This window comes from Macrobrachium rosenbergii, chromosome 16 (genome assembly GCF_040412425.1).
Source record: "Macrobrachium rosenbergii isolate ZJJX-2024 chromosome 16, ASM4041242v1, whole genome shotgun sequence".
NCBI classification, from domain to species: Eukaryota; Metazoa; Arthropoda; class Malacostraca; order Decapoda; family Palaemonidae; genus Macrobrachium; species Macrobrachium rosenbergii.
The window spans coordinates 44,334,687-44,406,775 of record NC_089756.1 but is presented as its reverse complement, the minus strand read 5'-3'; the positions used below and the strand labels follow the sequence as shown (position 1 = coordinate 44,406,775).

Sequence of the window (72,089 nt, the reverse complement as noted above, 5' to 3'; positions counted from 1 at the left end):
GGCTTTATCTAAACCAAACGGAGGGCAAAGAAAATTACTTGAAGCGTTTCTTGAATAAACGGTAAAGAATGAATTAAAAAAAAAAAAAGCAAATTTGAAATTACAACAAAATAACAATATCCAATTCGAAATAACAATAATCATTCATGTTGTACATATTTACGTTGCTGATACCTTACTACTGGTGGAAAATAGCATCACATAATTGGATTACTAAGCTACGAGGGTGCAAAACAGCAACGATCCTTCTGGTTTTTTTTCTGAGGAAAATATTGCAATATTCTGAATATAATATTAATAATGTATAATATATCTCCCGCAAATATTCAACTCAAACGTGTGAAGGATTAAAAAACACTACAGATAGCGACTTTTAATACTTGAATATGAAAAAGTTTTTCTCCTTTACAGATAAAAGAGTACCGTATAAATCCGCATTTAAATGTATTGTAATTTAGAAGTAACTTCCTAAGAGAAATAAATTTCTTTGGTAAGTGACACTTCCAGTAGAGCAGTTTTATATAAATATCTTTTAAACTTTAAAACTTCAGCCTATAACAAAAAAAAAAAATCATCAATTTTATCTTTCTTCCCCTCTCACCTCTCCGTGGAAGATCGTTCTCAATCTCGCTTAATCCTTAGATCACGAATAAACAAATCTTAGTTCGTCTCAGTGCTTCCAAGACGGGCGTTCTTTCTTGTATGTGTCCATTACTCATTATTCCCTCGAATAAAATCTGAGAAGGTCGACCTACGAGACATCTGGGTTTGGAAATAAGTAATGGCAAGTCTAACAAATAAAAAATGCGCTGAAGTTTCTCCGGCGCAATCGAGTTTTCTGTACAGCGTATATTGCTGTATGAAACTTTCAGCCACAGCCCGGTAGTGGCCTGTGTTGTTGGCACCTATAGCGGTGCCAGACACACGATCATGGCTAACTTTAACCTTAAATAAAATAAAAAAACTACTGAGGCTAGAGGGTTGCAATTTGGTAGGTTTGATGATTGGAAGGGGGATGATCAACATGCCAATTTCAGGAGAGCTGTTAACCAGCTCAGTGGTCTGGTTAAACTACGATATACTTAACTTTAGCAGCCCTCTAGCCTCAGTAGTTTTCAAGATCTGAAGGCAGATGGACAGAAAAAGCCATCTCTATAGTTTTCTTTTACAGAAAACTAAAAAGGATTGCATTATTGACGTGGCTTCATTTCTTCCTCTTAGGAACTGGGTGTTTTCAGATGGCGCATGGTACTTCTCAAAATAACTTAAGTGGGACTTACTGTTCCTGTATGAAGTAATGCTTTTTCAACTTAAATTCACTTCAGTCCCATCGTAAGGTCGCAGCTTTTTGCTTACCTTTACAGAAATGACTTGGATACTACTCTGAAGCTTTCTTAGTTGCTGGCTGCCATCAGCCATTTCCTCCTCAGTTCCTGGTTTCTTGTTCCTCTCTACACATCCTTTGATAGTGGGCAAACTACTAGTGTGGGTGCAAAACGCTGCAATGTGAAGAAAGTTTAGCGTCATCAGTTACCTCCTACACAGACAACACTGCCTGTTTATCTCTTGTCGGCAATGCCAGTTTCATATATTGTGCGGCTTCTTTGGTTGATTTTTTCCCAGCAACCCCGGCAATACTTCTCAACTTTTTCAACTCCATACAACTAATTATGTTCGTGGTGTACAGCGGCAACAGCGCGAGGAGGAGGAGGAGGAATCTGCTTTTGCAATGGGTCCAACAAATCTGGCTTCTCATTTCTACTGTTATGCATTGCGGGAGTTACAAATGCGAGTCAACAGTTCTATAAGGGGCTCTAGACTCAGTTCTATAAGGGGCTCTAGAGTTTCCTGTAATTCCTAACTCTTTCAACCTGACTTTCCGAGAGGTGAGGACTTATTATCATTTAGGAGATTACTCACAAGACAGTTTTCCTAAAGTGACTGGGCCTGATTTGTTTAGCCAAACTCGTTTCGGTCTGTTCCTTATAAATAAATGATTGAACAAATACGTAAAATAATAAATAAGTAATATGAACTTCAAAGCTAGCCTATGGGCTACAAATTTGCTTGGAACTTATATTCAACTTCATTGCAAAGGGAAAAAGGTCTTTTTCTTCATGCATGACTCAGACGAAATGCTTTATCTTGCAAATTACTCTTTGGTTTCACGATGCCATAAACAAGCCATTTACTCTCTTCAAGCCTTTTTTCTCTACGTCCTTCCTATTCGGACCCCCAAAAGCACACAACTTCTTTTCCTGCAAGCGCCCGTCTCTTCGACGGTTGCCTCCGACCCCATTTCCTACGTTCAGCTTTGCCCTTCCTTCTCTTGCGAATTATTTCCGTGGGGCTTGTTCCAAAGAATCATAAATGCGCCGTCAAGAGCTGGCTGCTTCCTCGATGGTGTATTCAGTGCGACGACATAAAAATCAACATAAAACAAAAACATACGGCAAAAAATAAAATAAACCTTTGTCCCTCCCGAGACGAAGCTGGAACTTTTCCTTGCAATCTGGATGGGCGAGTATGAGTCACACAGACCAGTTTCCTTTACTTATACAAATCACCGGAGAGTTTGTGAAGTTGTTGTCCCCGGGGACACTTTGCACAACTTTCTGCAACTTGGATTTTTGTTGTTCCTCTTTTCGGGAAATCAGTCACTGCCTCTCTTTTTTTTTCTGTCAGATGTCTGTAGGCCAAACATCCCCTTATTTTTTAAAGTTCTTGTAGCCATTACATTTCCTGCTCATGCAATCCACTTTCTCTCTTTCTTTATACTGTAGAGGCTTCGAGACTAACATTTTCTCTGATTTGTTGTGACAGATCCTAAAAGGGTGCACAGCTTTGAACTGGTATATTGCTTTCCTAAATCAGAGCAACATTCATTTAGATTCCATAGGAACTTAGTTCCCTTGTTTCCTTATTGTTCGTGTGCTTTCTCCTACGGCTATTTATATGCACAATTACTATGGTGAATAATTAACGTATCTATAAGTATTCATGAATCTTTGAAAGCTCTATATATATATATATATATATATATATATATATATATATATATATATATATATATATATATATATATATATATATATATATATATATATATATATATATACATATATATATATATACATATATATATATACATATCTATATATATATATATATATATATATATATATCTATATATATATTATAGTATTATATATATATATATGTGAACAAAGTTACAGCCACGGAGGAAAAGTGAAACAACGGGATGCTAAGTACTTTCGTCTCATTACCAAGACATGGTCACAGCAACTAAAGATACACAGAGGCAAGGGCTTGCATGTATGGATGGTATAAGTCCTAAGGGAATACCAAAAGGTTGGAAAATCACAAAATGGTCAACGGATTAACATCGAAATCTACCAATTGGTAATCCTCTTTATTTTGTCTTTCAAATCCATCTGGCTCCTATGTTTTATTACAGGGTCAAAAGGAAATAATCCTTGTATGGATTGTGCTTTATTTTACTTAGGTCAGACCAGTAAAGAATTAAATATCAGACTAAAACAACACAATTATTCAGTAAGAACAGGTCAGCCTAATAATGTTCTATTTTTGCATCTAAGTGAAAAGTCCCACAGAATAAACTGGACGCAAAGCAATGTCATATTACGAAGTAATGAAACTATTTCCAGGAACTTGTTGGAATCCGTTACGATTCAGTTTACCTGGGAGAACAACCTAAATTTAAGCTAAGAATCATTTTCTTTTGACCCTGTAATAAAACATCTTCCGGAAGGATTTGAAAGACAAAGTAAAGAAGATTACCAATAGGTAGATTTCAATGTTAATCCGTTGACCGTTTTGTGATTTCCCAAACTTTTTTTATACCCTTAGGACTTATACCCACCATATATACACACCCTTGTCTCTGTATATCTTTAGGTGCTGTGACCATGTCTTGGAAATAAGACGAAAGTGCATAGCATCTCATTGTTTCAATTTCCTTCGTGGCTGTAACTTTGTTCGTATATTCATCATGTTTTTACCTTTTCATGATTTGATCAAACATATACAACAATGTATATACAGTATATGTATATGTATGTATATATACACACATATATACATATATATATATATATATATATATATATATATATATATATATATATATATAATATATATATATATATATATATATATATATATATATATATATATATATAATGTTTTTGTCATGTCTTGTCACCAATTCACAAGTAACTTTTTTATGATCGCATATATTAACCCACATATACCAATTAACATCAAATCCACTTTAGCTTGGGAATAACTTACGCCCAAAGGTAATTGCATATTAACTGCATTTTCCCTTCCAGGATTCGAACCTCTTTGTCAAACCCTTTCGAGTTTATTACACAGGTGACAGGTGACTTATCCAGCGAGCTATCAAGAGAGACATAAGTTAATTTCGACTCTGTACATATTCCTGTCGAATACAGGTTCTTTACGGAATTGCATTCAACCCATCTCTGTCACGATAGCTAAGTGCTATGTTTGCAACATATGGCTACTTATGTATTCCGCCTCTAAGTACTTGTAATTCAAGTTGTAACCTGAGTTACTTGTACTTGTAACTCAACTTGTAACCCAAGTTCAGGCTCAATTGGCGCATTTCCATCTGTTCGCGGAAACTGCAAGAAGTGATGGCAAATTACTGTATGGACACATTTACATGGGAAAATAATGAATAGAGTTTAATAAATTATAAAGGAATTTAGGCCAAAGGCCAAGCGCTGGGACCTATGAGGTCATTCAGGGCTGAAACGTACATTGACGTTAAAAAGGCTTGAAAGGTGTAACCGTAGGACAACCTCGCAGTTGCACTATGAATCAACTGTTAGGAGAGGGTGGAAAGTAAGATGGAAGAAGAGAATATAAAACGAGGTGCAGTAAAAGGAATGAAAGGGGTTGCAGCTAGGGGCCGAAGGGACGATAAATAATGAAGTCGCTAGAATTAGCATCAAAAAATTATTAAATGAACACTGTGAACATAAATGTTATTAAAGTCTGATTAATTTATCACTACTTTTACCTAAAAATCCCGAACTCTGTCCTTTCGAGCATATCCAAAACTGAATTAGAAATTCGACATCTTTTCTGTATTCCCATATATTACAGTTTTCTTTGTTTAACAGGAAGTTATTTATCGTTTAAAACTTTAAACTTTCAAAGGTGTTCTTTCAACGCCTTACACATTCTCTCCGTCCCTTTTTTTCCTTGTATTTGCGATGGACCTATAACCGGATTTTTTCCATCTCAGCTTCCTTCCCATTTCAACAAACTAAATAACAAAATGATAATTTCTTTGTAAACATTTACAAGGGCTCGTTCCGAAAAGTTCTCTCGAACTTGCAGACGGAGAAAGCAATGTCAAAAAGGGAAAGTACGACAGCTACTTTCACTCGATCTCTCATCCCAGTATTTTTCCTTTTTTTTTTTTTTGGAAAAACATGGAAATCAGATTAGCTAAAAAAAAAAAACTGCTGATTAATTAAGGTCTTTGAAATGAAGAATTCGAAAAAATTTCAAAAGCAGTGACCAGGTGCCTAAGCGCCACTTCTCTGGAACAGTTTAGTAATAAGAACATCAAAGGAATCCATCATTAAAGCTTATATATAAAAAAAGGAATTTTAAAATTCACGTTCTGATATCATCAACTACCAACGACTTCCCCCTCTCCACCAACCAAACTCTTAGTGTACTGATAAGAACGTCAAAGAAATGAATCTTAAAAGTAAAAAAATATTAATCAGCCGGACCAAAAGAATGTTTTGAAAATTTCGACTCTGCTGACACAGTCCGCCAACTCCCTTCCCAACGCCGCAACCGTCCCCCTCCACCCACCTCCACTACCCTAATAACTAATAACAAGTTAACGACCATCTCCAATGTCCTACTCGTTTCAGGGGTAAAATTACAACAAAAATGACAAAGCTACTCAGGTGTCCCACTGAGCATCTCCAAAAAGGAGAATTTTAAAAATACAATTCTCTAGAACACAAGAAGAGCCACTAAGAGGCGCCATTAAAACTAAGGATTTGCAGAACTGTGGAAGGATACTTCTCTCAAAAATTTCCAAGAAAAAAAAAAAAAGGAAAACATGATGTAAAAAGCATTTTGAAGAAACAAAAAAATCCACTTCTGGATCCAGTTAGCTAGTTGGGTGTATTGTACCAAAATTTGCCTTTAACCAAAGGCGGCCTGTAAGAGAGGTCAAGTGTTCACGGTTCTGCGAGAATTAGTGTGGACCAACCAACTGGGACGTTCCCAATCCACCTCGAAATATGTCAGTAACTTACTGAATATACCTAGCGGATGGTGAGACACACACACATACACTGCCAAACAAACACACAAATATACAAGAGTGGGTATTTAACATCCGTGCAACTTCACCCCTCTTGACGGAAGTGAAAATATTGATGTCTGCTTATTTACAGGCCCCACTGGAACTCTTCCAGCAAGTCACCATCGACAAGAAACACCCTAATTCCCTACCTGCATGATGTATACACCTCGTTCCCATCGGTCTTCACTTTTTATAGTCCTGCCCAAGTTTAATGAGAAATGGAGGGATGCCTCTAATGAGAAATGGAGGGATGCCTCCAAATATTTTTTTTTTTTTTACTTTAACTCCAAACGACCAGGGAAACGGTTCACTCAATATGTCCGGATCAAGGTGGATGAAAAATCCTTGATATTTAAAAATCTACAAGAAAATATGCGATGCCAAAGGCAGCGGTCTGGATGGATGTAAACATTCCGAGCAAGGGTGATGCTTAACTACCCTCATATCAGATGTAAAAAAAAAAAAAGAAAAAAGGCAGAGCTTACAGATCAAAGACCTCGATGGTACGACCTGATCGGAATTCCGATTCGTAGCTTAACTATAAAAACAGACCATTCAATAAAATAAAAATCAAAGGAAATGGGGAATAATTTTACAAGATATGGTTGTGACACATCAATATTCCCCACTGCATCAATTTAATTATTCAGCTTTACAACAGAAAGAACTAGGACAACGCACAGCTGTGTCAATGAATCCCATTTACAGAACAAGTCAGAAATCTCCATCAGACTTCTTATTTCCTTAGCATTTTATCACACTTTCAAGCCGCCTTTGGATAAGGTCCAGCCCTGGTATAAGGCCAGTTTCAACAACACCAAAAAGCAAAAAGCGAACGCTATACCATCACCCGGAATGTTTGCTATCTTCCCACAACACTGATATAATCAACAAGAAGCAATATTATAACACCAGTTCTAATCCACAACACTGGCAATTAGTGAGAAGCGTTGTTACAATATCAGTTCTAAGAGCAGCATATCGTTCTAAGAACAGCATATCCTTCACGCTCATCTCACGGGTGAAGGTTCAAGATATCGCCGAGAGAAGGTCCACTCGAAACAAGACAACATACTCCCAACAGTAGAAGCAAGTCGCATCTTGCATGGTGTTTCAGGCGAGCCCTTGAACACGTATTGCACTAAAGGGTGTCGAGACATGTCCCACGGCAGAAAACATGATCAAATGGGGAGTTTATTCCTGAGGGAAACTATTAAAATTCTGCTTATATATGCTAAAGCTTTTTCTTACTCTAAAAATCTGTCTTTAAAATAACGTCAATTTGTGCTAGACACTTAGTGAACGGTAGTTGATGAAAACGTGATTTTATTTCAAGAACAGTAGTTCTGCCTTTCTCATCCATATCAACCTATGTTCTTGCTAGACAAGTCTAATGAATTTAATACGAATAACGAAAATTTATAAATCGAAACGAATAGTGAATCTCTCTCTCTCTCTCTCTCTCTCTCTCTCTCTCTCTCTCTCTCTCTCTCTCTCTCTCTCTCTCTGTCAGTAAATTTTTCTTGTTGTGATTTCGCACGTGACAATTCTAATGAATTGATTTTGTTGTGAAAGATTTGTTTCACTAAACTCACATTTTTTGGGGGGAGGGGTGGTTCCCACTTTACAATTCTAACGAGCCTCTTTATAAATACAGACAACTCTAATAAAGATCAAATCTTGAAAATTACCTTCTCAAAGTTTCTCGCGGTGGGATTTCCCAAGCAATTATTATGCTAATGAACTTACTTCGAGTGAAGAAAATTAATTTCTAATTCAAATAGTGAAACTCCCTCAACGTCTCTCCCTCCTCTCCTCTCTCCTCGGCAGGTGGAGTACGGCCTGACGGACGACCTGGTGGCGGAGTTTAAGGAAGCCTTCATGCTCTTCGACAAGGATGAGGACGGCATGATTACCACCGCCGAGCTAGGAGTGGTCCTCAGGTCGCTGGGACAAAGACCGTCAGGTAAATGCAACTTTTTTTCTTTTTAACTCAGGAATGAAATTTTTTTTTTAGCTTTGGTGCTTTTTCTTTTACCTAACCCATGTTAGGGGAACAGCATATCATGTGAGAGAGAGAGAGAGAGAGAGAGAGAGAGAGAGAGAGAGAGAGAGAGAGAGAGAGAGAGAAATAATAGTGTACATATATGTTTACTATGAGAGACAGAGAGAGACACACAGAGAGAGAAATAATAGTGCACATATATGTTTACTATGAGAGAGAGAGAGAGAGAGAGAGAGAGAGAGAGAGAGAGAGAGAGAGAGAGAAATAAGTGTGCATATATGTGTGCATGTTTACACATGTGCACCTATCTAACAACACTCCTCTAGTACGGATGGACTCCAGAAAAAACAAAGCAATATCCACTAAACCGATCAGCTATTAATTATAATTAGAATATCAATGCACTGTGTTCTAGGGAAGAAAAAACTTATCAGAGGGTTGTGGATCCCTTGGTGGGGATAAAAACCCTCTAACAGATACAAGACACTTTTTACCTCAGAAAACAATCGATCACTTTAACAAAGCAAAGGGAAACAAAACCATTCTAGCTTCTCCGTATGGTGTTAAAAACGCCAAATAACCAGTGGTATAGGTAGCAGCCCCATAACTTTTACTTTTGTTGCTCGAAATATGATCAATTATACCATCATTGTCTTCAATCACCGTGACTCATTTCAGCATCCAACGTCATAGTTCTCATCCCAGTGGGCATGGGTATTCCAACACTTTTGATGTCCACAGGTGCCCAGCTGATACCATCACGTACTTATATATATATATATATATATATATATATATATATATATATATATATATATATATATATATATATATACATATATATATATATATATAATATATAATATATATATATAGATACAGATAGATAGATATAGGTAGAGGTGTAGATATATATATATATATATATATATATATATATATATATATATATATATATATATATATATATATATATATATATATATATATATATATATATATATATATATATAGATATAGATATAGATATAGATATAGATATATATATATATATATATATATATATATATATATATATATATATATATATATGTGTATATATATTGTAAATACAGTATATAAAATAAGCATACAGGAAATCTGACAATCTGATTAATATATATATATAATATATATATATATATATATATATATATATATATGTGTGTGTGTGTGTGTGTGTGTGTGTGTGTGTGTGTGTGTGTGTGTACATGAGTATAAATAAATACACCAGGATTGTTAACGGATCACATTCGCAAAACCCAACTAAATATGGGGAGAGTAATGCTACAGCCATTTGTTAATGATGCATTAAAGGCACACAAATTAAAATCCATTCCCTTTACCAAAGGTCAACACGAGCAACCTTGCAACTTTAACAAAGAATTGGTGATCATGGCCAGAGTGAATAACAACTTCATGGAAATGAGAGTATTAATGGGCATCCTAACATGATAACAATAACAGCCAAAGAAGCTTTTTTTTATATAGTTTCATGTTTCCTCAACATTCAAATAGATGAAATGCGTAAGTCAAGGGACTGAACAAAACTGAGGCAATGAAATTCAAGGAATCTATTATGTTGGGATAAAATTCACTTTCACATAAACAACACAAAATTCACTTTCATATAACCAAGATAAAATTCACTTTTATATAAACAAGATAAAATTCACTTTCATACAAACAAGATAAATTTCACTTTCATATAAACAAGATAATTCACTTTCATATAAACAGGATAAAATTCACTTTCAAATAAACAAGATCAAATTCACTTTCACATAAACGATATAAAATTCACCTTTCATATAAACAAGATAAAATACACTTTCATATAAACAGGATAAAATTCACTTTCATATACACAAGATAAAATTCACTTTCATGTACACAAAATCAAATTCACTTTCACATAAACAAGATCAAATTCACTTTCATATAAACAAGATAAAATTCACTTTCATATAACAAGATAAAATTCACGTTCATATATAAAAAGATAAAATTAACTTTCATAAAAACAAGATAAAATGCACTTTTATACAAATTAGATAAAATTCACTTTCATATAAACAAGATAAAATACACTTTCATATAAACAAGATAAAATTCACTTTCATATAAACAAGATCAAATTCACTTTCATATAAACAAGATCAAATTCACTTTCATATAAACAAGATAAAATACACTTCCATATAAACAAGTTCAAATTCACTTTCATATAACAAGATCAAATTCACGTTCATATAAAAAAGATAAAATTCACTTTCATACAAAGATAAAATGCACTTTCATACAAATTAGATAAAATTCCCTTTCATACAAACATGATAAAATTCACTTTCATATTAACAAGATAAAATTCACGTTCATAAAAACAAACGAGTAATAAACAGAACAAAGAAAGCATAATGCAATTGGCATTAATAAAAACACTTATGTGACAAAGTTTTCCTGAAGGCTTAACGTTCAGACAAAAAGACATTTAAACAAGATTCTTAAGATTTCTGTGGATTACCTCCATGAAATTAGGCTAACTTTACGGATCATCTTCAGCCCAACTTTGGCTAACTTTACGTATCATCTTCAGCTTTAACGTAAGGACTTCACTAAGGATCACCTCTAATGCTTGCTTAGACTTTCAAAACAAAAGAATCTTTTCAATGTCTCACCTCCAAAACAAGCGTTCTCTAACGATCGCCAAAATACACACACTTGCTCCTACCTGAAGTCGAATAGACATTATCATGGCGCGTTTCCATTCACGAATGAGCGTTGGGAACTGAGATGTTCGCAACAAACAGCAATCACTCGTCGTCAGTCATGAAGCCCCATTTAGTAAAATTTTCGTAAAAATCAAGACCTCGACCTAAATGTTGAACTGAATATAGAATTTAGGCCAAAGGCCAAGCACTGGGACCAATGAGGGTCATTCAGCGCTGAAAGGGAAATTGACAGTAAAAGTTTGAAAGGTGTAACAGGAGGAAAACCTCGCAGTTGCACTATGAATCAATTGTTAGGAGAGGGTGCAAAGTAAGATGGAAGAAAGAGAATATGGAAATACTCGTAGATATATATGTTGGCGTAATCCTGGTAGCCAAAAGAACACAAGGGAACAAACCGACTCTTAAAACATAACCACCTTGTCAAAAAAAAAAAAAAAAAAACTGGCTAAAGCTGCCATATGACAAAACACTCAAGAACTATAAATACAACCTGATCTACCGATAATCGCCTGGAAAAACCCAAAATCATTCGGTGTCAAAGCAGTGCAATATATGAAAGGTTTTAAAGCCCGAGTGCAGCCGGTGTCACTTGAGCAAGCCTGACGGAACCCCTTAGCAAACTTGGGGACAAGTCGCCAATAACTGATTTATTTGCCCGTCTGAAATGACGTCGCAAATTAGCCCAATCTGGTAAAAGAAACTGTTATCCGAGATCTCGTTTTCCTACTTAGCACAACGTTTGCCGGAAAAAGCTACTCGTATGACACTGCCTTAAGGTTTAGATTCGCTTACCTGATGTTGTTTGTCTGCAAGTCACGGTTATGGAGCGTTTTTGTACAATTCAAGTTTTATTTCGTTATGACTCCACCAAGGTGACGCCAGATTACATAAGTAAATCAGTCTGTCAACCAACTTTACCTGGAAAGAAATAAAAACGTAAGAATCTTGATGACAATGAGATAAAAAAAAATTATATTCTAATCTTATAAAATCAAAACTAAAAAATTTTCAGCTCTTGTTCAAATACCTGATCCTCTACACTGACCGACATTAATGCAAAACTGCATATGTAATTATCATCATCCTTAATATCCTTTTCCAGAAAGTTAAGTGTCATAAACCAAAATAACTTTTAATTATATAAACAAAATAAACGACGAAGAATATACAAAGGCCATATTGACGATCAAGGCCTCAGGGTAATTAGCGCAAAACACTGGGGCTGACTCACTCTACTAAATTTCAAGTAACGTACTTTAGTATTAATTTTTTCATGATCTTTGCCTAGTAAGTGTCTCGAAAAGTATAAAACGTTATAAACAATGACAAGAGTTAAGTATACTCAAAAGGAAAAAATAATAATAATAATAATAATAATAATAATAATAATAATAATAATAATAATAATAATAATACAAAATAATAATAATAATAATAACACGAGTAATGTTCATAATGGATATGAACACAAAACTATGTGTGCAATAGAAATAATTTCCATCACATCGGGACCATACCTACAGCTCTCATAAAAATATCACATATTGTTATGATCAAACGGCACACCAGCAATCACTACTTCAAGACGCCCTAACTCCTAGGTATCCGTTGTACCTTTTAATATAAGTCTCAACAAAGTCATAAAGAAATCCTTTTAACATATGGAACATTTTTAACCTTATTCATAATTGTAAAGTGTCAGTAGGACGGCAATATTTATGCATTTTTCTAGTGCAGGCTGGAAGAAAATAAAACAGAAATAGCAGGGAAGAAGGACGGTGCTTAACAACAGTCATAAAAACTGCAGCACAGAGGAAAAGGACTTAAGAGATGAGGTGAGAGATTGATCACTGGTAGATCAGACTGCCGTAGATTCAATCCCACAGAAAAACGGATGCAAAAAACCATGCATTTGAAAATTAGAACAATACTTCAAGCAGAAACAACACAAACGTTGAATTTTAATAAAAAATGAAAAGTTTTCGGCATTGAAACAATGCAACCAGTTTATTAGAGGCAGATTTAGCAAAATGAGATATGCGATTTCTCGTAGACGAGGTAGAAGCAGCCTAGGCACTATAAATATTGACAGACAATACCTGAAGAATTTGTGAATAAAAGAAGACACCGAAATAAGCAGAAGCTGTGTCTTGGATTTGGCTAAGTAATGGATCCTAATTTAGATAAGCTCAAGACAAGTGAGTTAACAGATAACGGTACAACAGTTCAAGATTGAGTGGAAGCAGATGAGGGCTCGGATGCATGTGGTGGAAGAGGCAATAAGGGTTAAATCTCTGCAAAAGCAGGATAAGATCATAAATAAATAGGCTGAAAAGTGGGTGAAAGAACAGAACCCTTAGGGACCTCACCAGAGTTAAAGAAGGGGGCAAATGTTGAACATTCAACAGCAGTTATAAGGCAATTGGACAGAGATGGAAATAAGCTTACAGAGGGAGGGAGTGAAGCCATAAGCAAATATTCTGGTGAGCAGATGGAAATAAGCTTACAGAGGGAAGGAGTGAAGCCATAAGCAAATATTCTGGCTAGCAGATGGATATAAGCTTACAGAATGAAGGAGTGAAGCCATAAGCAAATATTCTGGCTAGCAGATGGAAATAAGCTTACAGAGGGAGGGAGTGAAGCCATAAGCAAATATTCTGGCTAGCAGATGGAAATAAGCTTACAGAGGGAGGGAGTGAAGCCATAAGCAAATATTTGGCTAGCAGATGGAAATAAGCTTACAGAGGGAAGGAGTGAAGCCATAAGCAAATATTCTGGCTAGCAGATGGAAATAAGATTACAGAATGAAGAAGTAAAGCCATAAACAAATATTCTGGCTAGCAGATGGAAATAAGCTTACAGAATGAAGGAGTGAAGCCATGAGCAAATATTCTGGCTAGCAGATGGAAATAAGCTTAAAGAATGAAGGAGTGAAGCCATAAGCAAATATTCTGGCTAGCAGATGGAAATAAGCTTAAAGAGGGAAGGAGTGAAGCCATAAGCAAATATTCTGGCTAGTAGATGGAAATAAGCTTAAAGACGGAAGGAGTGAAGCCATAAGCAAATATTCTGGCTAGCAGATGGAAATAAGCTTACAGAGGGAAGGAGTGAAGCCATAAGCAAATATTCTGGCTAGCAGATGGAAATACGCTTAAAGAGGGAAGGAGTGAAGCCATGAGCAAATATTCTGGCTAGCAGATGGAAATAAGCTTACAGAATGAAGGAGTGAAGCCATGAGCAAATATTCTGGCTAGCAGATGGAAATAAGCTTGCAGAGGGAAGGAGTGAAGCCATAAGCAATATTCTGGCCAGCAGATGGAAATAAGCTTAAAGAGGGAAGGGGTGAAGATATAAGCAAATATTCTGGCTAGCAGATGGAAATAAGCTTACAGAGGGAAGGAGTGAAGCCATAAGCAAATATTCTGGCTAGCAGATGGAAATAAGCTTACAGAGGGAAGGAGTGAAGCCATAAGCAAATATTCTGGCTAGCAGATGGAAATAAGCTTACAGAGGGAAGGAGTGAAGCCATGAGCAAATATTCTGGCTAGCAGATGGAAATAAGCTTACAGAGGGAAGGAGTGAAGCCATAAGTTAAGTATACAGCTCTCCTAGGGCTGGCCCGAAGGATTAGACTTATTTTACGTGGCTAAGAACCAATTGGTTACTTAGCAACGGGACCTACAGCTTATTGTGAAGCCATAGCAAATATTCTGGCTAGCAGATGGAAATAAGCTTACAGAGGGAGGGAGTGAAGCCATAAGCAAATATTCTGGCTAGCAGATGGAAATAAGCTTACAGAATGAAGGAGTGAAGCCATAAGCAAATATTCTGGCTAGAAGATGGAAATAAGCTTACAGAGGGAAGGAGTGAAGCTATAAGCAAATATTCTGGCTAGCAGATGGAAATAAGCTTACAGAGGGAAGGAGTGAAGCCATAAGCAAATACTCTGGCTAACAGAGCCTTGTGTGAGACCTTCATCACTTGCCTTGGAGATGTCAAAGCAACGACAAACGGCCAAACTTCATTGAGGCGGGAAAGGCCACCAGTACTGCCTTGTGGAAGCAATATTTATGAGCCAAAGGGCTAGAATTATATTCGAAGTTTTCCATTAAAGCAATAGGAAGGCAGTTGGAAAGATTGAAGCTGTTACCTTTCCTAAGGACTGAATGTACCTGAGTATGTTACCAAGAGTCAAGATAAGTGCAGAATTTAGCAATGAGGCAAAAAAAGACGGCAATGTACAGGAGCCAGTTTGCCTACAAACTCCTTGAAGAATCAACCATGAACACGATCTCCTAATGCTTTGCAATCTTTAAAGGTACACGAAACTCAAAGACCCAGCAAGCAGAGTATATTACGGAGGATAGCACTACAGGATGGCCAGTCACACGTATTTTGCATGCACGCTTTCTTCTCCAGGACATTTAAGTCCTTTCAGTCGAATAAATCGCCATCAAAACTGCTTATTTTAGGATGACCTCTGTAAGAATCCATTCTGTCTCACGCAAACGGCCATACATGCCCAAGGTATTAATTGCATCTCTGATTAATTTTTTTTTATTAATGCAAGCGTTCTTACAATATTTTTCTATCACTTTCTTACAGGCTGCTTTAGGAACAAAAACCCGAGCCAGCACAAACTGGATCTAAAACAAAAAAAAATCTCTTCAGCCCTTCTTTCCTTATGGATATTCCCCAGACAATTTTCTTCCTTATTTTACTTTCTGTTTACTGCATACGTAGTTCACACTTGAACATTCATGGAAAAATTTTATCATGCACCTCAACTCCTATCTCTACACACAATCCTTTCCCGCAACATGAGCAAAGCTCATGATGCATTACTATTTAATTCACATTTAACATTATCGATGAGCCGAACATGTATCGGTATACATATCTACACAAGCGTGCATATAACACTGACGTCAAGAATTTGCCCAAAGCTTTCCTTTGTTCTTTCAGAAAACAAGAGTACTTGTTGATGAAATGAAACTGCTCTTGTCAGTGCTTAGAATGCTAACAAAAAAACTAAACTTTGGTTGTAGTTCACGAACCAGTACACGGAATCAACTTAATATGAAAATTCCGGGAAACAATGGCTTGGAAAACATACCTGGTGCTCATATTTCGCGCAAAAGTGTTGAATGTTCATTCTAATTTCATTTCACTCACTCACCCTCCCTGGCTGTTCTATCGCCATTAAAATTACATTAACAAACTTCACCTCAGCTCTCCGAACGAATTTCGTACGACGCATAGCAAACATCCCAAAAAGGATGACCTTCCACTAAACGACCTTGTCTGCACGCAATTAGATCCAATCGCATCACCTAATTCCACGGGTATCTCTTATCTACATAGTCCATCTCACTAACGAAGGTTGCAAACCACTTCATTACAAGGGGAGGTCACGTGTCGACATTCTACCTCCTTCCCTCTCCTCTCGTAAACACGCATTACTGGAACGCCAACAACACAGCTTGAAATCAGCAAGGAGAATGGGGGAATTTGGAAAAGAAGAAAAAAAGCCATTGTTAGACTGAAAAAAAGACATGCTTTTCAAAGTTAAAAGCCAGGAAGCTTTTTACACTCATTGTTGCCGGGCATTTTTTTCTTTTTTCCCCATTTCTGGCACCGGGCAGGGACTGGGCATGGGGCAGGAGAGGGCCAGTAATCTCGGCGTAACCCATCCTGAATACGTAAATCCTTTTTTCTTGGTATAACACATACATGCACGAATGTTATTGTTTCCTTGGCGTGCTAAGAGCTGAACTCATTGTTTTCCATGCTTGTTTACTTAAGGCTCATGTGTACGAAGTTTTCAACATATGAGCATTTTTGTGCTTCCTCGTGTGGACAAACAGCATGCATTCACATCGGACAAAAGATTCAAATGGATCTTGAGAGAAAGAGAGAAAACATTCACATATTGCAGCTGACATCACGGGCAGATTAATAAACAACAGGTCAAAGGTTCAAAGCATGCGAGATTACTGTACATTACTGATATTACTGACCTTCATGCACACAAAACATCTGCAACAATAGGCATTTTTTTCGAAATCACAATATCCATTTCGTCACTGGGCGCACAAACAAACAAAAATCAACTAAAATACTAATTTTTTTAATAAATACATAAAAGACCAGACAGTAAAAAGGACAAAGTTGTCATCCAAATTTAAAAAACGCAATTAACGAGTACGATAGGATTGATTTTCCCTTCTCTCATTGCAGAAAAAGAAATCAAGAAATTGGTGGCACGGGTCGAGACGACAACAGACGGTGTGATCGAGTTTAATGAATTCCTCCAGATGATGAGCAAGAAGATGAAAGACACGAGTAATCAAGATGAGTTGAAAGAAGCTTTCATGTGAGTTATTAATTGGTGATTGGTGGTGCTCGGGATTTTACCTTTATTATATTGGTTGGCGACTGATGATACCTTTGATTTTATCTTCAATCATATGGTTGAAGATATTTGGTGTTTAAATGCAATAGGCTCTGCTGATTTGTGATTGGTGTTAACTTAAGATTTTACAGGGACTTTACCCTTACACTGACCGCAGATTGATGATGATGGCCATTTTACAATTAACACATAACTGTAGTAACTTGTGATACAACATCTATGTATTTTATTAGTTTGTAATAAACAACTGCTCATTCAGAAAACATGGTTACGGATTCTATATACAAATAAAAATTACACGGAAATATATAAAAAAACTTCCAACACAGTATCATTGACCAAAATAAAAAAAATGCTAAGGTTTTCTTATACTGAAAGTTACGAGACCAGAGACTCAAGTGACTGGCTGCAATGCACAAGGAAATGAAATTCAGTCCACCTGCAAATCATAAATGATCTCTCGTGATATCCTTAAATGGATTTTTACCTTTATTATTAAGCAACACTCTGAAAATTCGATTTAAGCACTGCATGGATGACTGAGCATAGAAACAGTGCAATAATTAAAAATTACAATATGCCTTTCATGAATACACTATAGAGTAGTCATACACCTATAATCATCACAGTTCTGAGTAATTCCTGAATGATGATATTTTTTAACTTTTGCAGTGATTATGTATCTTACAGACGAGAAAATCTTAAAATAAAAAATGTAATAAAACTATTCAGTACGAACCAAATTACATCTGTTCTTATGCTTCCTCTATCAAGGTTGGGCCATATTGGGAACTTTAACTTTTAGATCAGGTTACAAAAAGGGAACATAAGGATGAAACCCTCACAAAAGTGAGGGGGAGGGGTGCAAAAGGACACTAGCACTTCCTCACCTGACCTCTCGTGCGATAGCCACTCTACTTGTAGTCTAATGAGTCTCAGGTCTGTGGTAATGATAGTCATGAACGAAAAAAAGCAAGCATTACCTACCAAGTAACTTAACCTATCTGGAGTAGTCCAACCTAACAATGTATAAACTAAATTAACCTATTCAACTGCTTTACAAATTAGTGGAAAGGTCAAATTACTGTATAATATTTTGGTAAATATTGGCAACTCCATTGGAATTCTCCTTTCCTAAAACTCATTTCCTGTGCAAAACAATTTTATTCATTTCAATTTCTAGTTATAAAAATAAATATTTCTTTAAAAATAAAATTTGTTCCTTACTATTTAAAAAAAAAAGGAGCATATTCCAATGATGTCAAGCTTTTTGATGAAGAAAACCAAGCTTAACATCTAGCTAAACTGAGCAAAGATGAAAAAAGATAGGCAAGACAAGTACAACAAGCACAAGAGCTAAACCTACATACTGTACCTGGTAATGCCTTTAAAAACTTACTGAAAATAATAATGCCATTAATTGGATGATAATCTAAACTTCGATTTTAATGAGCCTTTAATCTTCCCCAAGTAATATTAATTTTCTTCCATAATATTTAACTAACTGCTAGAGTAACTGTCAATTAAGCAAAATATCTCAAGGCCAATAATAAACTAAGTCACCAAAGTTATCATTCCTTTCAATTTTGATGAGATGATCAACTCTGACACTCCTGTAGGAATTTTCCAAATAACATGCCCACTACCCTATTCCTAACCCAGCTCAAGCCTAGCCACCAATGCCCTCTTACTGGTATGCTAAGTTAAGACACACACTTTCAAGAGCAGCTTCTTGTGGATCATTCATATCTTGTGCAAATTTGGGCAGATCACCAAGCATAACCAAAATTCCATGAAAAGATGAAGCATGACCAAACTGCCATGAAATGATGAATAAAACCATGTAAGACATGTGAAAGTTGGGACAACCCAGCTTTTCCCACACAAGTTAGATAACACATTAGCGCAGATTTAGTTGTAAGCTAATAAATAGACTTTGGCTTGGTCAATTCTAGTAATCACAGTTACCATAAATTAAGCCCGTTCGTTACATACAAGACCTCATATATTTTCTCTCCCATTTTTTTTTTCAGGTAAAATACATTATCTTATTCCAGTGTTCTTTAGCATGACAAAAATAACAATTTAAACATAATTAACAATACAACAACGCATTTTTTTTAAATGCTAAAATAAAAGGAGTGCAGACAGCCCAATATCACCTGAAATAACCACACTCACGGATAAAACCTACTTGTGCCTCGACACTAAAAGTAGCCTTGTTAGGCCTAGGTCTTAATAATCCCATTTTAACGTACATTTTGTTAACTTACAAACCAGTGAGATTAATATAATAGGCGATGAATTGCAAACACTTCTAAGGGAAAGTCATATGAACTGGAAACAGGTCTAACCTACAAGTGTGTAGGGACGAAATGGCCTACCAACTGGTAGTATGATCTTATTTTACGCAGCCAAGTTACCGATAAATTTCAAGTCTACCTTACTTGGAGAGTACTTCTTACTTTTTAATATGTTTTAATCTGATTTTCATTTGAGCAAATTACCTCAGTTGCAATTATCTTTTCACAATAAGGCAGGCTGCGTAACAAATTAGGCTAGCCATAACATAAACAACAAAATACTAACTTCTTGGTAGACTATGAATTCCGAAGAGTGAAATTCTTCAGTTCTACTAGGCATTTTCACAACCAATGTATATTTACTCAACATAAAATGTCTGTTACGTTGATCTTATAAGCAAAACCAGTCACTGCACAAAACTAGAAAAGACTCGGGTTTTACAACGAAAAATTCTCTGGTCAAAGGTTACTGAACGAACATTGCAGGGATAATCGAGGGAAAGTGTAACATAAACAGTAAACAAAAACTTCTTCTTTTAAAATATTGTTGGAACTGGAATTGGAATGTATAATTTAGGTCAATGGCCGAGCGATGGAACCTTTGAGGTCATTCAGCGCTGAAAGGGAAATTGAGAGTAAAGAATGTTTTAAAGGTGTAACAGGAAAACCTGGCAGTATGAAACAATTGTTAGGGGAGGGGGGAAAGTAAGATGGAAGAAAAATAAAATGAACGGAGTACAGTATAAGGATTTCAAATACTGTTGATCTTTCCAGGGTCTTCGATAAAAACAAATCGGGATATTTATCCTCAACGGAGTTAAGACATGTTATGACCAGTTTAGGAGAAAAGATGTCTGAACAGGAAGTGGAGGACATGATCAAGGATGCCTCACCCAATGGCGATGGAAGAGTTAACTACGAAGGTAAGAAAGGTCGATACAAAGGAAGACGAACGTATTTTTCTATTTTGTTAATTCATTCTCAATCATTTACTAACATGCAAAAGTATACACAACGACTGTTTCCTTTTATGCACAGAATACCTCTTGAAGTTTGACTGATTCGAATTTCTCTTCTCTTGCAGAATTCGTCAACATCATCACTAGAAAACGCTAACGGTCCTTGTAGATTTCAAAGTGTGGCCTAGACTCACGTCCCCTACGAAAAAGGAAAAAGTCAGCGAATAAGTGTTTCTTTCAGCCTCAGTGAAATACTATACCACCATTTACAGCTGAAAAATACCTCTAATCAACTCACTCCCTCTCTCTCTTCGCACCACATCGAAATCAGTTTAAATCAGATAACCTTACCCTGCTACCTGCTCCTCATGGCCTTTCCATTATGCTGGAATTTTGCAGAAAATATTGGTATGATATTACTCGGCTTGCTTACCCCCAGCAAGTTGATATTACTCGACTTGCTTACCCCCAGCAAGTTGTTGAAATCTTGAAATCCACCACTCAGGAAATGGGGTCGGTGTTTTTAACTTTTTGAAAGTTTAAATAAAATGAAACGATCTAGTGATGTACTTGCAACTAAAATGAAGATATCTTTGAGATTAATGTAAAGGTTACAGATGGTCAAAACACATTTATACATAATATATCTCAAAGGCTAGTTAGATTTACTCAAGTAGATAATGTTCTGTAATATTATCCTTTCATCTTGGAAAAAAAAATTAGAAAGTGCAGCATATTTTAGAGTATAAAATTTCGATAGATGACTCTGATATGAACAGCATATTCACATGACTGATATATATATATATATATATATATATATATATATATATATATATATATATATATATATATATGTATGTGTGTGTGTGTGTGTGTGTGTGTGTGTGTGTGTATATATATGTATATATGTATATATATACATACATAAATGTAGCGAGCATATCTGTGCATATCTATTGTGTGTGTGTGTGTCTGCGTGTGTGAATATATGTGCAAATACAGGAGAGGAGTAGACAGATAATAAAACTATACATTGCAAAATTAGATTTAGTAATTAAATTTCTTTATGAAAAATAGTTCCGCTGCCCTTTAAAGAAGGAACACAGCAATATGTGTTACAAGGGAGCAATGGAAACACCGACCTTGCCTTTGTGAAAGATGCTGCAGTATGCATGTATAATGTATATGATATATACAGTATATACATTATATAAATATATATATATATATATATATATATATATATATATATATATATATATATATATATATATATATATATATATATATAGTGTGTGATGTGTGTGTATTTTCTTTCTAATGTTGCAGAAGCCACCTTCATCAATATTTAAAGCACTTTTACCTAATATATTAACTGCCGTGAACTACTAAAATTAACTAAAGTGTGGATTCAGTACTTCGACACGCTAAAGTTAGTTAGGAATCTTGTATAAAACATGTACAATTATGTCTTTTAATTCTCTTCATTTACAAACCACAAGAACTCAGGAGTACACATTCTTAGGGTTCAGACTAAAAAAAAAATCTATAATACCTGTCATTATGAGCTACCAGATTTCCTCAAGACTTTGGGAAAAGTGGCATCAAGCAACCAGATACAAGGACCACTAACATACACGTTTGTTGGAATTTTGAAATAAGCCTTCGATGCATTAGCTTCCTTTGAAACCAATATCTTTCATGAATGCCTTGTATGCAATTCCACCACTAAAAGTTTTATTACAAGCACAAGCATATACTATACTATACAATGTATATATATATATATATATATATATATATATATATATATATATATATATATATATATATATATATTTATATTACATATATATATATATATATATATATATATATATATATATATATATATATGTATTATATATGTATATATATATATATATATATATATATATATATATATATATATATATGTAATATAAATATATACACATATATATATATATATATATATATATATATATATATATATATATATATATATATATATATATATATATATATATATATATTTATATACATATATTATATATGTATATATATATATATATATATATATATATATATATATATATATATATATATATATAATACATATATACTGTATATATAATATATGTAATATAAATATATATATATATATATTATATATATATATATATATACTATATATATATATATATATATATACTGTATATATTACATTATATATATATATAAAACTTAGTAGTACCAGTTTTTACATATGATATACTGAAATTATCATTAAGAACTTACCTATTTATTGGATAGTATGTATATTGCCAGGTACAGCTGTTTTAGCTACCCAATTAAGATCACTGTATTTTCATTAGCAAAAATTTGTGCCATTCATATCATAGTCTGAAAGTGAAAGTTAAGTCACATTAGTACAAAATAAAATTGTGGTTTTATTTATTTCATTTTAAAACTTTTACAGAGCTGCAGAGAAGAAATTTGTTATGAAAATCATGTCATGTTTACAGAAAAAGTCATTTTGAAGCCTCGGAAAGAAGAATTTTGATAAGTGTCTTGTATTTGTCCATTCATGGCAGGATAGTTGTTCTTGCATTTCACATCAAATTGCAGCATTCATGTCACTGATAACCTTCCTATAAGTCTCACATTGTCTGTGAAGATAGACGACACTTACAAGCTTACAAGGACAGCATTTTCAAGGCTATTTTGGGTTATACTAACTGCGAATAAATCTATCAGCCATTTTTATTCCAGGTATTCTTCCTACCTTACCAGGATAATGAACCTGGCAGAAGTCACTCTATCTTTATCCATAAATAGCAAGCTGCCTACATCGTAGATGAAGTGGTTATGAAGTGGGCTTGGAACCTTTGCAAAGATCTTATAGTAAGGTATAATACCTAGAGCAAAGTAGTTAAAGCAATTAATACTGTTTCAAAGGACTGAAAGGGATAACTCTGTACATTAAAGTTTACGAATGAAAAGAATAAGGCCTAATTCCACTTACTCCAACTGATTAGAAATACATCCAAGGAGTCAACTATAAATCCTTTATTAGACACTGGGACACTCAAGTTCAAAATAAAGAACACCAACTGATAAAAGTATTCCTTGCCTGGTATGCCCTTAACAGAGCAAATGCCAGCACAGAGTTCATGTCAGAGAGAAAATTGATTTTTTTTTCTTATATAAATGGAATTTATTCACTTCCTGAGGAGCTGTGAAATCCTATTTCATATATTACAATGCTGTCATTTTAATTAAAAAACAAAATACATGTTACTATTACAGGTAAATACACTAATGCTTGACATTTATCCTGTCCCCTTTTTATGAGTCTTAAATATTTGTTCCAAGGCAAATATAGACTCTTCCTTGTTGACATACTCTCTCTCTCTGCCTGTATGATAATCCAGCACCTTCAATCCGAATGTATGATTATAAGAGGGCAAAAACAACTCATGAATTATGACTAATTGGTGATGCACCCTTTCTTAAGGATTTCCTTTTTGAGTTTGTGAGCAACATCAGTATTTCAACCATTACTGAATTGCATGGTAGCAATCAATTTCAGCACTTCAGCACAATCTAAGAAGACAGAAAAAGAACATCATACAAATGCCAGGTATGTGATAAATTTCATGCTTATGGACCTACTATGAATGAGAGCAGCATGGAAACAGAGATCTTCATAGATGTGAAAAGTACTGATACAGAACTCATTTCAGAGAAACAATCCTAAAACATACAGTATAGAAAAATAAATTCCATAAGCCTCAAGATATTTCACTATAACTTTGCATTTCCATCTATAGCAAGATACTGCTGCATTTCACGGGAATGTTCCCTGATGTTGCAAACAAGTCTTCATAGTGCATTTCAAAGAAGAAAGTACCCCAACATTTTAAGCTATAGTTTTTCTTTGCGATCTACTATTAAGTAAAATACATGATCCAACAGTTTGTTTTAGGGTATGCTAAAATTACACAATATTCTGAGTGGTATAAAGAAGGAAAAGGACAAGTTTTACATACTGGTCGAAGGCAAACTTTAGTTATCCACTAATAAGAGATCAAGGAGAAATAAAGTATAATTCAGCAAGTCAGAGCCATAGTTAGGGATTTTGGATATGAAAAAACAATTACTCTTTGAAAGATTCATCTCTATGAAGGGTAAAGGTTTCTAAATAACAGACAGTAACAAACTGGTGATGCCTATGAATTTTGAGTAAAAACAGGATTAGGATCTCTAAAAGAAGCAGGAAGGAGAAATTTTGCAAAATAGTAACCTCAGGTCACAAATAAACAGTCCTGAAATAAGACTGGTTTAAACAGAATGGTAAGTGCAGTATGCACTATTTTGAAGATAAATGAGGCTGCTGCTTTTATTTTAACTAACGAAAATAAAAATTGTACTCAAATGTTCTGCTTACTTTTCAATTTGAGCATTTTCTACTTACATTTCTCCAAACTGCTATAACATACCAATTTCATGAATGAGCAAAGGCAAGCAGATGCTTTCAAATATTCTCAAAATATATTTATCTAAACGTAGAAAATAAGAGCTAATTAATATTTATTCTCTGCAAATTACCAGACAATACTTCTTTTTTCCTTCCTTTTCCTGTTTGAGTCCTCTAAAATAAAATTTTTAAAGAATTTGAAATCCAAACATTGACGAAATGTAAGGCTGCATATGTAAATAGGATTTTATACTTTTGTAAAATTAACTGCATATCTGAAAGTGGTAGATTAACAGTCTGCCAACCAGATAATGTGGACTTGAATCCATTGTGATTTGTTACTCTGTCCACAGAATACCACAACCTACATCTCTATGATTGAATGCCTTATGAATTTCTCCAACAGATTCTGAACTACTTTAGCATTTTCAGATATGTCTGTCACCCTTTTGTTCATTATAATTAAGGAATAGATTTTCTAAGTGGAGTGAAAAGAACAGCTACTTTTTTCTGAAGGAATGTTATTCTTTTTTACTTCCTTCATAATTCTTTTAAGAAATTTTCTCTCAATTCAGCTTACAATTTTTTGGTAACAACCTATACTAACAAAAGTTTATTTGCTACCCTAAAAAAATTCTATTGTAGTTTCCCATACTCTCAGCACTAAGGTGAAGTGATATGTGTGACTTAAGACACAGACATCCCCTCACAACTGTCTCTGTTCATTTCCTCCACCAGCTAAAGAATCAAAATAAGCAAAATGTACTTTGATGCTTTGTGTAGTTGTGCTTTGGCCAGTGAATTAAACAATGGTGATTGTTTATGTTAACTTTAGTTGTTAGCTTACAAAAATGTTAAGTGTATAAATTAAATGCAAGTGAATATACAGTGTAGGCTAATATAAATAACTTTATACATAATTATACAGTATGATATTTGTGTGCAATAAAGATCAGAGACATCACAGTAAGAGATGGGCTCGAGAAACTATTCAAGTCTGTTATAACTGTGATGTGATAAAAAGTCACTCTTCAGAAAATGGCATTTATTTTCTTTATATATCTTGTTAATTTTTTCATTAGACAGTAGTTTGCACTAACACTGAAAAATATAGACTACAAGAAGTGAGAATTCTTTTGTTCAGATATTTTCAGTATAATGTATTTCAATGTAAGAAATATCATGAGGCCAACAGAGAAAGAAATGGAGACAAATGTACTGTATAAGGTTTAGTCTATAGTCACAAATAGTCAGATTAATTTATTAGAATTTTAGGAAAATGAAAAATATAGGAAAAATTTGAGATTATCCCCACTGAACAAGAATCATTAACACTAATCATTTGTATGTGGGGTTTACCTTAATATTGGTTTCTTGCTAAAACTGATGCAAAATTCATTGATATCTATATTTTACCAGAAACTATCATTTTATCTAAAACCAATAAATGTGTGATTGTGGAATCAAGGCTGTGGCATTTAAACTTGAAGCTATGATCTCATATTCATTCATTATCAAATAAAAGCTAACAAGATAACTCCACATCAATACCTTTTGTTGTTAGACTAAGCTGACCTATCCCCAGCACAGGCAGTTGCTCATATGAGCAGCCCCAAAGTCTGCAACTGAAATGTTACGCCCCAGCATTTATGACAACACCAAAACACTTCCTATGATGAATTCTGTCTTGGTTTAGAATGCATATACTGTAGACTATGATATAGTTACTATCTTGTAACTGGAGAAGTCTAAGAGGCCCTAGGAGCCAAGGAATGTAGTCTTCAACACCAGCCATAGAAGTAGAGGCTACGATTATTCATTTCTTACTACCATCTGTGGTGAAATTTCTTATTATCCCTAATACCACCAAAAGCACTGGATGCCAGACTGCAGTACATAGCAAAGTATGTAAATAGATCCTCTTAAAATGTCACTAGCAGTCCAATGTCTCTCATATGTTGCCACCATGCTGATACTAACTCCATCAGTAAGGGAATTTCAATGCTAATGTATATTACATGAAAAAGTATTTTACTCCTGCCCAGTCACTGGCATCCAGAGCACAGCTGTCATTTCAACTGGATGACTTAGAAAATAGAGCTCTATTTACTATTGCCCAGTAGCACTCCAAAGAGGGTACATTAGGATGAACAAATTGTATTCATATTTTGTAACATTTCTGTAGTTCAAGTTATGTAACAGACTGAGTGAGAAGAGTGATAGACCAAAAAGAAAAAAACAATATGCACAATATATACCATAAGACACTACTATTTATAAACTGTCACAACTAAATGTGGTGCATTTGCTTGTCCATTATAAATTAACGAATCATAACATAATCTCTTTTGTTTACAGTAATGTGGTATGTCCATTGGCAACATGTAATTTTTTCCTTGTGCCCTTAACAGCAAAATTCCAGCAGACTCACAGAATATGTAAAATGAGGTGATAGTCATGCTGGACAGAATGGTAAAAGGCCATGTACAGAAATGTAAATAACGGTGAGACACAGGAAAATTTTCAGTTAAAATGTGAATGTTAAGTTAATATTAACTTATCATTATTCAGAACATGCACAGATTCCCTTTTTACACTGAATGCTAATAAGAAATAATGTGAGTTCTAGTATGATAACCAAAGTCCTTCAGTACTGTTTGCCTTTAAACCGATCTCTATACGATCTCAGACAAATACAGCTCTTTCTGTAAGTTGCATAACATTTACATATATACTTTCTTGTGATATTTGCAACACTCATGTTCTGACTTGAAATAGACCAGTATTAAGATAAGGTTTATAATTTCCAAAAAACAAATAAGCTACCTATGCTGGAAGAACTTCAAGGAAAATTGCAAACCTCATGAAGCACTCCCTTTTAAATTCTCTCACAAGAATATTTTTATAGGCTATTTAGAAGTTTTCACTTCCATCTTTATAGAGATATAGGTGAAAACAAAATAAACTAGACATGTAATTGCCTTTAAATTAATCTGTATTAGTGAAGTGCTCTATTTTTGCCTGGATGAAAAGCATGTCTTTCCGTGTCCTGTACAGTGAAAGAGCACAAATATAGTAGTTTGAAAAATTTCAATTCAGTAGGAAACTTACATATCTTTAAATAATTTTGGCGTCCTATTACGTAATTCCTTTCCTACTTACAACCACATTCTGCTATACAAACAACACAGCAGACAGTAGTATACCAAAAGCTTTCTGTGTTAAACAATCACCCAACACTCTTAATTTCCAACAGCTCATTGCACATCTATTTTGTTAACACAATTTTCCTTCTTTTAGTATAAAATAGCAAATATAAGTATGAAAGTTAACTTTAAGGCCAATTATTTCGTAAATACAGTAAATATATAAAATACTCACATATTAAAATGCATACAAACACACTTGATACATGATTAACACTTTTTTCCCTTTACAGCACAAATGTCACTTACATCACCTTGATAATAATGCTACTGAAACGTTTATTTGTAAAATTACTTACTGTTATGAGTGAAACAAATTGTTGACTGCCTAAGAAATGCCAGTATGTGATAGTTCAAGAGACTGGGTTATTCTCTGTAATCAACTATCTGGTACTTATCACAGATGTGAAAAGTATAACTGGAATAAAATATCTTTTGTTGTATACCCAGTCCACTAACCTATTCCATGCACAAAATTGTATCTTATGTCGATTTATAGTGTAGATCCTCTCTATGGTTTGTCAGGACTGGTCCTGATATCAGTTTTCTCAGTTACCCTCTAACATATAGGAATATATTCTGTTTATAAAAATAGTGCAAAATGGGCCTTTATATTTCATCACAAAACTTTTGTACGAGTTATTTTGAGACATGGCTTCTTGTAGATTTGGTTGAACTTATATAATTGGGACGACACAAATCACACAGCATAACCAATATTTGTTAAATTTAATGTTACATAGTATTAAAGCTATTTAAGAATGACTATTGTTTTCTTCACATTAAAACACCGTACCAAAAGAAACCAAGTCAAATATATTTATACTTTACATCATTACTATTATAAAGTACACTGTAGTTTACTGAGACTACTGAGTCTTATTGCTGGACCTTCAAAGTGCTTGTATGAAGGACTTGTTCTTAAATCATGATGAACATAACATATTTATTTTGGCTAAGAAATGAAAGTGGGCTACAGAAGTAAAGTTAAAGAAGTTGGAGAACTACATGAGAAGTAACCCAAGGGGACAGATTAAAACCAATGGGCAGAATGAAATGAGGCTGGGGCTGAAGGGACCCTGCAAAGATCTTTTAATACTATCAACCTTGTGCAAGACAAATCAGTATTCCTTAGCTAGAATATAGTAAATTGTATAATCATAAGCTTTCATTATCTTAAACTCAAGAACATGCCAATCTCCTCTGGACTTCCAATTTTATCAAAAGAATCCAAGGTTTCACTTGAGAGTATACTCAAAGGCTCCAAAAGCTACAAAATATGCCCCACTACTCCTTAAGCTATAGCTACCAGCCAAAGTCCAAGTTACAAAAACCAACAAAATCTAGAGAGCCACCATACAACCTTCATACCATAAGGTAAAGTCCCACTACCTATTGTACCAAGTAAAACCCCCAACCCCACACAACTTGCAGACACAAAGAATGCATGTGGTAAATGTTGGTTACAGGAACTGTGTTGCAAGGAGTTCAGGAAAATATTAGATAAACAACTCAACAATTACCGGGATCAAAAGGGTACAGATAATTTATGAACAGTCCCGCCTATCACAAGACCAAAATCCCTTGTCCTTTCAGTTAGGGCATCCACAACTTTCCAAAAGACTGACAGAAGTGTCATTCATATTAAAATTATTATTATTATTATTATTATAAAATGGTTTCAGGAGATTACCGAATAACATTTCTAGACTCAGAGGTATTATCAAGAAGATTTATTTTTCTGTGAGGTGAAAAATTTCAGCAAGGATATGGTAAAGAAGTTGGACAGCTAGGTAGGAAGAGACCAAATAGTAGTGCAAAAAGCACAATATGATGCAAAGGGACATGGCAAAGGAGTTTCAATACTGTTTACAGTTAGCTACACAATGCACACTATCAGCAGTACTGTATGGAGTTGACTATACTGTAAATACAGAATCATTGTCTAATTCCCTACAACATATATTTTTCTACAATGAGAACAAAAAAATACAAAGCCCTCACATGAAGCTGTTTAATTAAAAATAACTTTGATGTAGCAAAAGCCAATCACGCTACGGTTAATGTGTTTATGCTTTCTGGTTAATGGTAACAGAAATAGAGAGAATTATGTCCAAGATACAGAAGAGCAATACAGTTGTGGCCCCATATGCATTTAGATGTATACTTTAATAGAACTACGGTGGTACCTCGGTTTCCGACGCTAATCCGTTCTAGAAGGAATGTCGAGATTCGATTTTGTCGAATTCCGAATCAATTTCGACCATAAGAAATAACTGAAAATGGATTAATCCGTTCCTGACCACCAGTCACTACTCCAACCTTGTCTTTTTATACAAAACACTACACACATTACAATTAAATAAGTTCAGAGTTAAATAACTTACCTTATTAGAAGTCTTCTTACAGTTTTAAATGCATACTGTATCAAAAAAATTGGCCTACCAGTGGTAGACCGAGCGCTGCAGGTTAGGCTAGGCAGCCCATATGCACTCCAGAATGTACTGTAACGGGTACGCACAAAAACTGTTGTTAATGATAAATACAATGAAAAACAAGCCTGGTTATTACATTAAATTAATAAAACAATATTAAAAATAAGCCGAATGTACTGTAGAGTCTGTTATAAAAATTAAGAAAAACGTCTTAAGTTACGTCGGCATCGGCAGCTTGTGGCAAGCGCGAATGTAAACAAACCAGAGCGCCGTCCTGGTGGCGTATCGCGGTACTACTGTAATTACATAAACATTGTGTACGTTCAGGATTGTATTAATTTATGGTAAATTCCATTCAGAGTCTACTGTAAGTGCTTTTAAATGTGCGTGGGAAGAACGCCACCAACAACGCCAACTAGCGGCGGCGTTACCAAAACACTTTTGTTTACAAACATCATATGTTTCGTCGACGGGTCGGATCACGTCGGGTCGGATTCTGGTTTGTTGTTCGGGAACCGGCTCAAAGTTTACTCGGCATTTCGTGTCGGAATCCGATTTTGTCGAGTTTCGGTACGGTCGGAGACCGGGGTTCCACTGTAATTAGTTCTATTCAAGTATACATGAATTCTTTTTTAAGATAGCAAACTCCGTATAATACAGTACTTCGTATAAAACAGTGTGTAGTACTGAATGGCTTTTTCAATACAGATACATATATAATTAAATTATAAGCATTAAGACATCTACAGAAATAATTAACAAAATCTGAATAGTATACTGTACTGTATTACTTGTATAACTAAGAAGCAGCACTGGCTAATTCTCTCTATCATTCTCTCTCTCACACATAAACTCTATCTCAAAATAAGGAAAATAAATTATAATGGGTACTTTTGATGATGGTGAAATTACCATGCTTACAATATAAGAAGTTGTGTTCAAAGGGACAGCATTGGGTTACGAAACTCCTGACGATATGTCAGAAGCAAATGTCACTGGAATTTTCATTCAGGATGTCAAGATCAAAAGCTGATCAAATTTTTCTCAGGATGTTAGAAAATGATGAAGTCAATGGGGTTTATTATTTTCTTAAAAGGTTCCCTTTAGACCTATCCTCTTTGGTTGCTTCTACAAACTAACAACCTCTCTTCATTTGCAATTAATTTCCATATAATCTCGTTAGACTAAAGTTCACACTGAATATTCCAATTATAATCCTTCCCTCAGCAGTACACACATCTCATGGGGATCAATAAACTGGAATACTGTAAGGCATAATAAGGGTACTCTCACCTTACATGTTATTAACAATCCAATATTCAAGGTAAAATCAAACAAAATCCAAACAAACCAATTTTTTCAACAGAATCCCGAGCACAGTTAAAATCTGTCTACCTCATATCAAAACCAGCACCAGAAGTAGACTGACCAGCTACTAGTGTTGTTACCTATCAGTCCCCTTGTAGAGGGTGGGGTAAATAGATGGATAGAGCACAGATATTCACAGAAAACAGAGTGTTCTTGTTATTCTTTTGCAATCTGTCAAACTCTTGCTGGTGCAAAAATAAAAGCTATACAATGGAGAGAAATAAGGTTCATTTAAAAAATTTTCTTTATTTCATAAATGTCACGGTAGCCTAAAGTCATTCATGACTTCAGAGGTGCAAAGGTGCAGCCAAAAGTTCATCCACAAGAAGAGCAATAGCAATGGGAACAGTGACCAAAGCAATGTCCTTGAAAGCAGACAAAATACAGCAGCCAAAAAACAGCTAGAGCAGGGGAGAGTGTCACAGCAAAAGAGACCACAAGCATCAGTTACATGGTAGTCATGAGCAGTTGGCAAGCAGATAACTGAGAAATATTTCAGGTACAGCAGGAACCAATGCCACAAACAACAGTACTGGTGGAATAGGCCTAACTGCCACCAATAAGGTAGTGGATACAGTAAACACAACAGGCCCTACAGCTCTCCTAGGGCTGGCCCGAAGGATTAGATTTCATTTTACATGGCTAGGAACCAACTGGTTACCTAGCAACGGGATCTACAGCTTATTATGAAATCCGAACCACATTACACCGAGAAATGAATTTCTCTTGCCAGAAATAAATTCCTCTAATTCTTCATTGGCTAGTCAGACTCAGACGCAGGCCAGCAGAGTGCTAGCTGAGAACGGTACCGACCCGTCCAATGAGGAACTAACAGATGTAGAAACTGACATAAGTACAGCTAGAACAGAAAGTAGGACAGGAAGTGAATGTGCAGGAGCAGACATAGCAGTCACCGCTGGTAAAGAGGGTAGCAGAAACAGCAGGCCCAATACGACCCAAATACACAAGAACAGGTGTATAGCAGTTGCCACCCATACAGCAAGCAGGACAGTAATTGGATGTGAAAGAGAAGATGGATCAAATATCCCCAATTCAAAAGGTAGTTCATGGATTACCCCTACTGTTTCTTCTTTAAAAAAATAACTGAGTAACTGTAGGTAAGAAGCCTTGAAGTAACACATAGTGGGGATCCAGGAAAAAGAGAGCTACAGCATTTCTGTTTTTTCTTTTTAAGAAATATGCTCTCCAAAATTGCAGTGCATCTCACACACAAGTGCACCTTAGGTGCTGGAGAATACTGTACTAACCCACGTATTTCATACGAATTAACGAGAGGTCAATGGTTACAAAAATTAATAATACTGTATATGGAGATAGAAAACATATACAGGCAGCCCCCGGTTAATGGCAGGCTCGGTTAACAGCGATCCGGTTTTATGGGGTTTGTCTAGCGACGAAAATCGGCAATTTTCGGGCCCGAATATTGCCGATTTCCACTTATTGGCGCCAATATATACCTAACAGAGGCGCCAATAACCGAAAATCGGCGCTTTTCAATGTCGATAACCCACGAAAATCGCCAAAAAAGCACCGAAATCGCCAATTTTCGGTTAGTGGCGATTCTCGGTTATCAACACACCCGCAGAAACGGAACCCTGCTGATAACCAGGGACCGCCTGTACTACTGATAAGTAAGAAAGCCTTAAGGCACCATTTTCAAATGGCAGCATAACAGCGTAATCAATATCCAGATATCAACATAAATTAATATAATAAAAAAAAAACTGAAATAATAAATGAAGCAAAATAAATACAAATGCAATTACTTTTCTCTGTGACATAACCTATATGTGCTATCTGCCGACCACTATTTCTGTAGTAGCATAACATATGGGCACTTATATATATGAAAATTTATATTACAACTTCATGCAGCTATACTCTATATTGAACTTTCACAAATCCAAAGCAAAGGGAAGAGGTTGAACAATACATCACAATTTAGTAAAGAAGAATATTTACAAACATGGAAAAAATAATGAAAAAGACAGTCTTCAAGTACCATTGATTACTAATAAAATCATTTCAGCAACCAAGCTAAAATTACTAACGTTGGTTTTTACATCATACTAGCAGATTAAAAATGACTGACTGACTCCTGCATTAATGCAAGGAAAGAAGGCAAAATTCAATATAATAATCTTATTAATAGAATAATATACTTACAGCACGACACCAGAACATAATCTGCAACTGGTGATCATTAATCCTCTTTAGGTGAAAAGTAAAAAAAAAAAAAAAATTTGAAAAGAATTGATTAGACAATATCATGAAACTGAGTAATGAAAATGGATCAATATCAGTGAAAACAAGGTAGATTACCCACAATGCTGAAACAGACTGGAGAGAATTCTCATGCTACATACACAAAATGGACACAAGCAAAACTATGAGGAAAACAATTGCTCCCTACAAGGTTTTTTGCTGTTTTGCTTATTCTGTTTTCAAGATATTAGAAGGTACATTTAGGAACTTGGCACTGCAAATAAAGCTAATATTACTTATTGGGTTTGTCCTGGAACATACGAGGTTTGTAAATACTGTACAATTAAATATGTATGTATGTATCTGAACTTCTTACATAGTTGATGAACTGTACACTCAACATCATTCCATCAACTGAAAACTATTTTTATATATAACTAAGATTCTACAAAAACTTACTTATAGCACATGAAAATTCACTGAGTCCATAAATTCTTAGTACGCACTAAAATGAAATACTGTCTTCTATACACAATTTTTTATTCATGAATATACCTTATATAATCTACAGCCTTTTAACAACAAACTCTCATGTAAAAATTACAACCTACTATTACATCCATATTACAGAAAACACGAAATAAAGTTCTTCAGGCACTGCAGCCAAATATTCAAATAACAAAGCTATCTACTTATTACAAAATTCAATTCAAACTGACATACCAACCGTCTATAAAATTATTTTATCAATGAGACATGGACATTTCCACTTACTAGCCATAAGCATATTTTTCATTGTCAGGTTACCTCAGCTTAATCAATAGCAAACTACTTTCTGTAACTACAGTACAATGGAAACAAAATATAGTGGATCCAATTCATTAAAACTGACTCAGTCAGCTTGGAATACATTTTCAGGTAGCTGGATTGAGTCAATATTGCTGGCATTGAAGTGAGTAACTGTAATTATTTTTGACTTCTTAACCACAATATGACAGTTATCATATTTTTATCAGACTTGAGTGACATTACCATACGTCTAAGAGCCACATACGGTTTTCCAAGGGTCCAGACAGTTACTTCAAGTGAGAAAGTTGCCATAGTACGACCTAAATTAAATATAACAGCAGCTATTGTGACCTTAACAAAGACTCATATTGTCCTCTTAAATATGATACCAAAAACAAAAAGATATAAACAGTGCTGTAGGTTAAGGGAACCATTTTCATTTGAATGACTTTAACCGTCTTATGCATTATCTATTTAGAAGGAAGCAAATATTTATAAAAATCCAGTGTATTTTTTATAAAAATTTTTAATCATTTGCATGTTTCATGGTTTTCATGAACTATACCTTAAGTTTAAGACACCGGTCACAGGCTTCTGAATATTTAGCATACAATGTAGTTATACTGAACATTTCTAAAAAAATAAAAAAAATCTTCCAAAAATAAATGAAAACCAAATAATAATATTCAATTTCATGTCAGTCATGTAGTTTAGTATCATGATTAATCATGAAAATGGTTTTAGCAACATTTCATCACTGGAGATTTAAGGTCCTTCATATAATTTCTTGCAGCGACACCCTCAAATATCTAAAGAAATTTATTGGTAATTCTTGTCATTCTTAATACAATACTTAATACACTACATGTAATGAGCAACACTGCTTACTCACAATGTATCAATAAATGAAGGTGAAGGATATTAGATGTTAATGATTACTTATTTTTCTCTCAAAATATCACCTTTAATTTTTTATTACTTCAACATTACAGTCAGATTAAGCTACAGGCCTGTGAGATTGAATAGTAAACAGTCATGACTATAATGACCACAACATATTTTCACTAAAGTTGATCTCCAGGGCCAGTTTCACAATGATAGTTTTAGCTAAGGATCCATTTCTTCCATCTGTATCTAGTAATAAACCTCTAACCGATACAATAAGCAAGTAAAGTAAGCATCATTCATAAATATAGCAACTTCGATCCATTCACAGAAAACTGATCACGCATACAGGGCTTTGCTTATGGACAGTATTTCATTTATCCAGCTAGTTGGTAAGGGAAATTTGCTGCTTATAGAATAAACTTTTCTAACTCTGCACAAGTTCCATAGCTGTCTATATCAATGATTAATAATCAATACAGCCTGCAAGAGTTATTGGCACTCTATCCCCATGACAATCCCTAAAAAAAAGGACTTCACTGATAAAACAGCTATGGGGTAGTAATAAAGTCCAAATTGTTGAGTTGAATGAAATTTGAATAGCCAGCAAACAGCAGCACCATCATTTTTCAAAGTATGCAAAGGCAAGTAAAATGTATAACTGTTTGTACAAAAGGATAATTCTATAAAAAACACACTGTGTACATATACTAACATACACAGTAAAGTATGCAAACACAGTATCTAGATGACTTGTAATAGCTTCAAAATAAGCATTGCTCTGAAATCTGGACTTATGCATATACATACATTTTTATATATTGAATGGAATTATGGCAAACTTTTGCCTATATCCTTATGAACAATCACACAATTACTGTTGAATACAAGAATAATTATATAAGCAATAGTACTCTGGATTGAAGTCATAACAATGGAAAATTAAAAATCTGTCATCAGGGATAAACCAGGCCATATGCAATATACAATTTTATTAATCAACTGTATCTCACTTACAGACACAAGATAAAAGTTCATCCCTGTTAAACTTCTACATTACCAACTAAATATGCCACTACAACGAGAGACAATAATTTATAAAAAATACAAAACTATTTAATGTATTTTGTGGAAGCTAGCAAAGCATAAGTACAAGAAAGCTTTAACATACAGATTTATTATTCAGGTGGAATAATCATCACACAGCTTATGAAAACAAACTTTAGTGAGACAGTGATGTACCTTCCTATTACAAGTATCATATGTAATTGCACAATAGGCATGCTTCTTTTCTAATGTGAATTATGTTTACGTGACCTATTCACTCTCTCCTGAGATTATTAAGTCTGGCCTGGATGTCATCATCAGCAGCATCAGCAACTGCTACTGGCGCCTTGCTGGCGGTGGTAGCACCAAGAGTACCTCCAGTTGAAGGTAAATCGCTTAACCCTTCTGTCATCTGTAGACCCAGTTCATCTAGGACTTGCGATACAATTGCATCACTGAAATAACAGGTTACAGTGAATGAGAGAGATGATGAATTAAGTCCAACAATTGTTTGACCTAGTTACTACTGTATCAACTGCCTTGTTCTAATTACTAAGGTTACCATTCTTCTCTGAAGCATACAAGTTCAGCTGGGTTCCACGAAGAGTGACTCTTAAGCCCTTTCTATCTCCCTTGTGATACTTACTTCAGCAACCATTAAGATATTTAATTTTTGCTCATGAATTCTTCTTCACAACACTTCAAATCTCACTATTATCATTCCAATCACCCATGTGAATTCTGTACAGTGATTTCATGGTAAATTCCACTTCTGCCATATTGTAATAACTGCAATAGACTGGCACTGACAAATCTGACTACCATTCAAGAAGTTTTCAAAGCAATGAGAAGGGCCAGAGAACAGGTATTATTAGCCAAACTGTCACCTTGTAATCTTATGTATTCTTTCATAAATTTTATTAAATAACTGTCTCCATTTTTATTGTTTTTTACACTGACAATGAAAATTCATTGGGTTTGTCTCCCTCACATACCAAAGGCTTCCGTTTTCAGAAATCTTTCTCTTTTACTCTAAAACAATTCTCAGTCTTGATTAATTTTGCATGAAGTTAACAGTGCAAACAATATGTCAGCTAGAATGGATGCAATTTTATAACCTTGGACACTATCAAGTACTCCCCTACATATTCATAAAATTAATTTTTCACTCAAGCTTTCGTAAATAAAAAAAAATCTCAACAACTAGCACGACAAAGCAAAACGACCAATATCTTACAGCTGTAAACTTCATTTCAATGAAATAATGTAAAAGTACTCTCTACAGATATCCAACTTTCCTTTGATCTCAGCAAATCAATAGTATATGCATTTTTATGAAATTAGTTTTACTTCTGGTCTAGATTCACTACCATACTAAATTTTCTTCCTCTTGCTCAAAACTCCTCTTCTTTACTGCTTATAACATAAATGGAAATGATTTCCTATTTATTCTGTCAGTGTAATGAATTTTATACGTGCCTGCTACATCAACCAATTCCTTACCACTAAACTAGAAAGCCTTTCCTGATTTATTTTAATTACTAGAGTCATATGTCTCATGTCCACACTCACCTGGCAATAGTGGTCAAAAGAAGGAGACAAATTAGAAGTATGAAATCCTTTAATCAATGTTAGTCTACCCCAAACCCTACCCTAACATTAAAATTTCATTTGCCTGCCCTACACTTGCAAATATTTGTAAAGAAATAAAAATAAACATAAAATATTCATCTGGAAAAGTCATTTACCTGGAATAAGTGAATGTCAGTGTGAAAGTTCATAGGCTAATCTAGCCTAGGCTATGATATAAGCCTTCATAGCCAGATCTATTCAGTATTTATGTGATTTTTATCAAATTAATATCCTGAAATCAGTTAACATACAAGTGACTAGGTAAGCAGTGTAGATATCTTAAGTAATGAAGTGATAGTTGTTCTAACCCCCAATCTTCATCTGCAATGCAAGCTCTGGGTTTTTATTTAAAATCATTAGCATGTATACTGCAGTAAACATGAAGAACAGAAAACAAATCAGTTACATTTATTTGCTTAACAATTTCTGGATGATTCTATTTTGAAGAGAGGCAGCAACAGCATATTCAGCTTAGTCCATAAGAATTGCAAATTGGAAGAGGAATTAGCAAATATATCTTTAACTATTTTATGACTAGAATTACGATGAAGTTGTTTTACAACATCTCAATAAAAAACATGTTTCATAAGCTAGTAGCAGCAGTTAACTACTGTAAGATATAACCATATATCAAAAGGAGAAGAGGGTTCATTTGCCAAGAATGGAAAATGACCTAAATTTAGTTTTATTTTGCATTAAACTTACATTTTTTATGCTGGCTGTAATGTTTGTTTAACTGATTCCAAGATATAAATCTGATAAACATTACTCCAGCTCTAATCAGATTTGTGAAATAGTTGCCCCAGTTCTCTCTCTTTCTCCAATTCGCAATTCTTATGGATTCTTATGGACCAAGCTGATAGGCTATGGTTGCCTTTCTTCAAAATATTTTGCAAAAACATACAGCAATTTACGGCAAATGAAATGCACTCACTTGTTTTTTCTTGTTTATTCTTACTGCTTTATAAATGGAAATAGCCCATTACTATAGTTTTGCATAAAAATATTCACATGCTAATACCTCATTAATTCTGTCTCATAACCGAGGCTTCTTGAAATGTTACTGTATGTATTTAGTATTTAGTTTAACCAGACCACAAAGTTAAAACTTTTAAATCTCATATAGCTAGCCTGCAGAGCTTGTTCCTAAAAATTACATTAGTATATACTTCATCTAAAGCACTACAATTGACAATATTTAATGATTGGACATATTGAAAATGTTAACAAACTATGCCTGTGAGGAACTGGTTTTTGAGACTTGACTTAACTACTCATTGCATAACAAGCAACCACATAAAATCTGTAAAACTGTTATTGCTGACCTAATCTCTCCAAATTCAGAAAATGGATTATGTTAATTTATTAAACAAATAGCCATGTCAAATGAGTGTGAAGAGAAAAAATTTGATAAACTTATTTCCTTTACATTTAATGAAAAGTATCACAAACATTCAGTGGGTTTAATCTGTTTTAATTTGTTTCCATCAGATTCTTTGACCCATTAATCTAATATTTATTAAAAATGATGGGTTTTGGAAAGAATAAAAAAAATCAGAGATACAGTAACAATAACTATACAGTGTAGTATTCAATCTGGTGATCTGGCATGGAACCCAACAGTGTATTAATGTTTCAAATATTATCATCCTCTTACAAGTACATGACAAGAATTAACATTGACACTGTGAGAGAGCATCAAGGTCTCAAGGCAAGACAGCTCTGCCCCTCGCAACTGCCTCGGTTTTTTCTTCATCCTTCTCACATAGATGTGGCAACAGTGTACAGGTCACCCATTTGCCCCATTACTCGCCACATCTGTGCATGCCAAATTATCTACCACAGATTCCCATGACTTTTCATCATGGAAAGTGGGTGGGTTTGAGGACTCACAGCAGCTCCCAAAAATAAGTTTTTCTTGCATCAAAACCTGTTTTTTTCTAGCATAGCCACTGTTCATCTTCAAAGGAGCTTACATAAGAAAATGACAGGAGAAAAAATGGCCTAGCTTCTGATAAATAAATCCCAATAACCCAAATGAAACTAAGGTCAGAGGTAAAATCAGATAAGTTATTACCCACTTTCTTTACTCCAGATACCCATTAGAGTGTGACAATAAAGAATTGGAAAAAAAACATAAACCTATATATGTACTCTACTTCCCTTGACGTTCTAAAGTGACTTACCTAATTAAGTCAGGTTTGGCTACAAAATTATTAAGCCTCCCCAGAAATATCTCAGCATGACCACCACTATGGCTTTCCACTATGGCAACTATGGGGCCAGGACTTGCCAAACCACCTACTGACACACAGTTTGGTCAAATTTGCTTGATCTCATGGCTTTTCAGGAATACTGCCTTTGATGACCACCCCATACATAAGGAGACTTCTTTGAAAGAAACATTTCTGAAGAAAGCCAATGATGTAAAGAAACATTTCTGAAGAAAGCCAATGATGTAATGACCTTCTCTGGATGCCATGCGGCTTAAGAAAGGAGTGAGGGTCTGCCTTTTTGATTAGACACACTACAATAATTCTCACCCCATGTAGAGGGAGTGGTTTGTTCTTGCTAGGGTGCAGGAAAAGCAAACCATCTGAGCCATTTGCTGTGACATCTAGGTAAACTTTGAGTGCTTGAACAGGGCATAATGTCTCGTCTCTAATACTGAGTTTCCTTATCAGAATAGGAGATTTCCTTTTTAAAGGGTCCTCATTCTTGGCCAGGAATGACAGGCCAAGAGACAACAGTAAATGACAGCTAGGTGTGTGAGTAACGAAACATTGTCCCAGTCTAAGAGAGCTCAGCTCGCTAATCCAAAATCCTGATGCCAAGACAGTCAAGACCGCATTAAGGAGCATATGAGTTGTAGTTGCAACAGGCCCAATGAACCAAGGGGATGACAGGAGTCTAAGAACCTTATTCAGGGACCAGATAATTGGAAGCCTTGCAGTGCAAAAGACCGGAGAATCAATTCCAAAACCTTAAAACAAGGGTCCCGACAATGCTGCCTTGTATGCTCTAATTGTTGTAATAAAGACACTTGTCCTTAAGAGATATATCAGAAAATATAGAACTGTTTTAACAGAGATTTTAACTGGGCTTTCAGTGTGGAGGTAACCTAAGGATACTTTTCATATGGACTGCTATTGTCAGATAGATGAAGTCCACAGTTTTACAGCAGGTACCTAGCAGTGTTAGGTGAATAATCTTCATGGCAGACTAGGTTTTATAAATCTACACAAGAGGGTTGCGGCTTAGAAAAGAGGATGTGTAGATGACTTTCCCTACTACTGTTTGGGACAGAACAGTGGGCATTCAGGGAATTAATTTTCTCGCCCATTGTTGAAGCAAAGGGAACCATTGACTGTTCTGCCACTTTAGGGCCACTAGGTAAGTGGTTCTGTTGAAGGTTAGCAGTTCGTTCATAACCTCTGAAATTTGAAACAAAGCAGGAGAGAGGTAGATCATCCTCCATTCATTCCAGTCTTGTAGGATTGAGTCTCTTGCTACTGACTGATTGTCCAGGTTCAGAGATACATACACTGGAAGTTGATGGTTCTCGCACGTGGCATATAGGTCCACTTCCTGATGTGGAAGCATGTTGGCAATTATTTGAAAAGAGGGTTTGTTCAACATCGACTCTACTGAAAATGTCGTACAACTCGGAAGGGAGTCTGCTATTACACTGAGAAACCCTGTGAGATGAACAGCTGACAAGCACCATTTCCTTGCCTGAGCCATCCATAGATTGGACATCATAACTGTATTGAGAGGGGCTAAGTGAGAGGCCCAACCTTCTGATACAAGTCACTGCTGTCATATTGTCTAGAACCAACAAAATGTAAGTCCTCTTTGGAGGACCCATCAACTCCTGGAAATTCAGAACAAATAACCATCTTCCCGCTACCTGGTAACCCTACAAATGGCCTCCCAACCTGCCAAGGAGGGATCCATGTGTACTATTAATGGCATGGACAGTGGAATCAGTTCAACCTGTTTTGTCAGAGATCCCTTACAGGTCCATGGACAGAATATCTTCCCAACTATTGAACTTTGCAGATGAAGGCAATCACGAAGCACTTTTCTGACATACAAGAGTAACACTATGTTTACATCTTTCAGTTGCAGCCTGAGGATTGGGTCTACCACCGACACAAACAGTAACAGGCACAGGACTCCTTCCATCTGTCATCAGGAAAAACTTGACTGTTAGGAACCTTTAAGGTCCTTCCTTATCCTTGTCTGAGTACTGCTGGGAAGAGACTGCCAAACACAAATAGTATCCTGGCAAAGTTCAAGCCATATAAAAAGCCTGCTGGATGTACAGCAGGACTTGTTCAAGTTTACCAGGAAACCTTTTGACTGAAGATTGTTGATTACCACCCTTAGGTTTTGTAAGAACTCTTCTTTGATAGCCCCCCTCAAGATTAGCCAACTGTCAAGGTAAGCCACCAGCTGAGTTCTTTTCTGAGTTCTTGGAAAACTGTTACTGCTAATTTCATAAAGATTCTTAAGGAAATATTCAACTCAAAGGACATGACCTTCAATCTGTACATTTCCTTCCCTACCTGAAACTCTAGGAAGGGAGCAGTAGGGAATGGTGATAGGGACTTACCAGTGTGCATCTTGCAGATCGACAGAGATAGTCCAAGTCCCGTGCAGAATAAGCAAATGTACTTGGGCTGTTGTAGTCATCCAAAACTTATGGGAAAAACAATGTGTACATCTCTCTATGGCTCCCTTTGGAGAGTTTTTTTAATGGAACAGAAAGAATAAAATATACAATTTAGGCCAAAAGCCAAGTGCTGGGACCTGTGAGGTCATTCAGCACTGAAAGGGAAATTGATAGTAAAATTGTTTGAAAGGTGTAACAGGAGGATAACCTCACAGTTGCACTATAAATCAACTGTTAGGAGAGGGTGGAAAGTAAGATGGAAGAGAATATGAAAGGAAGTACAGTAAAAGGAATAAAAGAGGTTGCAGCCAGGGGCAGAAGGAATGCTGCAAAGAACCTTAAGTAACGCAGATGAAGGTAATCATGAAGCCCCTTTCTGACATACAAGAGTCAAACTATGTTTACATCTTTTAGTTGCAGCCTGAGGATTGGATATACCACAGACGCAAACTGTAATAGGCACAGGATTCTTTCCATCTGTCGTCAGGAAAAACTGGACTGTGTAAGGAACCTTTAAGGTCCTTCCTTATTCTTGTTTGAGTACTGTTGGGAAGAGACTGCCAAACACAAATAGTATCCTGACAAAGTTCAAGCCATAAAAAAAGCCTGCTGGATGTACAGCAGGACTTGTTCAAGTTTATCAGGAAATCTTTTGACTAAAGACTGTTGACTAACACCCTTAGGTTTCGTAAGAACTCTTCTTTGATAGCCCCCCAAGATTAGCCAACTGTCAAGGTAGGCCACCAGTTGGGTTCTTTTCTGAGTTCTTGGAAAACTGTTACTGCTAATTTCATAAAGATTCTTAAGGAAATATTCAACTCAAAGGACACGACCTTCAATCTGTACTTTCTTTCCCTATCTGAAACTCTAGGAAGGGGCAGTACAGAATGGCGATAGGGACTTACCAGTGTGCATCTTGCAGATCAACAGAGACCATCCAAGTCCCATGCAGAATGAGCAAATGTACTTGCGCTATTGTAGTCATCCAAAACTTATGGGAAAAACAATGCATTTGTTCAAACTAGATAGGTCAAGGATCACTCTCTGTTTGGAGGAAGTTTTCTTGGGGGCACTGGAATGGCATGCCTGATGACAATTAAACACATCTCTCAATGGCTCCCTTTGGAGAGTTTTTTAATGGAATAAAAAGAATAAAATATACAATTTAGGCTATCATTCAGCACTGAAAGGGGAAATTGACAGTAAAATTGTTTGAAAGCTGTAACAGGAGGATAACCTCACAGTTGCACTATAAATCAATTATTAGGAGAGGGTGGAGAGTAAGATGGAAGAGAATATGTAAGGAGGTACAGTAAAAGGAATGAAAGAGGTGGCAGCTAGAGGCAGAACGAATGCTGCACAGAAACTTAAGTAATGCTTACAGTGCACCACGAGGTGCACTGACAGCACTTAAGCCTAACAATATCAAACTTAAGAAAAAAACTTGTGCCCTCCTACAAATCGACAAAATAAATATGGCTTACCTTTCTTCTTCATCATCCTCATCACCCATAGCATCATCAATAACATCATTCATCATTTCTTCCTTCATGTCCATGATCTCAGTCTGTTTTTCAAACTCTTGCATTATCTGCTGTATTTGAGGAAGTTTCAGCTGCCTGAAGTAAAAATAAATTCTCAGTCTTGTATGTAAACAAAGTAATTTTGACTCAAAACCTTATGTCTTAAATGTTAATACTATTTTCTTTCTATGAGAACAGTGTTTACCTTAAAATTTACATGAAATCAAAATGAATTGGTTACATTACAAAATATTCATCATCATCACCATTATGTTTAATGTTTCGTGTCCCATTATCTATTTGCTAGGTTGGATGAGAAATGAAATTTCTTCACTCACTTCTGTCTTGCACACTCTTTGCCCAAATGTCTATCTGGTTTAGGTCTTCATCAATCCCTTAACCCATATTACTACTGTACTTCTGTATATCTTACTTTCTGACCAACTGTTCCTCATTCTTTTTCATCACATGTCCAAACGACCTCGGTCTATTTTCCAGCTGAGGACACTACATCTCTCCTCACTTCCTCATTCATGATATGATCCTTCCACCATACTCTGACCAAGAACTTAGACATACCATAGTAATACCTATTCAAAGTTTTCCACATCTTCTTGGTCTGTCCTTAATGTCTGTGCTGTGTACAATAGTACAGGCTTAAGTACCGTGTTTTGACGTATAAGACGCACTTTTTAACAAAAAAATGGCCTAAAAATCCCCTGCATCCTATGTACATAATGTAGGCTCAAAATTTAAAATTTTGGCCGAAATTATACATGAAACGTCACGTAGATGTTGTAGCCTAGCCTAACAATCGGTGTTATCCTAATAACCTATTAAAAAACAACAAAGTTTATTATAATTATTTATCATTATCACACTTACCATCACCACAATTACTACTGCTAGTATTATAATCAATATCTATGTTGTTATTATCGATATTTTCATTAAAATGTGTTAATATCATTATCGTCGTCTACAGCGGATTGGCGCATTCCACATTTACAGACTTACAGTGCGTGTGTGCTGCCACCTATTGGTGATTATCTCGAGAGCTTTACAGATAACAAGGCTTTCGTTCAGTTGGTAGTTGGCAATTCCTGCTAACATTATCTTTACGCATAACAACATGGCTTGATCAATTGGTGATTGACAATTCCTGCTACCATTCTCTTTAGGCATAATAACAAGGCTTCGTTGAGTTGATACTTTGTAACTCGTGCTAGCATTCTCTTTTAAGAATAATAACATGGCTTTGTTCAGTTGCTCAAGAGACTCGAGCCGTTACATAGGAAACATTTTTATTTATTGGATTTTACCCCTTGATTGCATACTTTTATATATAATGGATATATATAACATATATTACCGCAGGTAACATCTTTATTAATGTTTTTGTTGATTCTGCGGTAAGAAACAATGTTTACAAATGAATGTGTTGCAATCTATTGGTAAACCTATGAGGTAGCTTTCAGCAGCAGATGAAACATTCGATCGTAGTAAATGGCTGATTGTATAATACATATGTTGATAAATATAAATATGTTAAATAACTTCTTTATTACTGTTTTTGTTGATTCTGTTGGTAAGAAACAATATGCATATGATAACCTAATACTACAGTTTTTACTTACCAGGGAACTTTATTTTTTTTCCCTCAATGTCCTGCTGAAATTGGGGTGCGTCCTATGCAGACATGCGTCTTATAAGCCATCAAATACGGTACATGCTGCAATATTTTTTACTCTGTTTACAAACGGGATAATAGTCCAGCAATCTCATTCCATTTCAAGCTGTTGCTACTCTTCAATTTTACTGCATTCTCCATACTGCTCCAGAGTTGACTGCTCCCACCCCTTAGGTGACTACCTATTTTAAGGCCTGCCCTTCCATCACATGGTGTTCCACCTAATTTCTTACCCACTTTACTCATACATTTTGGGAAACAAAAATCTGTAATACAGAGTATATTTTATGATTCTGAATTCACCCCTGCATCTTTCCTAGAGCATCCACAAGGTCACTTTCCTGGCTGTACTTTTGTTTCTAAGCACTCTCTTCCTGTTATCAAAACGTTTGCTTTATTTATGTATTCTAAAGCTCTTCTCTGCATTTCACTCCATCTTTCAAACATGTCTGCATTCTCTTCCTCTAACTCTGCTATTTACAATATATTAGCTGCATATACCAGCTCCAAACGGCCTCTTTTCTGTACTGCCTTGTAGCTTCTTATAACACTATGCTAAGCATCAAAAGTTACAGGGTAATGCTTGAAGGCTCTATCTCAAGTTCTGAGACACCTACCATTGTCTTCACTGTAAATCTTGTGTTACTGTACAGTAACACCATTAGCTCCAAGAGACTTCAGCATTCCCTTTAATGTATATCTAATTGCCTATTTTAATATACTGTTAAATAACTTCTCAAGCTCTACATTATGTGATATAATCTCTTAAGCCTCACAAGGCACTTTTCCTGTCGTTGCCTTATTACAAAGACTACCTCTCTTGTTGACCTCACTGGTATGCCCACCCAAAGTGACATTTATCGATCGTAAACTTTTTCTCTGCAGTTTCTCACTTCTAATTTTTCAAAGGGCCCTTCTACCCTCTCCAGATATTACATCCTCTATTTGAAAATATTTGTTTTTACATTTTTCACATGGCATAATATGAGTGCTATTTCTTTGTGGGCAGAAAAAGAGCACAGATGATTATCTAGGCAAGGTGGGACATCAGGCAAAAAGGATATCACACAGAAAAGTGGATAAAACTCATTTCATATCTAACACCACAAGGGACAACACAACAGAAAAATTTAATGATAATAATAAATTACATCCATAATTCCCTCTCTCCCTATTAACATCTTAAACTTTAATTAAAAATATTTGTTTCTTTTTAAAATTTTGTTCACTGCCTTGTGCTAATTCTTATTTTCCTTTGGATGATTTCTCTTCCTAAATCAACTTTGTGTCACACTTCTACTTTATGTTTATTTTCTTGTCATTTGCAACTTTGCATTTCTTTACATTTCAACTGAAAGACCAAATATCCTTCTATTAGAGAAACTGAAGTATGATGGAGTTTTCAAGGAATATAAGGATTAACTGCTCAGGTAATTGACAGGCTAAATACATCTGATACAATTGACACTGCAGGTGAGTGAAGATATTGTGCAACGCTTCATTTAATTATCACTAACGTTAATGCTTTGTATGCATTATTGGTTGGAAAAGTTATACAATACATTCTTTTTTTTTAATCATACATGATCTTCATTTAAGCTCTACCTCCTTTCAAGAGTTGCCAGATATCAATTGATTAAAAACACTAAATGACTGATGTTAAACAGAACTGTTGAATACGTCTTGTGGGGAACAATACATATTATGCACTAACTTAACAAGACCACTAAAGGACCCTCACAGTGGTTACAATTCAAGCATGGTAAGTAACAAGTTTGACAACTAAGTAACAACAGACTAAAGGGGATGGATTAAAAATTAAGGTGTGAAATAATGCAGCTATATGCCAAGGGGATGCTTTGAAGATCATTTACTTTTACCTATACTGTCCTGCTTAAAGCACACTGTAAGCATTAATCCCAAATGGAATATGAAAGTACATTGAAACTTAGGGCATAACATATTTAACAGAAGACACCTAAAACTGCCCTTTCCAAAGAATATAATACTCAATGCATTATTCATCTGGAAATTTAATTCTTAAAATAAATAGTCATGTAAAGAGGACTTACTTGTTCATATTCATCATGGCTTTGGTAACCCCTTTCATGGCTTGAGCCATGGCATTCTGACTCTTCAATGTTGTAATTTTCAAAGATACTGCTTGAATCTGGGTGCGCATCATCATGAACTTCTTGGCATAACGCCTAGTTCGAACCAAGTCTTTTGCCATCACTTTAACTGCATCCTGCAAGCAAAGTAACAAATTCCTTTAAAGACAGTATATGTGCCATCTGGAATGTCTTTAACAAACAGATGTAAAACACAATATTCAACCCACTTAAAAAATCTAAGAACTCTTTACTACTGAATTTTGTTTGAACGAAATACCTAACGCAATTTTTTTTTATCAAAGAGTGCCATAAGTGCAAGCTGGTTCAGTCATTAAAGCTTGAATACTAGGTAATTACAGGCGTGCATGTTTGTGTTATGGTAACTGAGGACTTTTACTGTACTGCTGGAACTGTTCAGTAACAGTCCAAAAAAAAAAAAAAAAAAAAAAAAAAAAAAAAAACATACACAAAGCAACAATGACAGCAGAAGTAGGAGCTGGAGTAGTAGGAGTGGTACTAGTAAGCATGGACAAGAACCCAGCCTGGCTCTCATTAGTGCATCATCCAAATGAAGAAGCACTCACTAATCGTTAGCAACAAAATGCTATAGTGACTTGGAGATTTCACTCATTGAGCAGCTGAAATCAATTCCAGGATATTTCTCCTGTTATGATTACTATCAGTGAGATTGGGAGAGTACCCCAGCACTTTTAACATACTCATGCAGCCTTTCTTTCATGCTTTAAACCACTATCACGACTACAATTCAACGGCTCTCCATTTAATTTACTATGAAAAAATTATTAACTTTTCCTAGCCATATAGAAAGATATTCATAAATTACAGTTACTTTCTTCTCTTAAAACTGATGGAAATATCTTAAAATTATCTTTGTTTTTATCTTTTTTCTTGGAAGAAGAGATGAACACATTTAATTAAAATGAAATACAGCCGGGTAATTTTTCAATTAAAAAACATTAAGGGCTCATATACTGTTGAATATACAAAATTTACCATTTGTCCCATTTTTGCCATTTTCTTGATATCAGCAATAATCTTCTTTTCCTGTTGTTCCATTTTTGATCTTTCTCTGTCAAGATCTCGCATCGCTTTGTTTAACGCCCGCTGATTCTTCCTCAGCATCTCCTCCGGCGTCATGCGCCGACCAAATAACCATTCAAGAGGCATGTTCGATGAGCTGAAAATACAATATCAATAAGGCATTCTTCATATGAAACATCATATAAAAGTGGTACAAAACGTTGAATACTCAATGATATACAACTTACGCTTCAATCAAATCTCATATCAGTGTCACATATTGAACAAGTTAGGAGAGCCCTAAAAAAAATTATAAGACTCTGGAACCATCAGGAAACATGCACTTTTAATGTAGCTGCAGATCCATCCACTGAGAAGTCAACTTGATCACATATAAAGGAGACTGGACTAATAAAATATGAAAAAGAATATATCAGTACTATACAAAAGAAAAAGACAATATACTACGAAGATGAAATCAGATGAGTAAAACTGCTGAAGCACAATGAAGGTATAAGAGAAGGTCCTGGAAGGAAGGCTGAGAATGATTCTTAAAAGTTAAAAACTCTCAATTTGGTTTTAGCCTTATAAAATCAGCCTCAGTGGCAATCTTTCTGATGATGTAATGGCTTGACAAGTATTTTGCAAATACAAAGTTATAACTTGTAGATCTTAGGAAGGCCAGCAATTAGATGGGCATTACAAAGACAAAGGTACCAGAAAAACTTGTTCAGTGAGTAGTGTTAAGTAATTATATCGTATCACAAGATCTAGAGTGAAGACAAGGGCAAATATGTCTGTAGAATTTGAGAAAGGTTGAGGTCCATCACAGTTCAGTACTCATCTTTTTACAGGTTATCATAGTGATAGAGAAAGCTACAGAATACAGGAAGGGGTGTCCCTCGGAACTCAAGTAGGCAAATAACCTTAGGTTGATGACTGAATCAGAGAAGGTGATCTCAGAAGTGTTCAAAACATGGAAGAAAGGACAGAAGAGAAGACTGAAAAATCAAAGTAATCAAAATGAAATTTTTTATGAAAGTTTTTTTGTATAAGCCCATTACTTTACCGTAGGGTAATGACTTTCACATGGTCAGGTAAGCCATCCAGACTCGAATACATACTCCTCTCTCATAAAAAAACCAATCTGTGTGTCACAATGTTCTTCATGAAAGATGTGGGGTTAGGAAAGAGGTCAGTTTAAAAAAAGTATGAGTGTTGCATAAAAAATCATTATTCTTTAAATTTTAACACATATCCATTACTTTGCAGCAGACTGGGTACATTTAGGAGAGTATAGCCTCTAAGTGTTCTGCAAGACAGTACCATGCCAGGAGGATTGGAGGCCCATTTCTGACAATAAGAAAGGGTGATTCAATAAGTTTAGAACTAACAAGGGGTCATGAGTTGCACAGCTTCCTTGCTAGTAATATTGTGGTTTGTATTTCTCCCCTCCAACTAGAATGAGCATATTTCTTTCAAATGTAGGTAAAATTGCTATCACCCAGACCTCCTGGTCTTAAGGTTGGAAGCTTCCAACTCTGATGTGCATGTATGAGCTCTTAATACAACCTATCTTAAGCAGGATACAGTGTCCTTTGATACCTTTGATTTCACTACACCTTTGGATAAGAATATCCTCAACACCCCCATTCTAAAATAATTGATCCTTTCAAGCTAAGTCCTTAAAGCTTGCACTGGGCAGAGAAGCAGGTCCTCCTCATTCTCTACTTGCACAGAAAGATGAACTGACAAACTGGGGTGAAGGCTGAAGAGGAGGATGGCTGTGTCTTGGCTACAAAATAAGGTCATTCAAACCTATGCTACAACATTTTTTATGTGAGAAAGCACTTAAGAAAACATGTAATTTAACTGGTGCTAATAAAATACTGTTCTCAATATGAATTCCCTAAGAATAGCTTCCTTCATTGGCTGATATCTTGAGTCTATAAGTTTCAGGACCACGGAAGGTCCCACGAAGGTGAGTGAAGAGTCCTAACTAATAATTCCCCCTCAAAACCCTGCCACATTCTCTTAACTAATAATATCCTTTCAAAAGTTTTGGGACATTCTCTAAGTCAATAAGTTTAAGGTAATTCACCTTATCCCAAACAACTTACATTAAGCTGACCATCCTTTGACCATTGACAGCCCTTCCTAGCCTGATGCATATAAAAAAAGTCCTCTACCTGCAGAATAGTGGTATAGGGCAGAAGAACAGGCTGTTCTATTACACAGATCACAGAAGACATTCTGCTTCAAATGGTGAGAACTAAAGTGGATTTCTTTGCAGGAGTGTTAAAGACCCTAGCAGCTTCTATCAAAAATATCTTCTACATGAGACCCACACTTAATAACCTCCAGGCACACAAGTTGAGGACTGATAGGTTTTTGTGCTACCTTTGAAAATGAGGTTGATGGGATAGTTTCAGACACTCTGGCAACTTCCTTGGGTGGTTTACTAGCATTGCCCAAATCTCCAGAAACCAGGCTTGTTGAGGCCAATAATAAGCTATTTAGTGTGATGATTTGACCAAGCTAGCTGGTCTGGTAACATGGAGCTGTAGTGTGGAACCTTTCTGTTAAAATGAATGGTGAAAAAGCCTACCACTGGAATGCCCCACATTTTCAAAAACTTTTTGAATATGTCCTGTTCAGGGTATTTGCCACCACACTGGTTTTCCCTTAGAGCAAATATGAGTATCAGCAAGATGTTCTTTCCTCAACCCACAAGAGGATATGGATAGCTGACTGGTACACTGATGAAGATTTGGTTCCACCTTCATTCTTTGGGTAGGCAAACATCATAGAGCTGTCCAACACCAGGTCCATTACTTTTCAAAAACACCACCTGAAGCCCTAATTAGTAGGTTTATATGGTCTCCTCCTGCTTCCATGGACCAGTGGCCCAAAGCAATAAAGTCCTACATATGGAGAGCCCAGCCATCCTTATATGCATCTATGAATAGCAATAGGTCTGGAGGAGGAGGAGGAAACAGAGGAACACTATGGACAAATTTTATTGGTCCTGCCACTACTCAAGGTCTGCACAGACCTCCTACGTAATAACCATTAGTACTCTACCAACTTCTATTCACTGCAGCTATATGAATCTCAACCTGCACAGGCTTTGTGAATGTAACTTCTCCACAGAGGTTGATGGGCCAGAAACTTCCGCCACAGCTTTGCTGGTGGTGATGAGACGTGGTTATTCCTGCAGCCCATGGATTCTACCCTAAACTGGACAATGTCTTCTGTGAAACTGTATCTTTCTCGATACATAAATCAACCGTTTGTTTTGTTGGCACAAAATATACTTCCAGCAGACCATCAATTCTAAATATTAATGAAAGTTGATAAGGCCCCCTTGGTGAAAGTGAAATTCTGCTTGCTGCTGACATTGCCTTGGTCAGCCAGTCACCAAGGTAACATCTCAACAACCTGATGCCACTACTCTGGTCCTGAATCACCACTGGAGCTAGTACCATTGTGAATACTAATGGGCGTATAACTGGCCCAAAACACTGCACTGTATAGGCAATTCTACCCTGTCAAGAAAACTACAGGAATATCCTCAAAGGAACTGTGAATGGGAGCCTAAAAATAAGGATATTTCAGGTCCAACGATGCTAAAAAAATTGCCTTCCAGCTGGAGTCTCATACTGACACTAAAAACTCATACTGATTGACCTAAACATTTAAAAATTATTATAATACAAAGTAATGCCAAATCATATACAATATGAGAAAATTCATAACTCCTTATCATTAGGCTAAGCTATACCTAAACAAGTGAAAAGCTAAGCCTATCACCATAAAAACATTGCTACCATGAGCGACAACTATAACAACACTTCTCTAAATCAAAAGCACTTGCAAATTCAGTTTATATATAACAAAGTGAAACTGCATAAAGAAAACTACCTAAATGCTAACATCACACTCATAAAATACAAACAGTGAACAGACTTGTTCAAAAGAGACAAACAGCACACTTTCAGACCACGATATCTTAGTCTCACACTGGTCTCGGTTGAAATAAGATGGTTCACCAATGCCAAAAAATTAGGAATATGCTTTCATGATGAAAATATCATCAACCAAAGAATTAGTAAGGAATATTACAGAAACTTTATGGGAATTAGTAAGGAATATTACAGAAACTTTATGGAAATGAGCAAAAATTAAATTATGCTACATAATAAGAAAAGTCAAGTCGACCGGTCAGAGAGGTGGACACTTTGCTATCCGTGTAGACACCCCGGGATTACGTATGTAATCAACAGATAGGTTTGCTGAAAGCAAATGGGTGTTACAGACTAATACACACATAAACAAAGCCACTCCAACACTTTCTAAAACATAACAGACACCTCACACGTCTCGAACTGTCAACCTACCCGCCCAGTTCTCCTCACTGCTGGGAGAAAGGGAGCTGGGGATTTGGTAACATGTACACATTCGCTACCAGGGTCTAAGCGATGTCAGGCAGGGCAGCCGATCGAGGCTACGGCCTACCCCACCGCCAAATCCAAGTCCTTCAAAAGAAGGCATCGTGCTTACCCCATATAATAATGGGAAAAAAAATGCACGTTAAAAACGAAGAAGAATAAGAAAAGTCAAGCGTAAGGCAGCCACACAGCAAGAGGTCATTTTCTATGAGAGAAGGGTAGTGAAGCTTAGATGGCCTACCTGAAAAGGTGGAAGTGTTCTTCTGAATTCTATACGGTCTCCAGAGAGCTGCAAACTGCAGAACCAGGCTATTGTAAAGTAATGAGTTTGTGTCAAACACAAAGGCTGAGGTGATAGGATGCAAGAAGAGTTCAGTCTGGGATGCAGCCATGTGGATACTGTGCACAGAACAGGGATGAATATAATATTGAATTATGAACAGAATGTAACAAATCTCACAATAAAACCTCAAGACTGCAATTTGAAAGTAGTTAGGGATCTTTAAGGATTGGCATGCAGAGGAGCTAAAGTGAAAGATGGAGAAGGAGGATTATGTATAGTGGAGAGGCAAACCTCGGAGATAGAAAATTTTTGTTAACTTGGTGACATTGTGGACTGTAAAGCCAGAGTTGAGAGGGTAGTAAGAAACGAGTACAAATAACCTAAACAAAGTGAAAAGTGATCACTGAACTACTGGGGTGAATAAAAGATGCCATTATTAAAGAGAGCAAAAATTCTTGATGCATCTATAATACTTGTATATACACTATACAGCAAAGGCACTGGCACTAATGAAATTAGATTTTGAAAGGTTAAACAACAAACTGCTGGGATTCATGGTTAGAATCTAAGAGAGGCAGCATCCAGAGGCTGGGGAAAAATTGATTATTTAAGCACAAGACTAGAAAAAGGAGAGGCACTATTAAGTAGCACTGGTAGATATAATAACATCAAAATGCTTTGGGAAGGTACAGATGATTATGGTAAGAGGAAACAGACAAAGATGTGAACAAGGTGAAACTCAGGCATAAAGGGAATGTGAAATAAGAGAATGGCTAGACCTCATTACGCATCTAACTGCACAAACAGATATCAAGATGTAAAAACATGAATGACGATGATGCTCTTCAACATATAAAAAGAATGTGCACTTTAAATAAAGTTCTGGAAAGTACAGTAATGCTTGATTTATCTATTGAAAGCATTTTACCTCTGTAAAAAAAGGCTGACAAAATTTTTGAATAACTAACAAACCTATGTTTCATGAATGCATTAAAACACAGTCACTAGGGCAGATCTCCCACTCACTCAAATTATCCATTTTATTTTAGCATTACATTACAGCAATTTAAAAAAACACTTTGAGCTGTGGGGCTTTCACTCCAGATCACATGAATACAGTACCTGGAAAAGTTTCCTGCCACCACAACAAAACAAAAGAAGCTTTCAGCAGAGAACACCAGCAAGATCAACTTAAGTGAGGGGTCTCTGTCTAGGGAAGATATAAAAGATCTCCACACCTTACATAGTAGCACTTGATGTGTATGCTGGGGTACAATAAAAAAAATAAGAGCGCAATTAGCAAACAACATCTCGCAGGCTTTCCCACCACCAACAACCCTCGTTATCAAGTGCTACACCAATAGAGGGAGATTTAAAACAAGAAGTCACTCCCATATTGGATATACTATAGAACTTTCAAAACCAAAACTAAAAAACTTATCACCAATCAGCAAATCCAAAGTATAGTCTAATGAAAACAAATAAAAAAAACTGTGCTAAAAGCTCTCAAACAAGATAACAGCCTTCATGCTGTCTAGATAAGAAGAAATAACTTCACATAAATCAACTTTGAAGTTAGTATATCCGCAATTAAATCTTATAAAGGGAAACAGACAGAGGAGTGTTGATACCACTATATATATATATACTGTATACACATACACAACCACACACACACACACACAAAGACCTACTATAAAGGAAATAGACATAAGGAGAAATGGAAGAAATATCAAATAAAAAAAGTTCTAAGAGAGCAACAAGATAAACTGTTGATGCTAGAGTCACACAATGGAATGTGAGATGATGCAGAATGGTAAAGAAAGATGGGAGCATTCTTTTCATGTTCCTGCATTGAATGAGGCCTCTTATGATTCATGGGTTTATTATGAACACGCAAAACTGATAGCAGACACCTTACTCAACACACTCTTCAAACACCTATGACAATGAATAAGCTGACATATTACAGTAAATGATTTTTCAATCTACACAGCAACAAACAAAATTATACTGTATAGTTGTACTGATATACACTAAGTACTGAAATGTGTAACAAATGTAACAATATAGAAATAGTAAAATAATATCATGAACATTTATATGCTAAACTGAAAAGTACATCAAATTAAATAGAGTCTAACAACACCAAAAAGACTTCTGCTGTGCTCATCATGATTAACATCTAATTAATCACTTACAATGAGAAGACAGATTCTTTGAATAAAGTATAAGATATCAATTATCCCTGTATTATACTATACTATACCAAATCAAAAGATGCTGCAATTTAACATATCCACAAGTGTATGCAGAATAAAAAGTAAGCTCCAGTAGGAGGAACTGTATTTCTGCATATGTGTAAGGTATAATATTAACTCAATACAAGAGGTTACCATCAATGACAAAGACAAAATTAAAGAATTGGTTATGATATTAAGTATAATTTTCATGATTCATAAAAAAATTAAAGGCTAGTATTCTGGGTTCCCACTTACACATTAGCTAGACATAACTGGATACAAGTACAGTTATGAAGATCCTCATTGTTTTTATAAAGATCCTTAAACAACAAACTATGTTTAATACACAAACTCAGCCTTCAACAAATCCTTAAAAGTCAAGAAGTACTGAGGGTTAAAAAACAAGAAAAACATTAAAGAGAAGAACAATTCATAGTAATTTACTACAAAACTGACCTGAATAAATGAAAGTAAGCCCGGCCAAAATCCCACAATAAGACCTAGATACAAAATTCTCTTACATGTTCTTGTAAAAATGAGATTTGGTATTGACAAGACGCTAAAATTTGTTTCCAAGTGTCTATGCTTTTCCTGTCCTTATGAATGAGGTACTCTTCTAAATGAAAAAAAAAAAAAAAAAGCATTCAACTTTCATTGGAGCAATACCAAGCTGCCAAAGAACTCAGTTCTACCAGTAGGCGCTGATTGGCAGGAAAAATATCCATTAAAATCATTTTGCAATGTAATGTTGGGTATATTTGTGCCAATTACCTATTCCATTATAAATAGTAAAGAAAAAGGATAAAAATTTGGTATATGCTGTATCATGAGGATAAAATACCATGTCCCAGGTGAGGTTAATGGGGCAGGGAAAAATTCATGCATTTTAAGGTCCTGACAAAATCTTCCAAAAATCGCATATTGCAATAAGTGAATTCATGTAAAATGCACCTGTACATGTCACAATACTGTACAAGGGAAATATATAAAATACTGAAAGTAACAAAAAAATTATTAACTGCAGTGTAGGTAATGCCACTGCACTGCTTTTTTACCTTGCAGCAATGTGATTACAGCTCTGTGCTTAAATTTATATACTGTACCATTAAAAACTCAAAAGATTCCCAAACTAATCTATCTGACCAACTTATAATAAGGCTTATGTGCCTGTGACCCTACATTTCTGAAAACTGCTTTCAAAACTCTCTACATTTATTAACACTTCACAAATTCAAAATCAAAATAAGTTCACAGGTGTATAACATTCAGCCCTTCGCCATTCAGGCACTGTTGGCAATGTTTGTCTCAGGAGATGAAGTATGTTCAGGGGCTACTCTACAACACAATTATTGATCTCTGGCCTTCAAGGAACATTCCCATGGCCCAAGATAAATAATCATATAAATACAGGGTCATCCTAAAAACATAAATCTTGACTTTACCTATCATCTCCCCTTGTTCCAAGATGATTATCATCCTTCATGGGTGTCAAGTTCTACCTCATTGTTGCTGGAACTTGTCTCTGGATTTACTAAACCACTGTGATCAAAATGGCCTTGGGGAGAGTTATAACATTTTAGGGGAAATGGGCATAAAAAACCTTACTCAAGGCTCTTCCATTCAGTCTCAAAATAATACTGATCATCTGTCGACTCAAGTTCAAAAATATATTGAAATCCTGTCAAAATTTCAAAGATGGATGCATGAGAGCTATGAAATTTGAAAAGGAGTTACAGTAGCCTGCAGACTAACCTGGTTTTGGATTTCATGGAATACTGAAAAGCAAATACTGTAACTTTCAATCATCAAGAAGAAATATATCCCGATGAAGACAGCATAACTTTACAAGATAATGGGAACACTTAATCATGCTACAGTTTATCCAAATATATAGATACCATCCTGTCAGAATCTTGAACATAAACACCTGAACAGATAGTTCTAGGCCACTACAAGACATCCAAAATTTCTCCACAGATGCTTCCAAGTCTGAGGTTCCAGGCCCAATCAGGCAAACAGAGGGTGGACACAAGGTCACCAGCTTTAAGGAAGTATTGCATGAAGTCTCTAGAGCTAGTGGTCATTTGTGTTACCTAAAGGAGGAAGTGGTCTTTTTGGTGATTCTTATTTCTGCAGTGCTGAATGTGTGGACAGACTTCTTGAGCATACTGTTATCAGCTCAACATATGGTGACAGTCTCTCCTTCAAATCTTCCGAAAACCTCCAACCTATTCCGGAAAGACCTATAATAAACAAAAGGAAATCTGTGCCTACCACTAATTCCTCTTGCCTTACTTGGAACTCTAAGCAAAAGGGATGAGCCTTGACACTGAACTAAAAGAGGTGTAGGTAAATTATAGGTTCCAAGATACTGTCCACCTTGTGATTCCTTGGTGGTTAATATACTCTTGGATTCACAGTTCCCAAAAAGGTAAGTTTTCCTAAATTCCCAAATATCCCTCTACACTTTACAGAATGGATGTTTTGAAGACTAAAGACATCTTTCAGGTTTTGTGATTTCCAGTATAACTAAATCAGTATGAAACAGCTTCACGCTTCCACCAGCTGTGAAAAAAATTCCTCTCCTTGAAGAATCTCTTACTCCTATAAACAATGTAAACTCTAATTTAAAGGTCTGATGTTTACTCTATTTGACTTTTTTGAAAGCACAGCAGCCTTACACAAAGAATGACCACCTCAGCTTGGGCTGATTAGTTCTAAGCATAATTTCAAATGGAATGCAGGATAACAGTTTAGGCATTTCATCTCATTTTAGAAGCCCCACCAGAAAACCCCTGACTGATGATCTAAGCATTCATGTCAGAAATAAGTTTCAAATTTCCTAGAGAGATTTTGCATCTTCATGCATTGTATTGAAACTACAAGCTTTCCCTTAAGAGGATGGTTAACATTCTGTGCCAAAAATGTATCTTGACAGTACATGGATCCGTCTACAATACAAAAAGGACACAGCACACATCACTGTGCGAAGTATATTATAGCAATTTCTTCAGTCCTCACTTCATCTGATAAACATAAAACAATTACAAACATTAAATATGGATATCACCAAGGCAAGAATATTACCATAGTGATTTAAAGGAAAAAAGGGTAAAATCAAATATTAGGTAATCTGGAAGAATGTACAGTAGATGTGCGCTAAATAAAAGGCCAAACAAATACTGAGCTCACCAACTTTCCAAATGAGAGAGGGGGTGCCCCACTGTAAGACCACCACATATGTTCATTAATCCCCTTTCTAACTTGGACTTAAGAGCTAATCTGACCTACCAAAGACTGCATAAAGCAATGGTTTCTATTTTCTTATGAACACATTTGTTTCATCACACCTTTAGTATATTACATTATTCAGTCACTCGCATATAATTGAAAAAAAAATGGGACTCAGAACATTGTTGCCAAGATACACTATTATTATACCAGTTTCATTTAAATAACAATCAACCAAGGATGGATAAGTGCTTATTACAGACTGAGGTGTTCAAGAGTAGCCAGTCAATAATTATTTGAGCCTACGAGAAAATTCTAATACATCATCCAACATTGAACTGCAATCTGCCAAAATCATTGTTTGTTCGGTACTACAATAGCAACCTACGGAAAATGCCTATCATGAACACCTACATTAGGACCTGACTTTTTAAACAGGAGCCACTTACTAAATAGCAACAATAAGCTGTTTTTGCTGAAATCCACACAGGTTACAATAATGTCAACTGGACAGGGAAAGTATTGCTGACATAAAAAGGGAATAATATACTGTACATAAAAACAATTCTGAAACTAAGTATATAATGCAGACTACTGAAATTGTTAACACTTACAAAAACTTTAGCAACAGGAGCTGTATTACTACACTGAATTTCAGTACAAAAGAAATTATTTAAATGTACCACAAAAAGTGTGAAATGCAAAATCTTAGTTCTGTAGCAACATAATGAGAAACTGTAGTCTTTATGGTGAAACAAAAAAACTGTACAACCAAGAACTGTACAGTAATACATATTCAAGCTAGTTGCTATAAATTATAATACAGCACTATACAGCAACACAAAAGGCAATACCATTTGAATTTATGAAAAAAATGTACGGTAACTTATGTCATATCTTTCGTATGTCTACGGTAATTCCTACTGCCTAGCATTAAGAACAGCAACATGCCAAAGACAGTACATTACCTCTCCATCCTGCACAGCTGTTCAATGAAAAAGAAAACACGAATAAACTAAACAGTTATCTCTAGCAGTGCCCTAAAGTCCATTCAAAGTACGATACTCTGATCATACACATAAGATCACTAACATGCATCTCATGAATGGACAGCCATACAATTGCTTGTGGACTTACTTGCTTGCAACATGTTTCACAGGCACATTGTATATTCATTCAGTAACAACAACTCTTAATGGATTTCATACTTTTAAATTTCACACTGCATACTGAATTTTTTTGAAACAGCTACCTCATTTCTTTTCCACTTGTGCTGTACATATTTTTACATAATACTGTACTATACTTTTAAGATGTGTAAAGTAGCATTTTTTTACTAATACAGTAGGTTCACTTATTTCTTAATATGACTGACAAATCCCTTTCTAGAATAACTTTGATCCTAATTGCTGTACAAAAACATATGCATATGCAATGTATGTTAATAAGACCTGTATAGTTTTGAAATTTATTACCACATTAACAAGAAATTTGTGCTCATGATTTATATAAAATTTTAGCTCAAATCCATCTAATCAACAGAATTTTCTACTAATTTATGTTTTGGCAGTAATATATATCACTGTATTATAAAGTTATTAAAAAAATTGTTTTCCATATTGTTTTCGCAAATCTAGTCTTATATTACATATACATAAATTTCCAAGTTCATGTTCCAATAAACTTAATACAGTAAAACCCCCTTATTCACGGGGGATGCGTACCGCAACACCCCACAAATACTTAAAACCCCTCTAAAATCACTTAGAACTGCCTATTTTGATAGTTTTAAACACAAAAAACCCTCTAAAAATGCTTATACCTGAGTATTTTAATAGTTTTATCACAAAAAGTGCATTTACTCATGAAAATATGAAAATACAGTAATTATTGAATATTTCTCAGTGCAAAATACCGTGAATGGGCAAATTTTCCGCTAATAATGGGTAGATACATTCCACAGCGAAATCCGCAAATACGGGTGGTTTACTGTACTCATTTGAAATAAAATAAAGTGAGGTTTTCATATCCCATAACCGAAATGGAACAGGGGTCAAGCACCCCTATCTATCCAACATACATTTTAACATCCTACGTGTCTAATCTTCTCTAAACTGTGAAATAACACCAGTGCAAAAATAAAACACAAGCATACAAAGTTTTCTTTCACAAAGCACTTTATCATAATGGTATAATGACAACTCAAGAGGAAAATATGCCACTGAAAGCAGCTATTATTGAGTTGTAAATCCATTACAATGACAACGAAAACAGACTCAGCAAGGAAATAAACATTACTGGGGGCAAACATAACAAGACAAAAAAAAAAAAAAAAAATGGTAGGATGACATAAAAATTTTTTTTTTTTGCCAAAATTCAGCTTCATACTCCATTAAATACATAATTTACAGATCTACTTCAGATTACTGAGACACAAAGCAACCAATTCACCTAGCAAATAACAGCAACAAGATTTACATTACTGTACATATATACCTATAATGTATGATCTAGTTTTCAGAGACAACAACCCTCGCTTGTCAAAGAAAAGGACCATTGCCAGTACAAACTGAAATCAGCAAAAAGTCCTGGAATGCTACCTTATGGAATACTAGACAAGATAGGTCAAGATTCTCTTCACATTTGAGCAGAAGCACCTCTGCTGCCATTCATGAAAAATTTTGAATGGAAACAAGAAAGTAATTGCCATGAATGGAAACAAGTACAGGCAGTCCTCGCTTATCGGCGGGGGTTCTGTTCTGGGGGTGTGAAGATAACCGAAATTTGCCACTAACCAAAAATCGGCAATTTCCAGCACTTTTTTGGCGATTTTCGGGCTTATCGGCGCCTAAAACTGCCGATTTTCGGTTACGGCGCCTCTGTTAGGTATGTATTGGCGCCAATACCCAATTATCAGCACTGAAAATTGCCGATTTTCGTCACCAGACAAGAGCCATAAAACCGGATCGCCGTTAACCGAGTCTGCCGTTAACCGGGGACTGCCTGTACAGTAATTGCCAAAGTTTATAGAGAGAGAGAGAGAAAAAAAATAGTTAACCAAGTCAAATGCTTCATTAAAATCAGTTTGATAAAAACTGAAACAATATCCATTGTCAAAGCTGTCTTGGATGTAACTGGATCTTGAGCATCATAAATTAGTGCAGCACTTTTATTCCGTTACAATACCATATGGTACACTGCACTGGCCTGTAACCAAGGTCTTCTGTTTCTATTACTGCAAAACTATGAAGTTTCATTTCTGGCAGTAATAAGGCTGTTAATGTAACTATGTTTACCACCTAGGCTTGGGAAATGATGTACATGGCTTTTCAATACTTCTCAGAAGCAAGGAGCTCAAAGGCCACGTACACGATCACCTGGGAACTTACACACGCTTATACAAAACATTAGCCAAATCAGGGAGCATTTGAGTAATATATGAAGAATTGGCATGGTTTCTTTATTTGGCATGATTTATTTTTATGGATATTAGCCATATGGGAGGGGGGGGGGTCAGAATGCTTTTTCTTTTATATTCACCCTTGTTGCAAATGCTCTAAGATGTATGGCTATAGGAATGATTCACAGGATTTCCTATGGTTTCAGGCCTAATTACCAACTATTTTGGACATCAATATAATGTGACTACTAATGCTGAGAGAGAGAGAGAGAGAGAGAGAGAGAGAGAGAGAGAGAGAGAGAGAGAGAGAGAGAGAGAGAGAGAGAGAATGTAAGAACTCAATTTTGGTATTTAATATTCAACTTGCCTCAGTCTGAGTACTCACTGTAGCTAACTGGGGCTAACCTATGTAGATTTTGGTGTCTTGCTCCTTGTAGCCTTTAGAAGAATGGCTGTCATTCCACCATAAAGTACCTAGCTCCTTTAGCAATTATATATATCATGTACACTACAATATTTGTTATTTATCTAATACTTTCCTCGGTATCTAAAAATAATAATAATAATAATAATAATAACAATAGCCTAATTAGAATTCTACAAGATTTCACTATATACATATTAAAATGTCATCACAAAATCAAAGCAAAGCTATAACTCTGAGAAAATGCATGGCCTAGGTCTGCAGTGACCCCAGACTGTCCTGGATAAATCCAGATTGTGTTGGAAAACCAGCAATTTGGATAATTCAAGACTGTACTGTACAAACTAAATTTTTTTCAACTGTACAATTAACAGTTCCATGAATGCTTCAAGAATTGTCCTTGCATAAACCACTTACCTAACAGTAAATAAACTTATTTACATATTGCAATACATGCAAAAATTTGGAATGTGAGGCAATGCTACCAATACCACAGTCCAAGCCCAAGGTTGTTTTCAAAGTCGAGAAAAGTATATACAGCGCATATTGCACAACAGTCATTCATCACCAAGATGTAATTACATAACAGTGAGGTCAAACACTGATGCTATCAGTATTTTTTTTAATGAACAATTCTATAGGGCAAACTCATTAATATATAAGGGAGGTACATAACTTATCATTCAAAGCTGCAAGAGAAAAGAAAATTCCAAGTCTGAAGTTGAGCTTACACTTAATCACTTTGTAACTCCAAGATTCCTGTTGGTTAGGCACTGCGTATGCATTTGAGAGTTTGAACTCTGCCCTCAGTCCCCAGCCTGCCAAATGATCCAAAAGTGATTTCAATCAAAAGACAGTAAAAGAAAATTCTATACTGACTGACCAAGCGACTTTACTCCTGAACATTCTTAATTTTCCTTGCTCTTATTGTCTACTTTAAATTTGGGAAGTCAAACATTGCAACACATCAATACCAAAAGGCTATTCTGTCCTCGGAAGTTTGGGGTGGAAGTAAAATTTTTCAGCAGTGAGCAATCTCTTCTCACTAAAGAGAACATAATTCTTTATATTTTTCCACAGACACCTGGTCATTTCAGCAAATGTGCTTGCATAAGAATCCAAACAACGATCTTGGATGTTCCATGAACAAAGTTTTGACCTCTTAAAAATCTTCACTTCAAAATTATATGGGCTCTGGTAGACATGGTAACTATATGAACATAGCTTTCAGCAAGTACGACAATGAATCACTGAAGAAATAAACCCTGTGGTCTTGGAGAAATAGTAATAATCCTGAATTATTAGCTTAGATAACAAACAATAAAAAATGTGTTGATAAATCAATTACATAAAAAGACATAGAGGAAATAGACCTCAGAAAATAAAAAGATGGAAATTGTTGTTGTATACACAAACCTGGAAATGACAAAATAACTGAAACCAAAGGCTACAAATATGATGTGTTACATAAGAAAAAAGATCATAAAGTGGTGGAAAAATAATAAGCAAGAGCCACCAAGGAGGTCAGATAATTACTGTAGGATGTTGGAAAGATTAAACGGACACTTACAAATTTGACAAGGACTTCTTAAACAACCGGTAAATACTGTACCTCATTTATTAAGCTGCCTTTAAGGTTCTTAAATTATTGTATACTGCCCAATTTTTCTGCAATAATGAACAGCTAAGCCTATCTCTAAGTAGTCCATATGGGTGACTTTGGCAAGTGTGAAGGGATCCTTTCAAAGACGATCCACCCCTGACTCTAAATCACCTAGGACGGTAGTGCCCACTCTGCAAGCTTAAAATAATTATTGGGTTTCACAAAAGTCATGGTGGCATTCCAGGAGGGGAGTCTGGGAGCCATGTCCTTCAGTAGAACCTGGCATCTTAGGTTTGGTTAGGATGCATCCCTGTAAAGCAAGCTAATATAGTACACTATTTTCAATTACGGTATTTTTCTTTAGTAATGACAAACACGATAATACTTATCATGAGTTTTGAAAAGTGGGCTACTTCATCCTGGTTGTTGCCTTGGTGATTAGGCTAAGACTTATTTTTGATGCCTTGGTGATTAAGACCTGCTTTTGTTTCCTCAACCCAATTCCTTATAACCCCACATTGCAACAGGGGTATGGGAAAGCAAAGACAAACATGAGTAGTTTAGGCTAGTTTAAAAAATGTACAGTACACTTCACGATCTTCGAGACAAAAATTTTCCATTCAAAAACACTTGTCCTAATACAAAACTTCCTCTGGTGAAAGTCTTGATTACCTGTTACATTAATCAAAGTGTAGCCTAACCTAGGCTATGGCTTACTTAGACTACCAACTAGTGACACTAATCTATCGAGCAAGTTACAACACATTTTTCGTTAGAACAAGACAAAGCCACTGCAGACTAGAGGGTTGAAGTGTATATATTTTTCTAGAAATGGCCAAAAGCCGTTAACCTAACATACCCTAAGGCACTGGCCAGGGTGGGGCTTTGTATCCCACCCATTCTGTATAGTTTCACAGATAATCTATAGGCTAGCCTAACCCGCAGTCAGCAGTCCATCCAACAAGTCTCCAAGCCAGGTGTAGGCTTAACTTAAATATATATTAAGCACACCCCTAGAACAGGCTAAATTTGAGGTTGGCCAATTTAAGAACAAAAGCACATCAATGGTAAGAGGAAGATATACATATGCACATGGTATAAGAAAAACTTTTTTTTTATTTTTTTTACTTTCCACGGGAAGTCGAGTCAATATTTCCAACCCTGTGGGGGGCCTCTTTACCAAGACAGTCGTGAAATATATGCTAATTTTACCAAGTTATAAATGATTTTTCTAATATTTTTTAATATTTTTTTGTTGAATTATAATTACAGCTCACACAATATCATAACAGATAAAAAACTAAAATCAGTAACAAATTTTGAGTACATTTATTGTAAAATATTTACAAGACGCCCTTGGATGGGAATGGTGGACAACATTCCCCTATGACATCTCAAGGCAAACTAATCTCTCTCTCCTGCACCGACTGACTAGCTATTAGGGTTGCCATAAGAGTTGCCATGATTCATTTATGGCCCACGGAAATGATCTGAACACGCTTCCCTCATAATTCGTTCAAACTGTATGGCGCAAAATGTTGATCGTCGGGAAGATACCTTGTCATAACCTAAAGCTCTAAATCGTTGTCAATTGATGACGCCCACTCTCAAAGGGTTAATCTTACCACTAGGCCTAGGTCAGCAGTTCATAGAACTCAATATTTGCCCAAAAAGTTAGAATGCAAATATTGTATATCAATCTATGATTAAACAATATAGAAGAGTGTACATAATGTATCACAGTGAAATACTGTGAGAAATGTACCGAGATAATGAGAAATTTACTGCCTTTTGTTCATGTTTTTATGTCCATCCCCGAAGGGCTGGTACTAGCCTATTCATGGTAGAAACTCAGCAGGACATTGTCTTTAGTATTAGCCCCTCAGAGATGAAAATAAAAATATAAACAACAAAAAGTAAATTTCTCATCTCAAATGGTCCCACCTGTACTGCATTATATACTCAATTTTCTGAAATTACGTTATAGAAAAAAAAAAACATTAGCCTAGCCTAATATACGATATCTTCGTGCAGCCATCTCCTTCATAATTACCTGGTAGGCTAAGCTTGTTATCAGAAAGATAAAAGTCTCTGATAAGGTAAGCCTAGGGTTTACAACCTTCAACTGAAGATTAGCCTAGGCCCGGCCTGTAATACACCTGCCACGAGCATACACAGGCCTAGTTCATCCTATGGGTAAAAGTTCCATCTCGTGCCAACTTTGCTAAGCTGACCAGTTAATAAACTCGACAGGTAGTTTGCAGAACAAAGGAATCAGGTTCTCATAGGCTAGAAATACCCTAGCCTACCTCCAAATGGAAGCTTGGTCCATGTTCCCAATGTTGAATGTTGCATGGAGGGATCCTGGGAGGGCGAAGCACCCAAGGCCTGGTCAGGGAAAGGCGCCCTAAGTAAGGCTAGGAAGGTAAGGTCTGGTTAGGTCAGGGCACGGCATTCTAGGAAAGGTTCGGTTTGTTTTAGGTCTGGGCTAGTCTGCAGAACCTGTGCCCCTCATTTTCAACCTGTCCCCAACTCGAAAAACACAACTTAAAATATACTCTCTGAAACCTTACGCTAAATTACAATCATTTATATAGCCTAGTTGGCCGTAAACTATGGCAACGGACAATTATGCTTCAACTACCGCTAAACTAGGCTTATTATGACCTGGCAGGCTAGACCAGGGCCTATTAGTAAACTACGCTAAAAGCGATATAAAACAATGAAGTCACAAGTCTTCGCTAATAATAACTACGATAAAACAACATACCAACTTTCCCAAACGAGCGGAAGAAGGAAGTTCTGCAGAGGGACACGTCCTTGCACTGACTCTTCTCAATGAAAATAGTAATCTTGCAGATTGTTGTGAGACGGATGTCGTTAGGTGTACTTTCCAGGAATGACTCACAGTCACAGACAGTACGACAGTTAATGACGTCAAGTTATTTGCGTACCTGTTCTCTTGAAGGCTTATGACGTTACGGATGTCTTATCTCATTGTTCTGAAACAAATTATGCATGACGTAATTGATTCTTGAGATACAAGCATTTTAATTTCACCACGTAGCGACATCTTTTAAGTCATTTAAGGAAATTTTTCAATGTTATTTTCCTATTTTTAGCAATATTAGTAACTTTCGATATTATTATTAATAATTTTATGGACAAAAATAACATAATAGCTCTTTGAATCAATTAAAATAATTATATTTTATCAAAACGAAATGTCCTGAATTTCGTACGGGTAGTCAAGTCTTCCTTGGGATCGTTGGTATGTTTACATCCATGACGTAAAAGCGTTCTATTAGTACTCGGTTGGGAAGGCGAGTTTTATTGAGCATTCTATGTAACTAAAAATATAAATTAAAAAAATAGCATTAAGCTGTAAGTCCAGCAGATGTATAGTTATTCCCTATGTATTATTATTCTGATGGCGATTAAAAGATGCCAGAATAACTCAAAAGTTTACTGATGTTTATTCTTGTCGTGTGACGTAAAATGTCACGTTATAAATGCTGCTAGCTTAGTATTTCACATGTACCTTTACAGTCGTAAGTTATTTCTTTTTGAATGACATTGGAAATGATCAAATGCAGCATTTTAAACCGGCACTGTTGAGTGAATAATAACAAAAGATTGAATTTTACACTAATCTGATCATGAATACGTCACAGGAAACCGTGGGGAACCCTGCTGTTGTTAGTGTAGTGGTCTAAAACTCTCTCTCTCGTTTGTTCTCTCTCGCTGTTTTAGAAATTTCGTTCAGAAGTGCCTTTTTGTGTTCTTTTGCCCTATATTGTTCTTTTAATTTATCTATTTGTTAATTTTGTTATTTAGTATGGAATGAAGTTTGGTGAACCAATTATTACTTAATAATTTTCCTCTCCTAATAAGCGCAGATAAATGTTTGTGTGCACTGCTTGAAGCAGTATCCTTTGAATATATGATTATAAATTTGTCTTTTCTGTTCTTATACCTAAAGTAGTCTCCACACGTTAATATACATCTTGTTTTTTTCCGTAAATTTTTAGACTTTCCAATATATCTCGACTGGTTTTAGTAACGAAAGAGTACAAGTACATAAGATGGAATTAGAAATGTCTCTCAAGAATAATAATAATAACTGGCACTAAGACGCAAATCTCTATAAAAAATAAAACACAATGTGAACCATACATTCTTTCTCTGTGAATTGAATTGAACTGAATTGAATTGAATATAGAATTTAGGCCAAAGGCCAAGCACTGGGATCTATGAGGTCATTCAGTGCTGAAACGGAAATTGACAGTAAAAGATTTCTTTATATACTGCCTTCTCTACTCTATTTATTTGATTTTGTAACGTATGAACAACTATTGCATATCAGAGAAGACCGAGAATATTTTGATGCCTTTATGGCTGGCAAGATGTCAGTTGCGTAAAAATCACAGAAAAGAGAAAAAATGGCAAGCAGCCACAGGACCTAGGAGAGTCTATTGGCCAAAAACTCCAAGTTTACATTTGCTGTCGTTCAGACCGCGACAGCCTGTCTGACTGCTGGCGTTCTGTGGTTAGTACCTAGTATCTGGGCAGTCTCTTTTATTACCGTCATTTTTATGGTATACATACTCTAGTGTAGTAATGTATAAAAGCCAAATTTACCGGCCAATGAAGAATTAGAGAAATTTACTTCTGGTGATAAAAACTCATTTCTCGTCATGATGTGGTTCGGATTCCACAATAAGCTGTAGGTTGTTAGGTTACCAATTGGTTCTTAGCCACGTAAAATAAATCTAATCTTTCGGGCCAGCCCTAGGAGAGCTGTTAATCAGCTCAGTGGTCTGGTTAAACTAAGGTATACTTTATATAATTTTGAGTAGTGGTGTTTGCTGCTGTTTCAGTTTCCCGTGCATATAAGAATTGTGTGGAGCCTTTGAAAGTTGTATTGCTCTCTTTTGTTGTACTTTCATAAGATTTACTCGTAATTAGGTCAAGGTGATGTTCAGATCCAAAGCTTGGTGATATCACAATGGTATTAATTGTATAGTATGCCATATATTATTATATATCACCTACACTTGCATGTTCGCGTACTATATGTATTTTATGTTTATCATACAGTCACACAAATTGTAATCTCACATACATTTCAATATTTGCAACGTTAGAAGGGTGCCTAATCCTTCCTTCAAGCATATCATACTGATTCTACGTACCAAATATCGTGTATTTACTTCGTATAATATTTTCCAACTTATTTGAAATTATCCCCTTTAATGGTCTAGTATCACGCTCATCATTATCGGTATCAAACTGAACGGGAATAAGCGTTGCCCCTTTATTTGAAAGGCAATCTTGTCCTGGATCCACGTCTCTCGGCCACTCATCATCCGTCCCTCTGTCACTTCCTGGTTTAAAGTCATGTTCGTGAACTGGTTTATTCATTTTTTATGCTTGTTTTCACATCCGGGCTGTTGGTGACGATCGTCTCAATAAAAAGAACCATTTTTAACAGTTCGGTTTTAAAACTGAAAAAGGGCAATACTCTCAACTGTCTCAGCCTTTGCTGCGCCGAAAATGAATGAGCATTTTATTAAATCTTGAATTAAGGACGTTATTATTCCCATTTATCTGTAGGATTAAGTACCCTATATTAGATTTGTGTTTTTCATTGTTCGTGTTAATTCTTTGATCTTCTTAACTTGATCACAGCATTATATAGAAATTCTTATTTTTCTGCATTTTCATATTCATTTTCGTCGGGAGTTGGCGGTGAGCTCGAACAAACTTCCAGTAATCCAGTTTCTCATGGTTCGATTCCCTTTTCAAATTATAATTGAAATTTCATCACCCATTACAGAAACTAGAAGAATTCATCACAAGATTTCTAGCCTATGGAAGAATTTAATACAGAGTATGAAAGTCTTGTCAAGGTGGAGACTTCTGATTGGCTAAGAGACTCTCTTGTTGTTACTGAAACGCACCTTCTGTTTAGTCCATCTAAGAACTGCTCGGCTACCGACGGATACTCAAGGGTACGGAACTGTTACTGTGTGGGTTATTTGGTACTGTGATATACAGATGATCCCTGGGATATATATTTGTTTCACAGTTAATTATGCTTTACAGTTCGTGTTGTGGGCGATTTCTATGCCAAGTGGAGAGTATTCCTCGATTTTTTACTCCGAAAGGCTACTGTTCTTGCATTCATGGCAGCCATGATTTCAGTAAAAAAATTTTTGTCTAAGCTAGTTATGATACTTGTGGCCTCCGTGGCCGGCTGGTTAATGAAAAAAAATGTGGGATATGTTCAAAAGAATGGAGATGTGTGTTTACTGTGTAACTGTTTTTAAAAATGCACCTGACCCCTGGGGAGGATAAAGGAAGTGGGGGCTATCCACAGATCAGGGTGTGTAAGTAGTCTCAGGAATGGACATGTAAAACCGTGAATGGACTTTTTAGCTAGTTTCAGGAA

The 72,089-nt window shown here is 35.6% G+C and overlaps 2 protein-coding genes and 1 long non-coding RNA gene across 6 annotated transcripts in view; 1 reads left to right on the top strand and 2 right to left on the bottom strand.

The window, feature by feature from the left end:
* The window catches only part of LOC136847387 (uncharacterized), a 482,601-nt gene extending 461,955 nt beyond the window's left edge, over positions 1–20,646 (bottom strand). Inside the window, exons 1-2 of the long non-coding RNA XR_010855717.1 lie at positions 20,190–20,646; positions 11,978–12,103 (exon numbers count right to left, since the gene is read on the bottom strand). This is a non-coding gene — a long non-coding RNA (uncharacterized lncRNA). The remainder of the gene's footprint in view (positions 1–11,977; positions 12,104–20,189) is intronic.
* The window catches only part of LOC136847386 (uncharacterized), a 508,750-nt gene extending 487,099 nt beyond the window's left edge, over positions 1–21,651 (top strand). The window contains exons 4-7 of one of the 2 annotated variants that reach the window (XM_067119021.1): positions 8,240–8,375; positions 17,426–17,561; positions 20,678–20,826; positions 20,988–21,651. In XM_067119021.1, coding sequence (XP_066975122.1) covers positions 8,240–8,375; positions 17,426–17,561; positions 20,678–20,826; positions 20,988–21,019 — 453 coding nt within the window. In that variant the 3' untranslated portion in view covers positions 21,020–21,651. The remainder of the gene's footprint in view (positions 1–8,239; positions 8,376–17,425; positions 17,562–20,677; positions 20,827–20,987) is intronic. The other variant, XM_067119022.1, reaches the window with a different exon arrangement.
* A 13,473-nt stretch (positions 21,652–35,124) lies between these two features.
* Vps2 (vacuolar protein sorting 2) lies at positions 35,125–68,917 on the bottom strand. Of its 3 annotated transcripts, none has more exons than XM_067119019.1 (6): positions 68,878–68,917; positions 68,406–68,637; positions 49,974–50,157; positions 48,918–49,093; positions 45,117–45,251; positions 35,125–37,777 (listed from the first exon to the last, which is right to left on the bottom strand). In XM_067119019.1, the coding sequence occupies exons 3-6, from the start codon at positions 50,145–50,147 to the stop codon at positions 37,597–37,599; spliced, it is 666 nt and encodes a 221-aa protein (XP_066975120.1). In that variant the 5' UTR covers positions 50,148–50,157; positions 68,406–68,637; positions 68,878–68,917; the 3' UTR covers positions 35,125–37,596. The 3 variants fall into 3 exon arrangements, with proteins under 3 accessions (XP_066975120.1, XP_066975119.1, XP_066975121.1); XM_067119018.1 differs by lacking the exon at positions 68,878–68,917 and adding an exon at positions 61,177–61,193 and having other exon boundaries at positions 68,406–68,703; XM_067119020.1 differs by lacking the exon at positions 68,878–68,917 and having other exon boundaries at positions 68,590–68,704.
* Between the last annotated feature and the right edge of the window lie 3,172 nt (positions 68,918–72,089).

Coding starts and splice junctions, on each gene's coding strand:
- Vps2 (XM_067119018.1), bottom strand. Junction 45,252..48,917: donor GCCATGATGAATATGAACAA/GTAAGTCCTCTT, acceptor TTTTTACTTCAG/GCAGCTGAAACTTCCTCAAA. Junction 37,778..45,116: donor GAGGATGATGAAGAAGAAAG/GTAAGCCATATT, acceptor CTGTTATTTCAG/TGATGCAATTGTATCGCAAG.